This window comes from Lynx rufus, unplaced genomic scaffold (genome assembly GCF_022079265.1).
Source record: "Lynx rufus isolate CCGP_SWC_20201006 ecotype Redwood Valley unplaced genomic scaffold, mLynRuf1.p SCAF_18, whole genome shotgun sequence".
In the NCBI taxonomy this organism is placed as follows: Eukaryota; Metazoa; Chordata; class Mammalia; order Carnivora; family Felidae; genus Lynx; species Lynx rufus.
The window spans coordinates 26,664,790-26,736,102 of NW_025814832.1; the positions used below are offsets into that span (position 1 = coordinate 26,664,790).

Below are 71,313 nucleotides of genomic sequence, written 5' to 3' on the forward strand. Positions count from 1 at the left end.
CCGGTCTACTCAGGTATATTATATAGGACATGCAGACTAGATGATATTGGCTGAGTACAAAATCCGGAAGAAATTAAAATATACCAAAGGCATGTCTGAAAACAGTATTTAAAAGTCTGGATTTTCCCTCTTCGCTGAAATCTCAAAAATGTTAATAAAAACACATTTATCTTTGTCAAACTGAGGCGTCAGCTGAAACATGAGACCACGAGACAAGGTGGGAAGAGTTCAGGAGCAGTAAAGACTGAGCAGGAGTGTGGTAGGAAACATGGTCACTGTAGGCAACCCTGACGGGCAGTATAGTTGAAAGTTCCTAAGAGAGTAAATCTTAAGAGGTCTTATCACCAGAAAAATTTTTTTTCATTTCTTTTTGTATCTATGAGATGATAGATGTTAACAAACTGTGGCAATCATTTCACAATATGTGTAAATCAAAGTCATTGTGCTGTGTACCTTGAACTTAATACAGTGTTTGTTATGTCCATTATGTCTCAGTAAAAGTGGAAAACGTAAAAAATAAAAATAAATAAATACAAAGGAATAACTTAGCTTACCATAAACTCACCGCCCCTCCCCCCCCCCATTACAATCAGAAAGAACAGGGTGAGTCTTGAAAAGGGCAAGAAAGAACAAATGATCTTCTCTAGAAGGTCTGATCTGGAGAGACCTACCAGAAGGAAGCATGCCCAGAGTCCCCTGGAGGGAGCCAGATCTGCAGAAACTCAGTCCTGCCTTTCCTGCAGCTGGAGCCCTGGTCAAAGCACCAATTTCCTGACTCTCCCGAGTGTCCTCTGGCTTCCAGTCCCTCTGGGCAAGTAGATCAAGTCCACGGTCATATCTCTTAGCCCTCCCCCAGCTCCAATCCCTGTTTTAGTTTACTTGGGAACAATCTACTCCCATGTGAAGCCAAGCAGAGTGGGCCTCCATCAGTGCTGGGTAACTTGGTTAGTTAGATTTAGGGCTCCAACCAGACAGGGACGCCCCAAATTTGAGAAACGTTCTGCTTTGAACTTACCTAGAATTTTGTAACCCAAAAATCTAAAGAAGCAGCTCTCTTAATTCCAGCATATGTGTGTGTGTGTGTGTGTGTGTGTGTGTGTGTGTGTGTTGGTTGGCCAGTGTTACAGATTACATTTGGAGAGCGGCTATAATCTTTTTAGGGTTTAGGGCCTTTTAAGGTCTGTATCAGGCCTTGGGCCACCACGAAGGGCAGGAGCAAGAGGTATGAGGTGAAGAGCTGTCAGGCTGCAGGAGGAAGGAGGCGGCTGTCTAGGAGGAAGAAAGGGAAGGAGGGCCAGGCACAGGCTAGCAGGAGGCGTCAGGTCACCCTGACACCTGTTGCCACGGCCCGGTGGCGGTTTCCTGCTGCTTGTCGGGACACGCGTGCACGGAGAACACAATGGGTTTGCCTTAACAAGAAGATGCTTCCTGTTTTGCCACCTGGGTTCAGTGCCGAGAGGAAGAGTTTATAGGTCTGTGTTTTTCATGTCGCCAAGCTCTGTGAGGGAAGGAGTGGGGGCAGGTGAGGATGGGGGTCTGAGGAAAGGTGAAAGGGAAAGCAAGGGAGCAGTTGTTCTAGAATTGCTCAGAGAAACCTCATGCCATTCTAGTTTCAGCCCGTGGGGAGAAAGGATGGCCACACTATGCCAACTGTCCCAACAGCTCCGTGCCAGAGCCCCTGTGTGTGGTGGAGGGCTGCCCAGAATCCCCTTGGCTCTTTTTGTTCCTTAGTGAGAACCTGGTGATGACTTCTGCAGTGACCTTTATCTCGGGGAGGTGGTGAGGACGACTGGAAACTCGGGCTAAAATAGCCTCTGTGGTGAAAGCAGGGGCCGGAAATGGTGAGGTTGATCTTAAGGCAAGTGATGGGTGAGAAATCCACAGTGCCAACTCCCCACCCCCCAGACTGAGCCCACCATTAGGCTAATCCTACATATTTCACAATGGAGTCTGTACATGTTAGTTAGTTAATTAATTAATTAAGGTGTGTGAGAGGGTAAGCTTTATTTCTACTCTCAGACTCTTACAACTTTCCATAAAGTCTTCATCGTTACCTCAGACATGGCAGAAAATAATAAATGATCCACCTCTGTGCATGACACACTGAATTTTAATGTCCACCTCCTCTCGGGGAAGGGAGGTCACACTACACGCTTTTGGAGACACCCCAAAGGTTTTCTGGCACTTTGGTACAGAGAGGATTTGGTCCGAGTCCTTGCTGGCTTAGGATACTTGAAGGTGCGTAAAGTTTGGTTGCTCAACCCCCCTGGGCTGCAGTGGGGCAGAAGGTGGACAAGGAGGTGGTCTGGAGCAGATAGGTAGACCATGGATGCGGGCTCGAGTTCTTGCTGACAGAGGTAGTTGATCCTGGGTGGCTGATGGGGCGGCTGAGGGCAGCCTGAGGGCTCAGGCTGGGTAAATGCTGCTTTGGTTGGCTTCGTCTGCCCAATCCACCAGCTCACTGCTCTGGAACCATAGCTGGATCTCCGTCTGGGCCCCCTCCATGGAGTCACTGGTGTGGCTGATGTGGATGCTGAAGTCCCCTCTGATGGTGTCGGGGGCAGTCTCTGCTGAGTCACTGTGTCCTATCAGGGCCCTTGAGGACCAGACCATGTCGAGGACTTCCCAGACCATGGCTGCCACCAGCCGGAGCTCCCGCAGCTGAGGAGGGCTCATTAGAAGGGCTTCGTCTGCAGGTCACGACCGTGCTTGGCAAGGACTCTGGTGCCTGTAGCATCTTCATCCCCACCTGGCTTGAAGCCCCTCCTCTCAAAGCACGGGATCACATCCACAACAAGCCGCTGCTGCATCCCATCTGACTTCACCGCAGTCAGGGTCCACTCCTGGGTCCAGGAGGACCCTCCTGAATTGGGGCATATGAACAGGCTCAGGCCCAGGGCCTAGAGCCACTCAGCAGTCCCCACGGCACATTCCAAGAAGCTGCCCGTGATCTCTCACCTGCGGGCTGCTGGCTCAGTGCCTGGAGTTTGTACATGTTAGTTATTAGAAAGCCCAGTGTCTTTATGCTTGTTTAGCTCAAGACCATCTGTTGTGGTGGGAGAGTTTGGAGTTCCAGTCTCAGCCTGGCCCGCCAAGTTTCCAGGAGCCCCTCTCTTGCTTCCTCCTCTGGGGGCTGAACCAGATGATCCTGGATGTCCTCTCTGGCCTCACGGTTGGGGATTCCATTGATCATCTCCAGGAGGGGCTGTGGCATTCAAAGAAGCTCCGTTTAAGCACATTTCGGAAATCTTAGTAGAGCATTGGTGAGAAAGAAAACACAGGAGGAGTCTTGAAACCATCCTTCTCACACAGTTGTTTAGGGAGACCATGTCTGCTTTGTTCTCCTCTTGTGCATGCAAAGCCCTTCTCAACACAGCTCATTCCCCAGCCCTGGCCTCAGTCTCCAACCCCAACCTGTACCCAGCCTTTCTGGGCCAACTTTGAGTTCTCCCAAAGCACTATGCACTTCTCAAGGGGAGAAGTCTATTTCTTCCCCTGTTAGACTCTAACTTGTTATTTAAGACCCAACTCAAACAGCCCTCAGCTCCTGAGGAATTTCTGATGTCTCAAGCCCACAGCACGCCATTCGCACCTGATGCCCACACCATGCTGTTCACACTGCTGTGATGGCACCCTCATTCTAATATTTATCCTAGGCATGTATGCATCTTTCTCCATCAGGGTACAACTAAGTGGCACCTTATTTATTTCTTAGATGTTTATTTCACAGCACCTGGCATATTTTTGGTGTTCAACTAGTGGATGTTAAGTCACACCGAAGGGTTTTTCTGTTGAATTGACCCCAAACAGGATTCACCTAGAGCTCATGAAATAGTGGCCACTCTGGTACAACAGGGAGGATTTGGGTGGAGGAGGGAAGCTTAATGTGCCTATCTCTACCTAATTGCATGGCCACCTGCCCCTGCTCCTTACAGGTTATCGTCAGCTTTGGCTTCTGAGCAAAACTCATAGGGTCTGTACTCTGGGAAGGCTGGTAAGGCAGGGCCATTAATTTCAAGGATCTTACCTACCGTTTGAGGAAGGAAGGGAGCTAATACTTATTCAGACTCTGCGGCATGCCAGACCCTGCATCACCTCATTCGATCTCACAATAATCCTGTGAGGTAAGTATTCTGCTGCCCATTCTGCAGATGAGGAAATAGAAACTCAGAGAAGTTAAGGACTTTCCCAAAGGGGACTCACAGCCAGTAGCCGAGAGCAAGGAATGGAACTCCCCCATCCATCCTCTTTCCCCTCTACACTCCACCACCGAAAGCCCCAGAGTGGACCGCCTCTACTGCCAACACGTCAGCAAAAATGTAAGCCCCTTACTGTCTGGGTGTTCACACCTACTCACTTCGAAATCAGTCTTCATTGCATTTCTGATTGGCAGAGAGTAGGTCACGTGCTCATGTCCTAGCTTCAAGGGAGCCTGGGAGTTTGAGTTCTTGACTTCTTCCTGGGGAGGCAGGACCTTAACAAGGGAATTTCCTCCAGAAAAGAAAGGCTATCCGTAAGATGATGGGCATCTACGAATGTGACAGATGTTCATGACACTGACTCATGCTAAATGTCACACTGAAGGAAGTTATTTTGGGTGCCTGAACATATTTCTCTTTCAAATCCTGCTCCTTTCTTAAAATGTGGTTTGACGAAAGAACTTTTATTACATAATTTTTTGGGATATAATTTACGTAGAGTAAAGTTCACCTAGTTTAGTGCCCACGTCTAGGGGTTTTTATAAATGCATACAGTTGTGTAACCACTGCCACAAGTGAGACACAGTATGTAACAGTTTCATCATCCCCTATAGCTCTCAGAGCAAAGATTTTTTAAGCAGAGAACAAAAATAGAGCTGAAGAGATTCTATGTGTAACTATCAACATAGGCACATCAGAATCTCCCCCTCCTTGGCTCCTGCCCTGCGGGAAGAGAAAGACAAAGATTACTGCAAATAGACTGAAATGGTCAAAAGTATAATTTCCTTTCAAATGTCAGGTTTAGGGCTTAACAATAGAAGAAGGATGAGGTTAACTGTCGTGATGCCAGCTCACTGCATGAATTCCTGCTTAGTAGGACAGGCACACAGTGCCTTGACCACATGCAGTGCTTTCCACAGATCCGGGTAGAGGAAGGCCCATTTCTGGCCTTCTGATGGCCCTCCTCCCTGTCGGGCAAATGAGGGGCACGTGGTGGGTCTGTGTCCCCACTTCCGCGTCATGCTCCAAGTCACAGCATCCAGAAACTCCCAGGTTTACGAGGTGGCCAAAGGCTGGCAGTATGTGTAGGTGGTGGTGTAGACATAGCTTAGATGTGCAGGCAGGGGCGGAGAAAGAGAAAAGGGGAGTGGACTGCAGGCCTGCGCTGAGGGCTGGGAGGGAGGCTCTCCATGGAATCTGAGAACTCTAAATTTGAACACGGCCTTTTAGGTCATTATAAAATACATTTTTCATTATGGAAACATAGATTTTCAAACTAGGATAGAACCTATGTTATTTAACAGTTTATTGGCTTGATCTATAACATAAATATCTGGGCATGTGGTAAGTAGGCCTCCATTGCTTGGTACTCTTGCCTGGGCCCTGCAGATGTGTGAGGCAGGCCTAAAGGAATCCATTCAGCTTCCTCAGAGATAGTTACCAAAGCTTCCCGTGGGCCCTGCTCCCTGGTGGTAGCCTTGTTCCCCTCTCCCGGGGAGGTAAGAGAGGAAGAGAACGAGCAGTTTTTAGACATCAACTACGTGCTGGGATCTGACCTGGGCCCAACTACCCTGACAAGTGGGTATATCATTGCCAATTTATAGATAAGGTAGTGGAGGCTTAGTGACGTGTAAGTGCCTCCAGGGTGCAAGCCGGGATTCCAGCCTGGATCCAGCTGCGGTGCCCCATGTTACTAGAGAGTTGTATCTCACTCCTGTTCTCCAGGATTTGTATGGGGCAAGCAGTCAGTCACTTGGATGGGTTGGAATCAGGCCTGTGCCACTGCTTTGAGGGGGGAGGAAAAAAAAAACAACCTTATGTTTCCAGAACCTTCCCTGGGTTGACCCTATTTTTGTTCCCAAGCATAAAAGGGCAAGGTACAGGTAGCTAGGGCAGAGAGAGTGCAAACACTCAGGTCAAGGAGGTACGTGGGAGTTGGCTGTGAACAAGAGAAAAGAAGGGAGGCGGGAAGGGTTTGGCACAAAAACCCTGGGTTTTGAGTCATTCCTGATTTCAAACCCAGGTTCCACTACGAACTGATTGATTTTGACAGTCATGTAACTACCTGGAACCTCGATTTCAATACCTGCGAAGGTACGATCGCTCACAGAGTTTCCTCTGTCTCTGGAAGGACGACACGAAACAGAACCAGGAAGGTACCTGGCCTGAAGCAGTTTCTCCACAGGGCTCGGTCCCCCACAACTCCTTCCCCTTGTTGACTGAATCACTGAACTCATTTTGGCATCTTGTAGATTTCTACAGCTGAGAAATCTAAAAATAAACTTGAATATGGTGGGTTTAGCCTTGAGGTCACTGGCAGGCACTTCTGCGTAAATAGCAGAAGTGAAAAAAAAAAAAAGGCCATTTCATTTCTAGTATTTGGAACCTGAGTAAAAGAACTCCTATCATGTGGGCGACTCATAGTAGAGGGGCGGGGGCGGTGAGGGGGCAGGTTTGGTATTTTTTCTTTGTTGTTTTTGTTTTTGTTCTGTGTTGATGCGTGGGACTCTCCAGGGACATGTATCACAGAGCTATAAGGAGAAGGGGCAGGTGGGAAATTTCATTCTGTTCCTGACGTTATAGGACAGATCTGAGGAAACGGGGAGTGTAGGTCAATGGATGGAAAAGGGGATCTCACATTCAAAGGTCCTGTGGCTGTCATGCCCTTCATACCTCTGGCTTCAGGTCACAGTTGGGCAAGTTTCTTAATTCCTTTTTCGTGAGCTTCTGAAGAAAGGCCATCTTTGGGGACTTGCCTTATTCCTGAAATGCCAGTATGTCTGAGACTTTAAAGTTTAAAGTGTGTGTGTGTATGTGTGTGTGTGCCACAGAGACTCATAAAAAGAGAAAGCGAGAGGCTGGCTTACTTGGCCATTGCCCACATTGATGGGAGTTACAGGTTCTTCATCTCATTGTTATTTTTAGCAAAATGCTTTCCCACCCCTCAAATCTAATGGTCATGATTCCTACAATCCATGTTTTATAGGCTCAGTGAGATGAAGTGAATTCTCCCATGGTCTTAAGTGGAAGAGCCAGGACTTGGACTGGCTGCCTTCCTCTTTACACGGGGCTGGCATGGGCCATCCCAAGAAGAGTGTACAGGGTGGGCTCGGGGCCTGAGGCCCGGGGAATCCAAGTCACTCAGACTTTTGCCCTGCGACCTGGAATGCTCTGACTCACTTTTAAAATGGACATAATGACATTATATGTCAGTGTTCCTTAAAAAAAAAAAAAAAGGAGTGAATAATCCAAATAAAAACATACCATACCATGCTTGATAGTGCATTGATCTAGAATTCTCTGAAGGTGACTGTGGACAACCAAGTCATCTATTCCCATTGCGAATAGCTGGAGGGAAGGGATTTAAGTGTCAATAAGAGGCTGTGGGATGATGGATCTAAGGGGGAGCTTCCTGATTGCAGGGAGTTGTGAGAGCCACCGAAGCATGGAAGTGACACCTTTCCAGTCCCTGAGCCTCCAGCACCTTTTGGTGTTTGCCAAATACCATCACCTCTCACCACCTGTTGGTGCCTGTATTCATCCGTCTCGAGCCAGCTCAAATGCATCCCAACCCCCACACCAGACTTCCCCACATCATCATGAAGAATTTCGAGCTTTTCTTTCCTGCTCGGCAGCATGGCTTTCCTACCTGTATTTAGCATCCATGTTCTCCTTGACTTAAAGCCAAGCCCTTGAATTCCTCCCTGCCCTGAGTGCTCAGAGGGCAGGTAGGTGTTCCATTCATCCTTATCTCCAATACCTAAGGCAGTACTGGCACATAGTCAGTCCTCATTAAAGGGATGCCAAACTTCACTGTGAGTTGCCTGTGGGTGGTTTTTGTTTTTTTTTTTTCAACCTGGTTAAATTTGAGAACTCAATCCCCAGTGCTAGCATGCATAAAAATAAGTACCCTCATGCTCTGTTGGTAAGAATGTAAACAGGTTCGACAGGAGAGTCATTTGAATTACTTTGAATCTGGTATGCCTCTTGACTGTATTGTTTTCTTTTCTCTTTCCTTCCCCCTCCCTCCATCTTCCTAAGGGGTTAGTGAATGGCTTTTCATAAAGATAATGCTATTGTTATGTTCCTAGCGATTTTTTTTAAACAATAGCAAAAATGGGACCAATATTCATATGGATTTGGATAAAAAAGTTGTGGTTTATACATGTGATAGAATACCAGGTAGCCATGACAATCGGTACATGAATGGGTATTAACCAAGTAAGCAAAGTGCCAAAAATCCATCACAAAATAGGAAGCATGGTATGGCCCCAATTTTGAACAAAACATAAGGCTATATCCACGGGAAAGTGGGAGGATTTACATCCAAATGTTTTAATTCTTTTTTGAGGTGGTGGGATTTTAGGGGATTTTAACTTTCTCCTTTTTATTTTTCTGAATTTTCTCCATTTCCTACATGTCCCTATTACATTCAGAGCACGGCAAAACATTTTCAAGTGCTTGAGTTGATCCCCTAAGTAAACGCCTTGGTCCTCGAATTCTGAATACTGCAGAAACGAAATCAAATGTAGGAAGTTAGGGTTGGAGGGGCTGCTGCAAGTTGTCTGGGCCAAGAGGTTCTCAGACTTGGCTGCATATTAGAGTTGCCGGTGGAGCCTTCAAAACTCTGCTGCTTGGTCCACACCCTCTGCCAATAAATCAGAATCACCTGGGGGTGCATCCGGGCATCAGAGTGTTACATTTGTCCATATGATTCTAATGTGCCGCTTTGAGAGCCACTTCTGTTGAGTCGCACTGTCCCACGTGGCAGCCACCAGCCTCATGTAGCTATTTAAATTTAATTAAGTAAAACTAAAAATCCGTTCTTTAGTCACACTAGCCATGTTTTTTTTTAATTAAAAATTTTTTTTAGTATTTATTTTTGAGAGAGAGGGAGAGTCAGAGCGTGAGCAGGGGAAGGGCAGAGAGAGGGAGAATCTGAAGCAGACTCCAGGGCTCTGAGTTGTCAGCACAGAACCCAACACGGGGCTCAGGTTTGACCACGACCCGTGAGATCATGACCTGGGCTGAAGTTGGACGCTTAACCCACTGAACCACCTAGGCGCCCCACACCAGCCACATTTTAAGGGCTCAGTAGCCACATGTGGTTAGAGGCTACCATATTGGACAGCACAGCTCTACAGCTATCCTTCAGTTTTCAGGACAGGAGATCAGAAAGGCCTCTTTCTTGGAGGCCTGATGCTCATGGAAAGAGAAAGTCCCTATCCTTGCCTGCTCCAGGGCTGCCTGGGCCATCAATAATCCTGTGCCTAGAAAGTTCCTTATGCTTTCTTGTGTCTACCCCATCCTCCACCTTGAGCATGGGGAAACTTTATGCCACATGTTTATTTTCAAGGGCTCCACAGGCCCAGGCCCTTCCGACCTGTTCAGCCGGGTCAGGCCAGCAGGCGAGCTGTTTACATGGAATCCAAGTGCTCAGCGGAGAGTAGAACAGGGCTGTGTTTTCCACGGCTGCTGAGAAAGGTGAGTGAGCCGAGGCAGAATAACAAAAAGCCACTTCAAAAACATGCCAGAAAAAGTCAGAAAGCAGACACAATCAGAGGTTTGAGAGACACACACTCCCCCCACCCCCCTCCAAACCCTGAAAGAGAGCAAAAACAAGTCACGGGGGAGCCTCTAGCCCTGATAGTTTCGAGACGGTCGCGGTTGCTGACTTGAGAACGGGCCTGTCCCAGCAGTTCTGTGAGGGGCCGGGAGCTGAGACGTGGGGGCTCAGAAACTTCACCTGAGTTCTGAGAACATTGTGGCCTAGGAGGTGGGACAGTCCCTGAGCACTTGAAGCTCTGGGAAGACAGAGGTGTGTGGGAATGGCAGGGCCAGGCTGTCTGGGTAAGAGTGTTTTAACCCAGATACTGGTAATCTGTTAGGAAGCAGAATCCCACATGGTCCTGAGCTTTGGGAACTTACCACCTGGGAGGGTGAAGTCCCCATGGACATAGTTCATTGTGGAATTCAAAGCTTAAGGCCACCTATGTCCAGGAATCCCTCCTTTAGGACCTGACATGAGGACCCAACCACAGAGACACCAAATCAGAAAGGGAAACCTGATTCTCCCCTCCCCACTCCCATTTTCCAAACTACTGTAGGCCAGTGAAGTACAGTGAAGGGAGCCTTGGAGTTGGAGACTTGGGCTCAAGTCGCAAGCACTGTCATTCCCTTGCCATGTGAGTTGGGTAGATCAGTTTACCTCTTGGACCTGAGCTTCTTGACCTGTAAATTGTAGGGTTGGTGTCGCCCAATAGTTCTCAACCCAGGTTACGTATTGGAAAAACCTGGTGAGATTTGAGCCGTTCTGAGATACAGAAATTTTCAAAGCCCCTTAGATGATTCCAGTGTGACCAAGATTGAGAACCACTGGTTTATCCAGTACATCTCAAATGTAGCATAGGAGACCGTAGGAGCCATTGTGTTAAAATTCAGATCCTGATTCCATAGGCCTGGCGTAGGTTACGAGAGTCTGCATTTCCAACAAGCTCACAGGGGATGCCCACGGGCCACACTTGGTAGTAGCAAGTCTATCTTTTAAAAAAAAATTTTTTTTTAACATTTATTCATTTTTGAGAGAGAGAGAGAGACAGAGCATGAGCAGGGGAGGGGCAAAGAGAGAGGGAGACACAGAATCCGAAGCAGGATCCAGGCTCCAAGCTGTCAGCACAGAGCCCAATGTGGGGCTCGAACTCATGAACTGTGAGATCATGACCTGAGCTGAAGTCGGACGCTCAACCGACCGAGCAACCCAGGAGCCCTGCAAGTCTATCTTTAATATCCACTTGTCTCTAACTACCAACGCTTCAATCTATGTTGCATTTTGGGAACTAGCACGGGTTGCCTATTTCTGCCAATAGACACCATCACTTCTAGGTTCTTTCTTTTCTCTCCCTCTCTCACAAGAATCAATGAAATTCTCACTTTTCATTTGAATTCTGACAGATTTGAGTCAAACACATCTCTTCCCTTCAAGGGCAGAAGATGAAAGATAAAGCCAGGTGGTGATGTGAGTTCCAGGGGGCGGGCAGAGTCCATTTTGCTGGGGCAGGGGCAGCAGGTGGAAAGATACCAGGTAGCTGATAATAACAGGCATTGAGACCCCACTTCTGCTGGGCACTGTTCAAGTGCTTTTTACAAGTTGTCTCACTTACTCTTCACAACAATTTTACGATAAGTACTGATAGGGCCCTTGTTTATACACGAGGAAGCTGAAGCTTAAAGAGAAGCAGAGACTTTTCCTAGCAAGGAGCAGTCTGGGAGTTGAACTTAGGTGTCTGTGTTGACTACTAGTCCATGTAGAGCAGGGGTAGTATTTCAGCTCCATGCCTGGACAGACCTAACCAAACGCAACCAGACCTGATCAGACTTGACCAGACTCAACTAGACCTGACCAGATCTGACCAGACCTGACTAGATCCAACCAGATCCAATCAGACTCGGCCGGACGCAACCAGACGTGACCAGATCTGACCAGAGTCAATTAGACCCAGCCTCTTGGTATCAAGTTGTTGGCAGGGAGAGGGTTGGGAAGGGGTTTGCATAAGTCTAGTCTACCTAAGCAACCTCTCCACTCACCTTCCATACCTCCCCAACCAGAAAAGGGGAGGTGGTAACAGTTTTCCACCCCCTGCTGCTGGGGCCAGGCCTCAGGGCCCTTGCGTGGAGTTTGGCACCTAGATTCACACCTTTCCCCCCCCCGCTTGGCTGTCCCTGCATAATTCTCTGCTGCCTGGATATTTTTCTACTTGTATCATCTTCTTTTCTCCAGGGGAACAGGCAGTGTGTTCAGCTTTGTGACTGTTTTATCTTCCTTTTGTAGGCTTGTCCCTTCCTAGGAGCCTAGAGTAAGGCTTACCCCCAGCCCACTCCAAATAGTGCCACAGAGAAGATCATCTGGGCAACCAACATTACTGCACACTCTAAATGTCTCAGATTCTACTGGGTTCTTAGCCAAAATGGTAGCCAACAGCCCAACCCAATAGTTTTTCCAACTTGACTCAACCCAGGCTTGTCTTACTTCCTGATATCAGGGATATGGGACTGGAGTGGGGGTGAGGGGGTGAGAAAGAAAAAAGGGAGACTTTCTTATTGCCCTAGTAGGTCTTGAGACGTTGGAGACAAGGACTTTGTCTTTTCATTTTTGTATCCCCAGTATAGAACATGGTGCCGGGCAGATAAATGCATAATATTTGTCAGATAAACGAATGAAGGTGATAAGGGGGCCTCATTGCACCAAATGACTGGCAGCACTGACAGCTTGTCCTGCTTGACAGGAGAATCACCTGGCATAGACAGAGCTTGCGAAGGCCCCGGAACCACGTGGGCACAGTTACTGAGAAATCTCTCTCTTTCACCACATCTTCTCAGATTCTGCAGAAGCTCAGGAAAGTGAGGTTTCCTTACAGAGCCCCAGCCCCTTGATACACTGGGTGCATTGCAGAATGCTAACATTGAGAGCAATTAGGAGAGGCCAGGCACTACTTAGGCAGCCCTGGGATTATAGGATGAGGGAATGAGGGGACCCCTCTCTTCTTTACCTTCTGCAGAAGGGGATCATAATATTCTCAAAACTGGGTTTGGATATCTAAACTTGGAGGCTGGGATGAAAAAGGTAGCGTGTTCAATCCACATGGAAATTTTCTCTGCAGATAGTTTTTCTGCTACCAAGAAAGAAAGAAAGAAAGAACAAAAGAGAGAAAGAAAGAAAATAAAGAGAAAGAGAGAAAGAAAGGAAAGAAAGAGAGAGAAAGAAAGAAAATAAAGACCCAAAGAAAAGAAAAAAGGAAGAAAGAAAGAAGGAAAGAAAGAACAAAAGAGAGAGAGAGAGAAAGAAAGAAAAGAAGGAAAGAAAGGAAGGAAGGAAGAAAAAAGGAAAATACAGAGAAATCAGATACATGCCAAGGTGCTAAATGTGGATATGAATCTAAAGTGACTTTGCATTGGCCCCAGCCAGGGAAATGTTCCCATTTATTTGGTTTGTGCAAGAAAATGTTCTCAAGTCAACTCCTTAAGACTCTGTCTTGTGTCTTGAGCCTTACAAGAAATAAGCCAATGAGAAGTATGCCCCCACTGTTTAGGTACCTGTTCTGGTAGGAGTGGGTCCAGCAAGAGGGGGCAGAAGTTAGGAGAGGGTCCCTAACCAGACCCTCTGGATTCACATGGGTGCTACTGTTGGGATCACGTTATTGCTGTAGACCCAACTCTTTTCCTCTGGTTTTCCTGGGGGACTGTGAGGTTAATTCACTTATACCCTCTTCTCTGAAAGCATCATCCAGTCCAGGGGCATGAAAACTGGTGATTGGTGCTATTTCTATCCCCTCCTTCAATAAATAGCTGGTTTTCTTTATTTAAATTTTTTTTAAATTTCATTTATTTTTGATAGAGAGAGACAGAACACAAGTGGGGGAGGGGCAGAGAGAGAAGGAGACACAGAATCAAAGCAGGCTCCAGGCTCTGAGCTGTCAGCACAGAGCCCGATGTGGGGCTCAAACTCACAAATTACAAGATCATGACCTGAGCCAAAGTCAGACACTCAACGAGCTGAGCCACCCAGGCGCCCCTGCTTTTCTTTATTTTAATTGCCAGGGTTAGAGTTTTTGATTGTGTGGAACCATGAGGTGGGCCTGGGAGAATGGATTAACATTTCTTTCCTTTAACAAACATCTCTCCTGGGCGCCTGGGTGGCGCAGTCGGTTAAGCGTCCGACTTCAGCCAGGTCACGATCTCGCGGTCCGTGAGTTCGAGCCCCGCGTCGGGCTCTGGGCTGATGGCTCAGAGCCTGGAGCCTGTTTCCGATTCTGTGTCTCCCTCTCTCTCTGCCCCTCCCCCGTTCATGCTCTGTCTCTCTCTGTCCCAAAAATAAATAAACGTTGAAAAAAAAAAATTAAAAAAAAAAAAAAAACAACAAACATCTCTCCTGGACTCCCATGACTTTTATCTGTATGTTGCTGACTTTTAAACCTATGTCTTTGTTTTGACCTCTCTCCTTAACATTAAGCTTACATTTCTTCTTCTTTTTTTAAGTTTATTTATTTATTTTGAGACAGAGAGAGAGAGAGAGAGAGAGAGATTGAGCAGGGGGAGGGGCAGAGAGAGAGAGAGAGAGAGAGAATCCTGAGCAGGCTCTGCACTGTCAGCACAGAGTCCGATGTGGGCCTCAAACTCTGAACCGTGAGATCATGACCTGAGCTGAAACCAAGAGCCGGTTGCTCAACCAACTGAGCCACCCAGGTGCCCCTAAAATCACCTTTCTAATAAAAGAAAAAAGAAAAGAGAGAGAGAAAGAATGGAAATTGCACATAAATGATTGCTGTTAGCTTGCGGAAGTCATTCTGCAATACAGTCAGTGACTCCATTTCCAGGTGCAGAGACTGAGGCCACGAGACTGGCTAGATTTGCCTAAAATCTCAATAGAAAATTCATGGCAGTGCCTCTGTTCTGAGATTCACCTGCATCAGAAACAAACCAGGTTCCCCAAAGGGGGGAAAAAAAGGAAGAAAATTCATGGCAGAATTGGGAGCAGGGCTTCCCCACTCAAAGCCCTGGGGAGAGCCTTAAAATTAGGGCAATGGAATTGATGCGTGTCATCTTGAGTCCCTATTATTAGGCACAGTCTGCCTTCCCCAGGGAAGGGAGCTCTCCTTTGTCTTCCTCTCCCCTGCACCTCCCAGCCCAGTGGAGGGCACATGCTGGGGGGCTCAAGGGGGATGTAGGGAGTTGAAGCCGGTGGTTAAATCTGACTTGTGAAACTCAGTCGTAAACAGCATTAAGTGAGGCAGCCTGACCCCTCCCCATCCTTTCCACTCAACTGTGTCCAAGAGGCTTAGCTCAAATCACCCCATTTGTAAGAAGACCTTCCAGAAGAACTTAGTCTCTGGTGTTTGAAACAGTTCCTGCCCGTTCCCCTCATTGAACACCTTCTCGATGTGCTAATTTATGTGGGGAAGGGGGAGTGTGGCATATTGGTTTCAAGCGTGGGCCGTGGCATGAAACCCGTGGTTAAGCCCCAACTCCACCACTTTCCAGTCCTGTGATCTCAGGCAACCCCTCTGAGCCTCAGTTTCCTTATCTATAAAATAGGTCAAGTCATAATTCCTCCCTGAGCCTCAGTTTCCTTATCTATAAAATAGGTCAAGTCATAATTCCTCCCTTCTAGGCTTTGTTTGTTGCGAGGATTATTTGGGACAAGTCACACAGCCTGTGCAGTGCGTTGCCAGGCACTCGGTACATTCTGGCTGCTATTGTCACAAGTTTCCACAACGAAATGTGTTGTTCTTCCACCTTCTTGGAGGATGGTTACCTGTCCTGTGAACGGGGGGGGGGGGGGGGGGGGGGAATAATACCAATCTTAGTGGATCGTCATGACAACGAAACCAGAGGATACAAATGCTGTGTGAACTTTCTAGGTTTGGGTGTGACGTGTGACTGCCCCCAAGGTTACACAGCTGGCACCAAGTGGCGCCCTCCTGGAACCGCCACACCCTCCCCCAGCGGGGACACACACCTACACGCAGACACAAATGGGCCCAGGGCCACAGCCGCACCCCCCTGGGAAAGGGGAAAGCTCTCGGCGGTCTGACCCCTACTGGCGGCCTGGGGAAGTTGTTCTTTCGTCCGGGGATCCGAGCCGGCCCTGGCTGCGGGGAAGCAGAGGGAGTGAGGCGTGGGCCTCGCTAGCCCTCAAGAAGCTTCCGGCCTGGCCTGGCCTAGCCCGGGAGAAGTGTCAACAAGTGTGACTCTAAATGAGGCCAGAGGACACAAAAGTGGTGGCGACAGAAAGGTGGAAAGAGGGGCAGTTTGGGGGTGAAAGGAGGTTTGGGGGCAGGGCTGGCATTTGAGCTGGTCTTTGGAAGATCGGTAGTGTGTTAAGTTAGTTGGGCTGCTAATTTGATCTTAATTCCCTCTTTAAAAATTTTTTTCTCAGGCCGCCTGGGTGGCTCAGTCGGTTGGGCGACCGACTTCGGCTCAGGTCATGATCTCACAGTCCGTGAGTTCGAGCCCCAGTTCAGGCTCTGTGCTGACAGCTTGGACCCTGTTTCAGATTCTGTGTCTCCCTCTCTCTCTGACCCTCCCCCGTTCATGCTCTGTCTCTCTATGTCTCAGAAATAAATAAACGTCAAATAAAAAAAAATTTTTTTTTCTTAATGTTTATTTATCTTTGAGAGAAAGAGAGAGAGAGAGAGAGAGAGAGAGCATGAGCAGGGGAGGGGCAGACACAGAATCCGAAGCAGACTCCAGGCTCTGAATCATTAGCACAGAGACCGATGTAGGTCTTAAACCCATGATCTATGAGATCATGACCTGAGCCAAAATCAGATGCTTAACAGACTGAGCCACCTGGGCACCCCTGACCTTAATCCCCTCTTTAAAGGTCCTGTCTCCAAATCCATTCTGAGGTAGTAGAGATTAGGACTTCAACATATTAACTTGGGGAAGGGCACAATGCAGCCAATAGCAAGTGGGATGTTTGCTTATTACATTCGTTCAATTGCAAAAGTAAAATGTGAAATGCTGAGAAGTATGGAAAGGAAATAAACCACTAAGAGATGACCATATCTGCTCAATCATTTTTTTTTTTTTTCCTAAGTAGGCTTCACACCCAGCCCAGAGCCGAAACTCGGGGCTCCAACTCACAACCATGAGATTACGACCTGGGCCGAAACCAAGAGTTGGACGCTTCACCGACTGAACCACCCAGGCACGTGTCTGTCCAATCTTTTTTTTTTTTAAATAAAAGAAGGGATGCCTGGGGGGCTCAGTTAAGTGTCTGACTTTGGCTCAGGTCATGATCTCACAGTTTGTGGGTTTGAGCCCCGTGTCGGGCTCTGTGCTGCTGGCTTAGAGCCTGGAGTCTGCCTTGGATTCTGTGTCTCCCTGTCTCTCTACCCCTCCCCAGCTCGAGTTCTGTCTCTCTCTCTCTCTCTCTCTCTCTCTAAAAAATAAATACACCCTGAAAAACTAAAAAAAAAAAAAAAAAAAAGAATATATGCCTTTCAAAAATAGGTATATAACACCTGTTGTTTTGTAATTGCTATTTTCATTTAACAAATACATCATGAACTTTCCTCCTTGTAATTAACTATTCTTTCACAACGTCACTTTAAATGGCTGTATATTGGGGCACCTGGGTGGCTCACTCCGTTAAGTGTCTGGCTCTTGATTTCTGCTCAGGTCATGATCTTGTGGTTCATGAGTTCGAGCCCCAAGTTGGGGCACTGACAGTGCAGAGCCTGCTTGGGATTCTCTCTCTTCCCCCTGTCTCTCCCCTCCCCTACTTGCTTTTTTCCCTCTCTTTCAAAAATAAGTAAATAAACTTAAAAATAAATGAAAAAACAAATCTATGTCTAAAAAAATAAATGGCTGCATATTGGTTCATTATAAGGATGTATCCACTGTATTCAAGCAGTGGGAGGTGGGATTTTGATCGGCCAAGCCGGGGTAGAGAAGTAGATTTGTGGGAGGGAATGATATGAGCTCCAAGAGCATAGTGTTGGTTACATTTCAGCAGAGTGGAACTAGCCAGAAGAGTTCCCAGAATCAGGTAGATTACACTTACATGTATGTGTAATTTTTTGGGGTGGGGTAGACTGTGGATGTGACAGTGCTATTTCTTCTGAGAATTCCTGAGGGGTCCCGAGAATTGAGACAGCTGTACAATTTGTGTCTGACTAATCAGGATCTCAATGACACCCCATAAGGCAACCGAAATTCAATATTTGACTCTACAGGGTGAGACTGAACTTAAACACCTACAAGTTTTAATTGAGATGCTACTTTTTCTTTTTCATATGAGTGACTCTTAGTGATGAGTGACTATTGTTTTTCCCATTTCTCATTCCCTTCTGTCCCTCCCAACTGTTTATCCCTGATGAGAGAAATCTTTGATAACACGAAGCAAAATGACAGGGACTTAATGATAAAAATTTGTTTGTCTTGTTTCACACTGAAGACTCTGAAGGGTCCAAAGGGGAAGTTCAGGGTGGACGAGGAGGGCCTCTTGGGGAGACAGGTGTCAGGAAGCACATCTCCAGGATGCCCACACACTGTGGATTTTAAACAACTCAAAGGGCCATTCAATAGAGAAATAATGCTTAGCCCTGTTAATTTCAACACCTGAGCCTTTTAAATTATGTTATAAAGCCCACAGGCTGTTAGGTTTCATGTTTTTCTATCATGCAAGTGGGAGATGAGGAAATGGGAATGGCTTTGTAGATGATTTGATAGAGAAACTGACAGAAGAGCGTAGAAATATGAAGATGTCAGTTTCTAGATAACAGCCCATTCTCAAGTGAGCAAACCAGTCAGAACCACAGATGTCTGTGAGGGCTTTTGGTTTTTTTCTTTTTTAATGTTTATTTATTTTGAGAGAGAAAGAGAGGGAAAGAGAGAGACAGAGAGAAAGTCCCAAACAGGCTCCACACTGTCAGTGCAGAGCCCGACTTGGGGCTTGAACTCATGAACTGTGAGATCATGACTCGAGCAGAAATCAAGAGTTGGACGCTTAACCAGTTGAGCCATCCAGATGCCCTGGGGCTTATATTTTCTTATCTTTCCTTTCCTTTCCTTTCCTTTCCTTTCCTTTCCTTTCCTTTCCTTTCCTTCCCCTTCCCCTTCCCCTTACTTTTTCTTTCTTTCTTTCTTTCTTTCTTTCTTTCTTGGACATGGCAACCACTTCTAAAGCCTTAGGAATCTTACCAGATCGCTTTGTTGAGTGTATTCATCCAGGGACAAATTTATTCTAACTAAGAGAACAGTGATGGATACCCAAGTCTACACCCTGCCCTGGAGAACAAGATTTATATTTTTGTAAAACTTTTCATCCTAACACCTTGTCAGATCTGATTCTTTGAGTTGGTTTTCTGATGTAGAGTGGCACCTCTCCCTCCTTAGCTGTGTGGGGAGAGAGGCCACTGTTTGCAATCCCTTCTTAGGGACTTATGTTCATGATGATGGCTTGCATTTTGAAGGCAGTTTCATCAGTTAGCATTATAAGAAAAAAAGCAGGCCTGCTGAGCTCAATTTTCCTAGCAAAAATGGGAACAGAATGAAGGGCTGACTTACTAACTGTGAAACGTGGAGCATAGCTTGTTTTGTTTACCGACACCATCATTTGTATTCCCTTTCAAGGTGGAAATTCTGACTTTCTTTAAGTAAAGGGATTAGGTTTATACCCTTCCCTAGTGCTGTGGGTATGATAAGGATTGTGTAACTGGTGGCTACTTTTAGGAGCTGTTAGCCCCTTGACTTCAGGGAGCCCATAGGAAAAGTGAATCTGGAAGGATGCAGTTCACTCCAAATCTTTAACAAATCCACATCCTGAAAACTCAATTCAGATGATTTGCTCTAGAGGGGCACCTGGGTGGCTCAGTCGGTTGAGCATCTGTCTTTTGATTTCAGCTCAGGTCATGATCCCAGGGTCATGGGATAGAGCACCGTGTGGAGCTCCATGCTGAAGCATGGAGCCTCCTTGATATCCCCTCTCCCTCTGCCCTTTGCCCCCTGCTCTCGAGCTCTCGAGCTCTCTAAAAAAAAAAAAAAAAAAAAAAAAAAAAAAAGACTTGCTATAAAAAAGGATTTAACCACGCTGCAACAATTCACCACATGATTACTTTAAATAGACAGTTCTTCTTCTGCATTTTGTATCTTTTTTTCTTTTCCCAAAAATGATTTTTTTTTTGAGGCTGCACTGTGTGCCTAGCTCTATAAGAAAACCACATAGGCCAGATCTCTAAGGCAAACAGACGCCCCCTCATGCTGTGCAAGCATGTTTTTTGGTGTCTTTGAGCACCCACCTCCAGTGCCTAGTGAGATAGTCATGCCACCCAGGAAAGTGGGAAATGCTGTCTAAGAACGGCACCCACATCCCAGCAGACAGTCATGCTGGGGGGTGGCAACCCCTCTCCAAATGCCTGTAACACAACAAACACGTGGGAGGGCTAACAGACCCCCAGGCAGAAACCGGGTAGCCAGAGGAAGAAAGCTGGGGCAATGCCGGCAAGGTGCCCAGGGTCAGGGTGGCCATAGGGACATTTCCGCATCACTCAATTATGAAAGCTGATTCAATTTAATTCACTTTAAGTAAAACAGGAGGGTCAGTTCTACCCCTGGGTGGAAGACACTGTCTGGGGATGCAGAATGAGATGTGAGAGCCAGGAAGCAAAAGTGTCACCTCCCTTGCCCCTGTCACAGATGACAGAGATGGCCCCATTCTACTCCTCTGTTGCCCTTTGTGAGTCACTTGTCTGTTATCCTTTCTGAGGAACGCAGATTTTCCTGGAAGGAAGCAGGGCATCACCAGTGCCTCGAAGGGCTCAAGTCTGGGCCTCGGACAAACAAGGAGAAGGAATGAAAGGAAAGGGGTTTTTAAATATTGACTGAGGGGCACCTGGGTGGCTCAGTCAGTTGAGCATTTGACTTTGGCTCAGGTCATGATCCTGCAGTTCAAGGTCTCATGATCTCCTGAGTTTGAGCCCCGCATCGGGCTACCGGCTGTCAGTGCAGAGCCTGCTTTAGATCCTCTGTCCCCCTTCTCTCCGTCCCTCCCCTGCTCATGTTCTCACTCTCAAAAACAAATAAGCATTAAAAAACAATGTTGAGTGAGGTAGTCCTTCCAATGAGGTGGCTGCTTCACTGTGAAGCCCTATGGGGACAAAAGTGGTGTAAGGTAGGGTGTCTGTCTTAAGGTCTGGCCATATGCTAGCCCTGTAATCACTTGGCATTCATTCATTCATTCAAAGAACATTTACCCAGCCCCTCTTCTGTAATATACTACCCATCATCAGCCAGGCTCTGAGGTTACCGTGGTGACTCATGTTGGGACCACACCCTTCGGTAGGTAGACATTCACTGGGGTGGGGCTAAGGGGAGCATTTAGGCAGCATGTGTCAAGGCCTACAGTCTCTCAAAGGCACACTGGGACCACCTTCCAGCCACACCTCCTCACTCTTCACTTCCCCACTATTGAACCCACTGAACATGACCTTCCCTCTTGCTAGTCCTTCATTGTTCTTCCCAGCTTTGCTCACCCCCAGGCCCAGCACAATAGTAAAGGAATAGCACAGATATGTGTTACTATTAATCCCAGTAAATGTAAGAACAGCTCTCAGAGCTTTGTGACATTATCCGTGCTGGTATGGCTACGGGACTGTGACTCCCATTTAGTGGCTGCTCCTTGGTCTGGCTTCCTTGGGAACTTCTTGTGGGAGGGGGAGCAGGCTTGGCAGGATTGAGTATTTCTGGGTTCTCTGTGCCATTGAAATACCACCTGGCCCCCACCGGAGACCAGTGGGTGGTAGGTCCACGGACTCTAGCATAATCCAGAGACAGTGTCTTCACAGAGTTGCCTGAAGACAGTAACAGTGTGGGGATCATTTAGAGGCATCCACATCCAGGCTGGAGGGGCTTTGACAATATGGTGGTGCATTGGACCAGAAGGCATTACTACTCACACAATTTGTTTTGGTCTCGTGATTCTTTTGGGCTTTGCATCTGGAACGTCAGAACCCAGTCACGTGGCTGCCACCAGAAGATACTGTTAAAATGCAACTCGAAATTTATTTTGGTATTTTTATACATCAGCTGCAAATCTTTGCAGGATTTTCCCCTTCCCAGGGTAAAGAGAGAGAAGAGGAAGTGAAAACAGGAGGGGAGAATTTTCTTACAGCGCCTCTTGCCCTGAAGACAACAACCGAAAACCCCCTTGGGTTTGAGCAGAGCCTTGTACTTTTTAGTAGCTTGTGCCCATCCATGGATTGCCTCATCTGGTTCTCAGAGCTTCCCCCAGGGGGGAGGTGGAATTCTGAGCTGCCCCAATTTCCCTCTCATTTGCAGATAGGAGGCACTCCTGGGGTTGGAGGCGAGGGCTGGACACTGGCTATTTCTGGAAAAGGAGGTAATTCTTCAGAGCTATTCAGCTGGGGTTTCTGAGTTTCTTCAGGAAAGCTCATCCGTACTGGATGGAGAAAGGTCTGTGTGAACAGGGATCCCAGCCGACTATCCTCTGGGTGGAGCCATTCGGCCATGGAAGACAGAGGAGCTGTGCTCCCCAGCCCCGAGGCACTATCTGCTCATTACTCTCAGCTCTGGGACTCTCCTGGATGCTGGGGATCCCCCACCCCAAAGCCCAGGGACTTTGAGAGCTCCTAATTGCAGTATCTGCTCCCAAGAGAGGGCTGACTTCCCCAGAGTCTAGTAGGCATGCATCCAAACTTTCTGGTTGCTTTGGCAGACTTCACTGACAACTTGATATATGCAACAGGCTGATGGGAAGGTGGGGAGAATAAAGAGCCAAGGGATGAAGCCCCTGCTTTCCAGGAGATTTCAGTCTCCTGGTGCGGACAGACTTGCACACAAACACAAGGGTTAAATAGAGGAGTTGGGGTGGGGAAGGGAGGGAGTGCTAGAGATGACTGAGGCAGCCTGATGTTGGAACCCCGAGGCCAAATCCCAGGACAGAGTCTCTGGACCCAGTGGCCCCTGCTCCTGGGACCACATACTCTGGGCTGAAAATCAGCAATGCATGATAGGGCAAGTGTGAAATTCCAAAGCAGCCAGCATGTTTGCAGTTCAGATGGTCCCATTCCTATTTCCCCTTGGGAGCACTCCCTCGTATAGCTTAGTTGAACTGAGAATAAGGGTCTGGGACATGGAGGATGGACAGGGAGCTTGCTGGGGAGGGCACATCATGGCGGCCCTCTCCTGCCTCCCGTGGGTTTTGGCTTGTTTGGGGTTTGGGAGCTTGGGGCTGGAGAAGCGGGGGATCAGGGTTTCTGGGAGGGAAGGGTTTATTCTTCCCTTTGTTTGACAGATATCAAAATACAGGGCTACTGGGCATGCCCACTGGACTACAAACCAAAGTGCCCCAATGGGGAAGCATGAAGATCATCGTGCAGGGGGCCCTCTGCCCCTCCACACTCCAAGGTTTGCTATGTCCCTCCTCCGCGCTCCTCTGGCTCAGGGGCCAAGAATGTGACCCCAGCTTGAGGCATTCAGTGCATCTCTCTCCTCTGGTTTCAAGATTCCACCCCCTTGGGCCTGCGCCCAGGTCCCCCTTATCTCAGAGTGTACCCTATCACCCGGCTATCTATTAAGCTGTCAGTAAGTATTGGATGAACACGTGAAAAACGATCCATCACTGGCTGCTCAGCTACCATCTTCTTTTCTGGAGAAGAGGCAGTCTGTTTTTGTCTGTGTCAGAGGAAGAGGCTGGGGACAAGGCTGGGAAGGAAATTTCATAGCAAATCCTCCCCCTGGATCTGAGAGAGCTGAACACTCATCAGGGTCAGGATCCAGACTCAGGAGACACCCAGCCAGGGCCACTGGGAGTAACAGAGCACTTTGCTCGTCTGACACAGGAGAAAGAGGGCAGAAATGTTTGCAATCTGGCCCTGGCATTGCAGGAATTTGCCTGGCCTAGGGGCTTGGGATGGAGGTCGGTTGGTTTTCAGGTGAGGCCAGGAAGGTTCTACCCAGGTGGATTCCAGTTTCTTCTGTCTTTCTAGGGTACAGCAAGTGGGGTGAATGGCAAGGGGCAGAGGTGCTAGGCGACCTCTCAGGGTGGCCACCTTGGCCCCCAGAACCATGTTTGCAAATGGATAAACTCTGGTACAGAGTTGACTCAACAATGGTTCAAATTTCCTACCAGCTAATACTTCCTTGTCCACAATCCAGGCCAGACCTTGGGGGTGGGGGAGGCCTTGGGTCCTGGGATAGGCCCTGGGTGGAGAACATAATGTGATAGGGTTTTGCTGGTTTCCCTGCAGCATTGAAACCGGATGAACAGGACGCATCCTGTTTAAAGTTTACATAAACGATCCTAAGCCTTTTCGGAAGTTCCACGGAGAGGGGGTGGGGGGATCCGGGGGGATGTGTGAGGGGGTAGCACTGGACCCACCTCTGAGCCCCAGAGCCGGGCCTTCAGCAGCTGGGAACCTGTCCTGGTGGCCTCCTTGGTCGTCCACACACACCCCAGCCCTGCGGGACCCCGAGGCTCAGTCTGGCCTCACTGTTGAATGAGAAGCTTCCATCTCTTCGTTTTGCTGGCAACTTGGATTTGTTATCCTCCCAAGACCATGTGTTGGAAGGACACCAGCCTCTTGTTACATCTCCCAGCCTGCCTGGGGGCAGCTGGGCAGAGCCGATGTCTTCACTCCGGGCCTGGGTGTTCCGACGCCAGCTCTGGCACCAGTTAGGGTGGGAAGATCAACAAAATAATTAACCCCATGAGTTAAAAGGAGAATTAATTCTGCTGCGCAAACTTTTGCTTCTTCTCTTCCTGGGGAACTTCAGATGCATTCATCTAGGACTGTCCTTTCTTTTGTAACTGGTCTATTTCATAGCAGTCATGGGTTTTTGTTTTTTCTTTTGACTTCATTTTTCATTAACGTGTAGGACATGTGAACTTTATAACATTAAAGACATTTGTCCTTGTTTGTTATGAAATAATGTAACTTTATTAAACCCAGTTTTCAAAAGAGAAGAATAAAAGGTCACCTCTGATCTCACCACAAACACACTGGATCCAATTTCCCTTCCAGTCCTTGTCCAGACAGGTATTTAATTGTGCATGATATAATCCCAATATACATTTACCTTCTGAAAGAATCTAATCTGAGAACACATGCATGGTCCCATGTCGCTACATGATCTTTCCCATCATGGATAACACACAAAATACCTCCTGTGGTTAGAGATTTGATTGCTTCTTTCACACTTCCACCAAGGTGTTCACCTGTCTTTTCTGGGCTCTGTCAATTCCTGGAGGCCAGGTAGAGAAGGTGGGCTAGCTTTGGGTATCTGGCAGGACTCAGGCGACTCCAGCTGTCCCTCATATGCTCCCCCAACGCAGGCCCTGGGCCTGATTCCTGCCAAGCGGTTCTTGCTGTACTCAGGCGCCCATAAAGAGCTCCTCACTGCTCAGTAGGGTAAGGGCATTTCCAGGGCATATTTGGGCAAAGTTTTTCATCCATGCTGGTATTCACCCACTGGACTCTGACCTTGTGTATAGACAACTCCTCTACCAGGTGAAAGGCAGGGGCCAGGTCATACTGGATCTTTATTACTGGTGCTTTGGAACGTTCTTGGCATATACTAGGTGTTAAATAGTTGTTGAGGGAACAACACTTGAAAGAATGATTCACAGCTCACCAAGAAAAACAGAAATGACCAACCCCAGCTCTTTCCCCAGGCTGCTGCAGAATCTGACACATTTCTTTGCTTCAGGGCCGAGGGGTTTTGACTCAGGGAAAAGGGCTCTTTTATTCAATAGCTCACTTCCGACCCCCAGATAGCTCCTGCCCCTCTCTCCTTAGAATTCTGGTCCATCCATGCTCTCTCCTCCTCATTCCCTGATCTCAACCAAAAAGTGAAGGTGGTTTAATAACTCAGGATCTCTACCCCTTACACCCGGCTTTAGATCCCCTTTTAGTTAATAGGGTTCCCCTTTTAGTTAATAGGGTGGCCAGCTTGTCTCAGCTTGCCTGGGACTTTCCCAGTTTTAGCACTGAAAGTCCCTCCTCCGTCCCAGATAAATGTGTGAACTTGAGGGTTTTGTCCCAGCTTCCTGCATCCAGTTCTTGGCAATGTCCTGTAGAGGGTGCCGGAGGCACAGCCTGGGAGACAGGCACCCAGGTGGATGGAGCATTTGCCTCCCAGGTGCGAGGCAATACCTCCAGGACACCGTCAGACTAGGGATTCTGTCTCTGGCCAGTGTCTCAGGAAACAGCCCATCTCCTCCCCCTCCGGCAGGGAGCTCACACCTGTTGGCAGAAGAGGGTGTTACCTCATGAGACAAGCCTGGTGTTAAGAGCCCTCTCTGTTTCTTGACCCCGAGAAGGGAAATCATGTATAAATATATTGCACTTCGTCTCAGGCTATCAAACTACCCAGTGTGTTCTAGCTGACAGCAGCTCTAATGCCCCTGACAGCAGGATACTCCAACTTGTGTTGACTAGAACAACTTGGACCACAGCAGAGCAAATCAGCTTGCTTCTTTTTAAGTGTGTCAATTAACTATCCACCTGTCCTTGGTCTACAGACCAATCTCGGGAAGTGGGAAATCATAAAATTTACTTTCAAAGTCGGTAGGGTGGGGGGGGTTGCGGTGTGGATAAAGATGAGATAATCTTGCTGCAAGAGAGGAGACCCAGGCAGATCCTGCTTTGGGCCTTCGCTTGGCTGTAACCAACAGTGAGTCAGCTATTCTGATAAGCACAAATTTCCCGCTGCTTCAACACATGAGTCCTCTGCTTCGGTGCATGACACCAAGTGCTGAAGTGTTGGTGTGCTCAACTGGGTTGCGAAGTGTTTGGAAACAGATATTATGGTGGCGGGATCCTGTACCAATTCTTGCATTTGCTCACTTTTTGTCATGAAGCTACACGCTTCGGTGATCATTACAGTTCAGTGAGAAGCCTAGGAGAACTGTTTTGCAAGGAGGGCCTGGCTGAAAACACCAACAAAATGATTAATGATTTTCTTCTCCATATCACCCTGGGAAATTGGTACTGCAGTCATTTTGTCCCCATTGTGCAGACGACAAAACGGAAATGGCGTCACTGGACTTGAACTTGGAATTGCACGAAAGCAACGTTCTTGACACCACTCTTCACAGCCTCTAGGTTGGATTTCACTGGTTTTGCTTCTGGAGAGCACATCAAACTCTAGGCTCCTGGATACCGGTCACAACTGGTTTTGGGTTTCTGATGACAACTCATGGTGCTAGCCTCTGCTGTTTAGCGGGGAGAAGTAGGAAGGTTTCTTTGCAAGGAAAGTGATCCTGATCTAAATAAATTGGCAGGTGAAGGATGTCAAGCTTTTGGCAAAGTTCAGTCCAGCTGGGCTTGCACAGGTTTTTGAAGGTCCTGAAGATCTGAAGGAGGGAGAAGCTGTAGAGAACAATTCTAGGCCTGGCTCCCAGAGGGTTGGCTCCCGGATGAGCCAGTCGCTCAGGTCTCTTCTTTGGGCCTCAGTTTCCCCTTTTGGAAAATGAGGGGATTAGACTAAATTGGTGGTTCTCAAAGCTTTGATGTGCTGGATTCCTAGGCTTCCACTTGGCAGGCTTTAATTGGGTAGGATTAGGTGGGGCCCGGGCAGCCTCCCTGGGGAAATTTTGATGCCCATTAATTTGAGAATCATCCATTTGGACCATGACTGATATTTGATTTGAAAGCTAACGTCCCAGGATATGTGGAGTGTTTTTTGAGGAGGAGGAAGACCCATCCAAAGCTCACACACAGGAAGAGGCAGGTAAAGTTTACAGAATAAGTAACTGCATGGCAGCCATCTGATATTGGTACTTCCTGAAATGTCTGAGGCTCAACCAGGAAGGTCTTTTCAAAGGGTTCCCAAAGCTCACAGACTGACAGGAAACCACAACAGGGGTAAAATGCAAACACAACACACCCTATCAGACATGGGAGTCATTCTCCATGCCGCATGATAACTTGTATCATCAAAGTTTACAAGTCATTAGTTTTAAATCGGTGCATTTTTGTTGTTTATTTTGGTGGTACGGAGAACTCTGAAGGAAAGAAGACGACGATTCAAAAGGGAATATGTTTTACGCATACAACTCCCAGTGTAAGAACACTGACCTCCAAGTAGATTCTTTTGTCTTCAAGTCTTTTGGGTTATTGGTCTGCAGTGATGAAATCCTAGGACACAACTTTAATCTCCATATCATTTTAGTACCTTGTGCTACAGCCTGAGGCTGTTTTTTTCTCCAAGGAAAATGGTTTGTAGGGGTTGATTAACTTTGGCTTAAGATTATAAATACAGATTTCATTGGTAAAGTGATCTATTCTAATATTAACTTTAGGAAATTAGAAAATAAGACTCAAAAGTATGAAAAGCACAGAGGCATATGGTAAGTGCTCAACAGATGTTGATTTTTAATATTAGGTGATCACAGGGTCAGCTTTCACTACTTTGTCCTTGAATTACAAACTGCTGTTGACCCAGGGATAGTTTCCTGGGATTCCAGGTAACAGGAAGTATACCTTCCTTTTATTGCAGCCTTCCCCAAAGATCTTTATCCAGTCTACTACATGGGAGCCTTCAGATGATTTTGGATGATGTGCAGATCTTTTGAACTCGCGAATTGCGAGATCATGACCTGAGCTGAAGTCAGATGCTCAACCAACTGAGCCACCCGGGTGGCCCTGTGCAGATCTTTTAAATAATGTTCTTTAAAATAATGTGATTTAAGTATAAACACAACCAGCAAAATATCTGTATTTAAGATTATTTTCGTTTTATGACAAAAGATAATGGTTTCACATTTATGCTGATACAAAGTTTCCTTCTAAAATAAATGATTCAAGGGGAATGAGTAAGTTGATTCAGAGAAAGCTATAAAGTAATAATGGTACAGGTGGTACCTAGAAATGGTAGTTGTGGTGATGTATGCAAATGATTGAGCTTTGAGAAGTACCGTGTTAGTGAATTGAGCCCCCTTGCTCCCCGTTTTGGTCCATATGAAACTATTAATCAACACTCATTGTACGGAGTTTGCATCTATACCATAGTTATAAAAATTTTATGCCAGACAGGACCTTAAGGGCATCATCGAACAGCCCTCCTTATTTCAGACAGGTGGTTTCTGAGGTCTCGACATGTGCCTTGATTAAGTGCAGTACACGGCGGAGGAACTATGACTTTACCCTATTAGAGAGAACATTAGTGCTTTCTAGCAGTTCAGACCTGAAGAGTAGAAAAGACATAGTCCTTTGCCCACAGTTCATCAAGAGACACTGGACGGGAGAAACTGTGTCCTATGGCAGGATCTCAAGGGGCACTGGTCTTGACATATTTGAAGGTGTTTTACTCAGGTGAAGATTACATTTATTCTCTTCGATTTCCAGGTGTGGGAGCAGGACAAGAGGGTTGACATTATAAGAAGGCAGATTTTAAAGCTCAATGAGGAGAAATACTTTTGAGTTAGCTAAACAAGGAAAGCTCTGTCTTCAGAGTGGATGGGTCCCCCAAGACCAGAGATTATTTATTTTAGCAGCACGTGACAACTCTAGGGAATACGGGGAAGGGGATGCTCTCTGTCCTAAGGCTGGATGAGACCTAAGGTCTTTGCCACTTTTGAATGTCAAGGAGTCTGGGGCAGTCTTTCCTTCCTTTCAAATGGCTCAACATAGGAAGCCATTATCTGCAATTGTCTCAGTTTTATGTAAAAAGCAATTAAATCGTTGGGGAATTTCCCCTCCCTACACAATACTTTTTACTCCTGATACATGCAAAAAAAAAAAAAAAAAATAATAATAATAAACTTTTTGGTGCTAAATTAGAAAACATGTGAACGTAAACCTGTTGGTTTAACTCTTTCCTGCAGTGTATTTTCTTTTTTTTTAATTAAAAACATTTTCTTTAATATTTATTTTTGAGAGAGAGAGAGAGTGTGAGCGGGCAAGGGGCAGAGAGAGAGACAGGGAGACACAGAATCCAAAGCAGGCTCCAGGTATAAGAGACTCTTAAAAAATGAGAACAAACTGACGGCTGATGGGGGGTGGGAGGGAGGGGAGGGTGGGTGATGGGTATCGAAGAGGGCATCTTTTGGGATGAGCACTGGGTGTTGTATGGAAACCAATTTGACAATAAATTTCGTATATTTAAAAAAAAAAAACCTACACAATAGATCTGAAAAAAATAAAAAACAAAAAAAAAACCCAAAGCAGGCTCCAGGCTCTGAGCTGTCAGCACAGAGCCTGATGCAGGGCTCAAACTCACAAACTGTGAGATAATGACCTGAGCTGAACTACCCAGGCGCCCCGCCTGCAATGTATTTTCAAAATCAGTGGTTAAATACTTGATAGTTTGGGATTTGCATTTGAATCAGGGTTTTATTTAACAATATGCAGTAATTATTAGAGAAGTATATAGATCAGCCTGATAAATCGAAGGTTCTATCATTTCACACTCAGAAAGCTGCTATTTTGAGCTTATACTTGGACTATAAAATGCAAAATTACTAGGCTGAACCAGTTGAACTTGTCATTTTGTAGACAAAAACCTACATTGACAATTTCATATGGTTCAACCTAATACTAAAGACATTCATAAATATAGTTTTATAGTTTCTAATACATTTAGACATTGTTTTCTACTAAATTCAGAATTTTCCTTCCCATACTGATCAAAGAAGCATTATCACAGTAAGCCAAATTATAATTCAGCATGATTTCTTCTAAAAAGCCTCCTTTTGACAAGTTCCTTTTAACTTGTTTTGCACAGTGGATTTTTCATTCACAAAGACGTTAAGCCCTCTACTGTGCAAATCATTAAGAAGCCAATTATTGTTCCAGCAAGGTGTGCCCAGTGGTCAGAAACAAGATAAAACCCCTGCGTATGCTGAAACCAGGTGGGGAGACCATGTGTGGTAGTGCTTGGGGGAAGAGGGGGGATTATTCATGAAACGAGGATTTAACAAAGCATAATCCCAGCTTCCTTGCCTGTTCACGTGAGAAACCAAAGCTTCAATTTAACTGCAGGCAGTGGGAGTTTCACACTGTCAGCACCAACTGTCTGAAACCCCAAACTGGTATCTAAATGTGAAGGACCAAAACTAAAAATTTAGAGCAACTTAGTCAAATGTCAGATTTCCCTTTTCAAATATACAAAGTATTTTATCTTTTCCATAGGACATTCTACTATGTTAAAATGGGATAGCTCCTAGTAACTTTCTCCCAAAGTTCTCTTTTACAGAATAATGTTCATGTACTGTAGGAGAGCCATTTAAAAATACATGCTTGTTGACAGACAGGGTAAAAAATGAAATTTGAAACTCCTGTAAGAAAACTGGGGGACTGTAGGGGATTCCCCCTCCCATTTTTTTTTGTTAAAAATTAATGAAAATATAAGCCCTTAAATACTACGCATTCATACTCAAAATAAATGCCCTAAAGGTCATGGCTCTTTGGAGCAGGAAGACACTGAGACAAAGTAGTTCAATCTATTTTACAGTTGAAATAGCCTGAGAGTTTATGTGACTTGACCAGTGCCTATGGGAATATGGAAAACAAAAAGAAAATCAAAGACCTCAGCTCTATCCCACATTGTCAAAGAAACATTGGAACATCTCCAGCATTGGTGACTTCTACACACATCGTTCTGACAAGTGGGAGTTTTCATTCAATCTTCCCTGCCCTGTGGTTAAAAGCAGTCACATCGGATCTGACTGAATTCATTCTCCAGCCAATTGGCCTAGCATGGTGTGGGCAGGCATATGTAGATAGGCTTGTTTTTCGGGGCTGAATCCAGCCTGGCAAAAGGCACTGATTCTGTCATCTTAAGACTTCAATACCACGGTGAATGACCCGAATCTTGCTCTGGCATGCTTCTCCACGCATATATTTAACTTCTCTGCCCAGTTTTGATGGAGGGAATACACCAAGGCAGTTATCCAGTCTGTTGGGTAGGAGATGCCTACAGGTGTTGGCCTTACGATGTCCGACACCCAGAAACTGATCTATTTGACCCGTTGGTTCTTCAATTCACAAACAGAAGAAAGATCCCATGTGCTATTTAGAAAAAGAGATTGAGGGTTGTTCCCACCCAGTATCAAGCTTCCTTTCCCCTCTCATTCTCTGGCGCCTGAGTGGAGTCAGCCGTGGTTACTATGTGCTGTGAGCTCAACAGCAGGAAATTATAAAAAACGTCACTATGAATTAAGTCCTGTCCGTATGGAGTTTTCTCCATGTAAGTTGAGGGCTTATTTATTTACCCACTTTTTCAAAGGTAATTTAAATGTAGAGGGGCGCCTGGGTGGCTCAGTCCCTTGTGTCCAAATTCAGCTCAGGTCATGACCTCATGTCTGTGAGCTTGAGCCCCGTGTCGGCCTCTGTGCTGACAGCTCAGAGCCTGGAGCCTGCTCTGGATTCTGTGTCTCCGTCTCTCTCTGCCCCTCCCCTGCTTGCACACTCTCTCTCTCAAAAATAAGTAAATGTTAAAAAACTTTTTTTAATGTAGAAACATACTTCCTTTTAGAGTCAAAGACCAACCTTTATATGTGGCATGACTATAAGGAGATGGATTTTTCTAAGTGTCTTGTACAAATGAACTTACTACTGCAGCAGTTTACAGACATCGTTGGGTGACAGAAGGGCCCTGAAGATGCAAATCTATAATGGCTGTGTGAGGCCACTCCCTGATGTCACAGTAACAAAGTATTTGCTTTGCATAAAAATAGTGCATTAAAAACACAGAGACATTTTTTTCCACTTATTTATTACATTTGGACCTTTAAGAAACATATACCATCAGATATACCACTATTCAGTAAAAATCTACTCTAGTTTTTGGGACGCATACGTGTCACAAACTATCTTTCTTCTAGTCTCCAAGACTTTACTAAGAATTTATCAAAAAGGTAGACTCTGATCTATGGGATCCTGAGCCTTGAGGTTTTGAACGTTTTGATTATTGTAGAACAATTCCAAGTGGATGAACTTAATTCCCAGCTGTTTTCCTTCTGGAAATGGGCTAATCATTTTGAAGTTGTCTAGTCCACCGCAAGACTATTCAATTCCTTAAGCTTTGTGATCTATTCTGTCTTTGGAAAACTTGGTAAAAAAGTAATTTTTTTTTCCTGTACAATAAGGATGAATTTATCAGAACACACCCAATATTAATCATAACAAAAAGCAGTATACGTAATGTGTATGTGCCATGTTGACTTTAATGACTACTTCAGAAGCTGGTAACTACTCTACCTATGGAAACTATTTCTGGATCAATACAACCCAAGCTCAGTTGCAGTCAACTCCTTAACACAACTCTTGGTATGTGACATTGATTAAAAATAAAAAAGGGTAAGTGAACAAATACATACTCATACATGATAACGTTTTCAAGAAGCTACTCTTTGTGGAAGGCTACAGGAAAGGGGACTTTCAGGAGACTGTTGACAGGGACCGGGAGGTTTAAAGCTATGGCTTTGGTAAGCACCCCAGTGAGCTATAGGAAGGCATTCGTAAGAGTCGGATTGTGCAGCATCAAAGGAGAACTCTCTAAAAGAGGTGGGTGTTTTCTCAATTCATTTAAATTCTGAGGCTTTCAGTAGTCGAGGGCTAGAAATAAGACCCAAAGAAAAGAACCATCTTCACAACGGCTTAAGAAAGGTGACTGTGCCATTCGGCTCATGATGCTAAATGGTCCAAAAGCATTTGGTGGTGTGATATGGACAAGAAAAATATTAATACACAAACCACATAACACCATTAAAACTCAAAAAACATCTTTTTTTCATTTAAAAAAGTATTTAGAACACATAAAACAAGGCAACATTTATTCTTTCTTCTCGTCTTCCGGTGTGGGGTCTGCTGGTGGTTCCTCCACGGTTGCACTGTTGCTCTCTGAGCCAGTGTTACTATCACTGGTCCCTTCCTCAGCCATACTGTCCACCCCCTCTTGCCCGCTCTCCTTGTCCTCAGGAGTAGATGTGCCTTCTTCACCATTCTGTTGGCTCTCCGTCGCTTCTTCAAGGTGTGTCTCCTCTGTAACCACACATCTGTCACTGTTAGTTCCAAGACACAAATTCATTCTTCTAATTATGCTGACAGTCTAGAGCTGTACCGTCCAACATGGTAGCCACTCACCATGAGTAATAGTAAGAGCCAGCATGACTGAGGAACTGTTAGCATCCCTGAAACAATTTGGGTTTGCAAATCTACTTTTCAGCTGTAAGTTTACAAAAGCTAAATACAGATCAAGTATTTCTGATGAAAATTTAGCTTCTAAATTTAGATGTGCTACAGGTATAAAATACACATCAGATTTTGAAAACTTAGTATGAAAAAGGAATGTAAAAAAGTAATACTTAAAAAAATATTGATTACATGTTAAAATCTTGTTCAAGACATACTGGGTTAAACAAATAAATATATTATTAATATTAATTCATTTGTTCTGCTTTACTTGTAAAACATGCCGTTAGAAAATTTATAATTACACAGCGACTTACATTTTATTTCCATTGGACAATGCTGTTCTGGAGTGCTTTGGATTTAATTAGTAAGAAAGCAGGTGTGGAAATGATAAAAGGGCGATATTTTAGGTACTTTGTTAAATGTCACGCTGGGTTGTTTTCTGTACGAAATTAAGAGCACGAAGGTTTCGCTCTAATATTCTCAATTTCGTCTTTTTCTTTAGCTAGAAGGATAAAATCTAAGTAAATACTATACAGGCATGCTCTACTCATAGACAGAACAGAGGCAAAGGACAGAGTGTTCTGTCTACTTGCAAAATAAGCAAAGAATCATACTCCATACCCTAATTCTCAAGCTCCTGCTTTAACCACAAAAATGTGCTCATGCTCCAAATTTGTTAAGATAAAAAATATGTTCAAAGCAGAAAAAGAGTCAGATAATGAAACTTAAAAATCTGACTATCTGAAATGCTAATCTGCTGAATTAGATCTTGTAGAAACATCTGGTAAAGAGATCTATATTCCATGAAATGTTTTCCTGATGTCAAATCAGAAATGTCAGCTGAATACCAAGTATGAAGACTGTCCCTCCCCCTTTTGCAGTGATGGTCCAGGGAGCCTTTAGCTGTATCTCCCATGATACTTTGAGCTCAGTCCTGTTTGCACAGGGCACAGGACAGGGTCAAAGTAGTACCTAAGGTGAGGCGATCTCAAAATTTCAAGTAATTGGTTTAATCAATATTTTATGTGAGTTTGACATGTTATTTTGTGCTTTGAGAAATGCTTTTAAACAGGAAAACCAGTAGGCTTGGTAGTAAGAACTTTTCTCAGATGGGGTCAACAAGCCTTTTGCGTAAAGGCTAGACAGTCAAGTATTTCAGGTTTTGTGGGCCAGGCAGTCTCTGCAACCACTCAACTACACTGTGGTGGCCCCAAAGCATCCAGACAACATGTAAGGCCATACTCCAAAAAAGTTTATTTATGACAATAGGCGGTGGGAAAGGATTTGGCCTGCAGGTGTCCCTTGCAGGTGTCTCCGATCCTTAAAAGCAACAACCACAAATCACATTTTAGCAATAAAGGCTAAAATACTGACTGCCAACACTACATCAAATCCAATACTAAATGATTTTATATACATTTCCTTACTTATCCTTGGGCACTCCTTCTCAGAGGCTGGCACCAGAGTACTTACACGAAGAACCTGTGATTAAATAATTTGTCCAGTCATATGCTAGCAGGTGGTGAAAGAGTTCAGACCCAGATCTGTCTGACTCCAGGGCCAGGATCCTAACCTTTGTATCATTATACTTTATATTCCCAAGCTAGAAAATGATGCCTCGATCTGGGCAAATACCTGAGACCTCAAATAGCCAGACTAAATACCAATGCCCCACTGCTGTTTTGTGTTGACAACAACATTTTAGCTGAATCTAGGACAGAGATTAAGATTTGCAGAGAAATGTGTAGATCACACAGAGAATAACCCTGACATTCACTTTGCTGTCAACTGGCAGCTCACCTGTCTCCATTGGGACACTCTCGTCATCCTTCTTGTCCTCGGTCTTACTGGCAGCTTGCTCTTCCTCAGGAACCATGCTGCTCTGACTGCGTTCAGCTTGCTCCGCTGCCTCTTTTTCTCTTTCCTCCTGCCTTTTGCGAGCCTGTTCCTCTGCCTGTGCAATTTCAGCGGCAATTTTTTCCATATCCACTTCCACTTTCAAACCGCACAACTAACAGAAAGAGAGAAAACTCTCTTAGTAATGTTCTTTTCTTACAATCTCTGAACCAGAGAAATTTTATTTCAAAAGGGGGCTTTCTTGGCTAGGAACTATGTACATGTATACAGGAAGGGAAAAAACATGGTTCTAGGTCTGCTCTGAAACTCTGTGTCTACAGGAAAAGAAAGCAGCTATGTAACCCCAAGGACTGCAGAATGGTTGGGGAGGCGATGCTGAAAGTACTGGGTTATATACAAGGCTTCATTTTTTATCTCAAGCTACCTAACATTAGATGAACTTGTTTTAATACAAAGTACACACTGTAAACTAAATTTAATGAAAACATTTAATGAATAAATCTCAATAAAATGAAAACAAACTCATGATTGCAGGAGTTTAAATTAAAACACCAGAGGGTCCAGAGTCTACGGACTTAGCACGTATGTGTTTTTATATTTTAAACCTACTGCAATTTTGCCAGAAAATGGGAATAATTTCATAAAACAAAGATCTTACTGGTTATAGCAGAGTTAATTCTATTTGAAAGTGAGTAACATTCAATAAAAACACTATTTTAGAAAAAAGAATGAGAAAAAAAATAACAGACACAGTGATAAAAAGTACAGTGAACACATTAAATTGATACCCTTTTAAGTTCATTGTTAAATGAATCTGTGCTTTCCAGGAATTTCCTCTTCTTTTCCTGGTGTCTCTCCTCTATTTGAAGAAGTTCAGCTTCTAGTTTTCGCTGAAAGACACAGGATCCAGCTTTCTTATTACTGAATTACTTTCTCAAAAGCAAATGTCAAACACAGGAAATACATCTCATTTTGTAGTGGTCTATACTTTTTAAAAAAAATGTTTATTTATTTTTGAGTGAGAGAGAAAAACGGAACCAGCAGGGGAGGGGCAGAGAGAGGTGGAGACACAGAAGCTGAAGCAGGCTACATGCTCTGAGCCGTCAGCACAGAGCCCAACGTGGGGCTCGAACTCACGAACCATGAGATCACATGACCTGAGCTAAAGTCGGACATTTAACTGACTGAGCCACCCAGGCACCCCTGTAGTAGTCTATACTTTTTAACAGTGTGACAAAAGTTTTGAATTTTTTATTTAAATCATTTATTACACAATGTGTCTAGCTAAGATCTTAAAAGCAAAAAATGCAGTATAGAGGAATGATTACAATTAACAAGTAGCTGTTAAAGAATATTGTTTCAGGCTTAATTTCTTCAGAAAAAAATATTTAGTTAAGCAGTAAAGGTTGATAGGATGTCTTAAAATTGTGAATGGACATACTTTCCATCACAAGGGTCTTTGGTACAGTTTTAACAACTTATTAAATCCCTGGGAAACCTCCATTTCCTCTAGCTCTTCTCCAAATCAGGAACAGATTACAATGAATACAGGAATACTTAACAGGCACACCGCTGCATGGTATAGAATCACGCCACTGGGGGTCTGTGACACAGGCCCAACTTATTATAACAAATGGTTTGTGACTTTACCTGATGAACCATTAAGGACTGGACCTGTCGTTTGAGGACCTGCATTCTAGCTGTTGTGACAACTGACCGAACGTCTGGCACCACACTCTCACTAAGGATTTCACTGATGAGGCGGTGGTTTCTCTGGAAACGGGCGGTGGCTGTATGCTTCATTGAAAAGCCATCATCATAATCTGGAATAAGCAAGATGTTCTGGAAATGAGGTCACCAGTAACCATAAACAGGAGAGAGTAACAATGTTAATGCTTTATTACCAAGGAGCCATGGCCCTCACTGGTCTAACAACGGGGCCTAACAAGGGCATCGTGGGAGCACCGGGGCAGTCACGTGATAAAAGTCATACAGAGGACATAACATGTTCACTGGCCAAGGTATTGGTTTTTCTCACAAAATCTTTAAGTGATGATATGTGTCTAGAAGGATTTGGTTGAAACACAAATGAGATAAAGCCATGTGTCTTCTGGCCTGGAAATCCATCAACGGGAAGGCTGCATGTTACAGCAAAAGTGAAATGCTGCTGAATGGTTCACTTTCTTGGTAGTAATTTAAGGCATTTACACCTAATGACAACATCTGAACGGGGCAGTGTCTTTGTCCCTGTTTAATTTTAATAGTAAAGTAATGAAAATGCCCACCGCGGAGAAAACATTATCTCTAGCAATACTGTTTCCCAGACCAGCATATACATTTCATTCGATTAAAAAACCATTAAAGCCCTAAAGTAATTTTATAGGAAAAGAATGTTTAATACCAAATTTTACTTTTATTAATCCACATACAAATATAGTTGTTGCCAGTCTGTAAAGCTATTACTTTGTTTTCATTCACTCAAGTTCATATATAGTATGGATCAGGCTTATATGCTTATTTTTAATAGCTATGAAACAGTATTTCCTTCTTCTCAACCCTTGCTCTATCACCTCCATGATTTTGGACATACCTGATAATAATCTGTACTATTTTTATTTAACATATTTATTTAAATTAACTCACTTAAAAAAAAAAGCTCCCTCTAAAGCAATACACATTAAAATAGAAGTTCCTCTCCGACCCACCTAAACTATCTTAGTGGCCCACCAAAGGTGGAGGGACCATGGTTTAGGATACTTTGCTAGAGGCCCGAATTGTGTGGCTCTATCATAGTTTAGCACCTCTGTTATCATTTGGTAATCAAGTAGTTCCTAAAATGCCCATCATCATAATACCACTGCTACAAACTGCTGTGCAAATTACTTTTTGTCTCCTTTCGAGTAATTTCTTTAGGACATATACTTCTAAAATTAAAACTACTGAAAGAAAGAATACTATTTAAAAAGATTGTGACCTTTTCTATTTGTTAGGGAAGTTTTCCATATTCACACTTGAGATTACACATGGTATATTCATGCTACCTCTAAATTATATATATGTATTTCCTTTTTGATGTTTTTCTTTCATTACTTGGAGCCAGTGTTGACCACTTGGAGGGGAAATCAAGTCTTAGCAATCTAGACTTGTGTTTCCTGCCACTTCTAGTTGTCTAATTTGGGTTTTTTGGGGGGAAGGAGTAGGCTTATATTTTCTGGTTATTTTCTAATTTCCAGCTATTTACTTGATCTCATGAATATTCTCTAAATGCCATTTAAAAAACCTTTCACTGCTTTGTGTGGAAACTGTGTATGCCTTCTCTGTAACAGAAGCTGGCAGCTGCTGTGCTCACAGGGACCACCCTTCTCTTGGCCTGATGCTCATCCTCACCTCCCAAACCTTCCTCTTTCTACTCGGTTCGGGGGCATAAGTCCAAGGTCTAAAGTTATTCTTATCCTGGCATCTTTATTTTCACCTTACTTTCTTACCAGCAGCTTTAAGTTCCTATCTTAAACTTACAAAACATAATGGGCCAAAGTCTGAGGAACAGAGAAGAGATCTTTTGAAGACTGTTTCTGAATCAATCTCTGCAATCCTGCTCGATGTTCATGCAGCCACCTTTCACCTAACAAAAACTGTTAACTGTTTCTACTTGTGGCTTCCGTGTACTCTTATACTGAACCCTCACCATCCTTTCAATTATTTGTGAACTGGATCTTCTTCTATTTTTTAGTTCAGTATGTTTTTCTTGCATTAATCATCCAATCTGAGTAATTTTTGGTCTGTGTTTGCTAGTGTGTCCTAAGCACTGCTGACTCTGTTAAACAGAGTTTAACACTAGGCATTGTTCCTAGTCTGTATTCTACTCTATTATTATTAATTACAGTATTCTATTCTACTCTGTATTTATGTGAATATCTATCAACATCCTAGTCCATTCTTTTAAAAAACCATTGTTTTTCCTCTCCTTCTGGGTATATGTTTATTCATTGTGTTTAGGTGACATTATTGCTTCCTCCCTCAATGTTATTTTTAAAGTTCTTACAAGCTTCCTCTTTGTTACCACTACGGGATCTTAAATTATTTTCTTGATGTTTTTGTTACTTGTAGCTAGAGCTTCTGGCCTTTTCCACATCACAGCCACACAGTGAGAAAATGTTATTTGTACAGCAGGCTTGATTCGTGGAGGAGAATGCTCATAGCTGCAGGAGGCCAACTCTGAGGCTCCTTGCAGTGTCAGACCCTGCCTGGCTGTGGAGAACCCGGGATTAATCTGTACGCCTGCAACCTAGTCACAGATTGCCCATCAGGAAGCTCTGCTATTTGTATGTGTATACATTTGTACATGTGCATAAAATTTGTATGTGTTCCCTCACGTGTCACCATGAGTTATGTTGGATTTCTGAATTAAATGGCAAACAAATTTGTAATACTTCTACCCACTCAGTAACCTTCTCCCTTAAGAGCCTTTAATTCAGCAAGCTTAAGGAACCAATAAGAAAACAGGACATAACAAGAAGGCATTCAGCTCTTTAAAAGCAGGTAAGGCAAAATTCTGACTCAAAAACCTTTCCTGCATTCTGAGTATAAAGATTCTGATAAACAATAAATAGTTTTTGCTATTTTCTGCACTAACAAAGATATCTTTTTCTTGTGGGAAATTCATACACAGATCTTAAAATAATTAATGAAAATACTGAAATGGCACTTAAATATGCTTTGTTTTCCATTTAGGATAGGAAATAAAAACAAACTTAAAAGATTCCTTGTAATTTTACTTCTCAGAGAATGCATAAACAAAACCCCACTTTTTTTTTTTTTTTTTTTACCATCTGGATCTTCAGCAGGCTGAATGCTCATGTAAGGTTCTCCTTTCTCCATGCGAGACTGTCTCTGTCGACTTTCTTCCTCTAAAGCAGCTTCTGCACGACTTTTTGCATTTATATAAGCAAGGTATGCGGGGGAATTATGATAGGCCTTCATAGATTCATTGTACTCTATCTGAAATTCAAATGTTTTTCAGTTTTATAATTCACATATTACAGGTTATATGAATACCTTTATCTCATTCGAATATCAAAAGATAAAATGATTTCCTTTTTACAGACAAGGAGTCTGAAGCGTAGAAAAATTAAGGGACTTGACCCAGGCAGACAGACAGTGCAGCCTTAGCTGATTAGATCTTTTGTTTCTTTTCTATACAACAAGCAAATGTTTATGCATTTTATATTGTCTCCATCCCGCTGTGGTCCCCATTCTACCTTTTCTGCTTCGTATTCGTTTAAATATTCTTGTTTTTCTTCATCAGTGAGATCTCGCCACATGCCACCAATAATCTTGCCAATCTCCCACAACTTTAGGTCGGGGTTGGAAGCTTTTACTTGGTCCCAGACCTTAAAAAGGAAACATGAAATTTCAGTATTGATGCCTAAAAATATAGACCTTTAACAATACTTTTTGATACAGAAACTTTTAAACATGAACAAAAGCAGAGGGAATTAATTGTATTAAACTCCTGTGTTCTGATCAGCCCGCTGCAACAATTATCAATAGCTGGCCAATCTCATTTCATCTATACTCTGCTGGATTAATACACAGCAGATCTCAGACATCTCCGATCACTGTTAACAGTTCAGATGAACTAACCCAGTAACAGTCTCTGTCTCTTTAAAGGTTCACAGAATTTAGAAGGAAAGTGGTTAATCTGCTAACACAACAGACCTTATCTTCAAATACATGTACAGTAATTATGACCCAAAATTTCTAAATAGTGGCGAATATGCTAAATGCTCTTATCATTAATAAAGACACTGGCTGTGTTTGTTATTTTAAGAGAATATAGGTTTGTCACCAAATGGAACTAAACAGAACAAAATAAAAACATGAGGGAAAATTTAAGAAATGCAAAGAAAATAAAAATTACCATAAGCTTACACTGTTTGGAGACAACTACTGCCTTCTGGGCTTTTTTTCCTTCAAACTAACATATAGCTGCCACTGTTTTAATAAAAAATATGACACAAATAAATAGATGTAGTCCTGTATTCCTTTTTTCACTTCACCCTTTTCTCATGTCACTGAATTTCTCCAAAAGACTATATATTGGCTACATAACATTACCTTCTGGATTTAAACCATTTTAATTTAATCATGTTATTCTTGTTGGATTTTAGTTCTGGAATTCTGAAATCAGAACTAAGTTCTTTAAAAACTGCAATTCCTTATCCTTCCCTCTGTGCACAGAAAAACTGGCTAAGCCATTATGAAATGTGATGGAAAGCAAACAAGCAAAGACAGCAGTCCTCACTCCCCTCTGGCTCCTGGGCACCTACCTTTCTGCTGTACCTCATGTAGGGCATCAGCGGCTTATCTGGTGGCTTTGGGGGTTTTGGAATCGTAATACCAGAGGAGGCCTACAAAAGAGTTAAATATATTCATTATTCAATCGCAAGTAGTTCACCAGCAAAATGAAAAGAGAGTCCCTTAACAAATTCTAATGCGCCTTTCTTCTACTCGTCCATGGATACAAGATTCTTATATTTTCTCCACTGAAAATAGCTATCACTGCAAATTCAGAAATGTTCACATCAAAAGAAAATAAAGAAAATGACTTTAGGCACAAAATTTTAAAATATTTTACTTAGCAGTTTATTGCTACTGCTTTGACAACCTGGCTGTAAGAACAAAGTATTACATAATAATCCATACATCAAAAATATAGAGTTACATATCACATGTCTCATGTTAGGACATTACCTAGCACCCTTTTGTTGTGCTTAATTTACCATTACACATACAGTCAACACTTGATTATCTGCCCGAGTCTGGGCTCCTTCAGCACTTACCACACTCACAGTCTGAGGGGGGCTTTGTATCTACTCGGACAGTTTCAGGAATACACTGCACCCCCACATGAATGACACCCCTACAAAAACTACCTCCTAGGTTCAAAAACAGAAAAAAAAACCAACAACCCTTATTTCCTTTATCAGGACTACACATTTTATTTTTCTTAAGGTTCTGTCTGTATCTAGTGGTTTTTATAGAGGGGATCCAAAAGCGTAAACTAAAGTCATGCCTTTTCTTGTCCTGAGTCTAATAACAGTGCCGGAGTAAATAAATTATCAGGAACAGAGAAATGGCAGACACAGGGCCCAATTAAGTTATTTCTGAGGCCTTACCTTATATTGATTTAAAAATTTTTGGGTTGGTGGAACAAAGAAAAATGAAAACAAGAGGGAAGACAAAATATTTTTAAAAAAGGTAAAGAAAAAGGTGAGCTAGAGAAGAAAAAGGTGAGTTAGAGAAAAAAACAAAGCAAAGAAAATGAGAGATTGGTTCATTCTATGGGCTAATATCTAGGCAAGAGATACCAAAGAGCTTCTAGTGAGCACCCCAGATAACTCCAATCCAAGAGTGTTTCTTTCTGAACTTAGTTTCATTTTAACATATATGACTACATTTGATGTAGGACCCAGAATAAATTAATCATGGCCAAATCATATATTTCCCCCCAGTTTCTAGGAGACAACTGATATTGATTCTCCTTGCCAGGCTGGGGGGAGGGGGAAGAGGTGCTGGCTTCACTCTAATTATCAAAAGACAGAGACTGGCAACTCCTTATAAAGAGACTTAGTGACATTTTGTTCCCTTGCCCTTCAGTTGTTATGATAAAACCCTAGACAAACGCCTCTTTTGAGGTGGGACATCAATTACAACCTTATTTTTTGTCCAAGGCTCAGAGATTAGTGTATCTGTGCCCCAATTCCACTGCTTTCAAACAACGCTTCCTCCTCCAAGGAGGGTCTTTCTCCACCCTTATATATTTTTCAGTAACTCTGCTTCTTCATACATGAAATTGTTAGAAAGCATATCACCTTTGAGGCAGGATTTCCACTCTTCTTTCCACTCCTCCTATACATTTATACAATAATTCATGCTGGTGCCCATGCAGACAGACCCTGTTTTGTTTTGTTTTAGCCAGCAGCGGGCAATGGAGGTGAGCCACAAGGGATAGAAACTGTAAACAGCAGTGATCTGAACAGCCAGTAAGAGAAGATCTGTCTCCAGGTCTGCAGCAGTTTCAACGAGGGGTGAGGGAACTCCTACAAGGCTAAACTTAAATCATGGGTTCAGAGCAAGACACACAAAGGTCTCATTTTTCATTCATAAAGTTATTAGAAAGCATCTCCAACATAAATCTTCAGAATTCCATGAAGTGGGTTACAAATTAAGTTGGAATTATGCCAATAACTGAAGTTGGTAGACCGCCACTCACAGATTTTTTTTAAAGAGATAAAGAATTCTAAAAGGTCTGTTTAAATATATCGAATTAAAACACTTTAAAAACAAATTCTAGTAATATTTGCTCTGATTACTTTTCAGAGAACCACATTTGATAATATTAATGGATTTGCTTATTTCTCCTCCTTTCTTCCAAAGGAAGGTACCTAAATCGTCTACATACTGAGGCTGTATTTTCATTACAATGATAGTCAATTTATAAATACAAACAAAAGAAACCCAAAACAAGAATCACAAAGTTAAATTCTAGCAGGTTTTCAGGACACTGAAGATTTATATCACTAAACATCCCTAATTTATTTGCCATCTCAGCAGACTTCTACAATGCCTTAAACATTACTCTTAAAGAAAAAACACACACACAAAAAACCAGTTTGCACTTAAGACACTTTAACCTTGTTTTGAGAAGAGTCCATTAGAAACACCCCCTGCTTTCCTGTAGTCCTCTAGCTTGAGGAGTGAAAAGCTGCTGGCCCCTTTACCAAATGGCCCAGTGGTTATGCTTTTGGAGGGTTTTTTCACGTGTTTCTATCAAGAAAGCTACCTCTAACCGCAACTGTCCACCTTTACATTTTCTAACTGGCAATGAGTTGGGGAAAGTAACTGTGTGACTATGCTTGTCACAACTGTGCTCACATGAGAGTAATTCCTGGGAATCACCATAATTTTATGAGATTTATTTTGGCCACTCAAGAGATTTTATTGTTGTTTCTTCCAATTCCCTGCTTTCTCTGGCAGGGTCTCATTTAAGGGTTTCCTTCTAGGATGGAATTTCCATTGCAGCACAGAAATAAGCTGTGTTTAACATCTTGTCTCTACCTGGTTTCACACCTGTACTTAAGAGCACGCTAATCACCTTCGGGAAGAAGGACTGACTAGGAATGGATTCCATCTCACAGCTGTCACTGGTGCTCCAAGAGGTTTCAACACACTGCATATAGTCTCAAAACCATTCAAGTGCATGAGAGTCACCAGGGAAACCAGATGTTCTGTAGAGCCTAAAGGAAGCTACTTGATGGGGTTTCACAGAATCATTCCTTCAAATCACTGACTTAAGACTATTTGCATACAATAATACAAACTAAGAGCCAAAAAGGGGGAAAAAAAAAAGGTAACACATAATTGGGGTCATTTGGAAATAAAACACTTTTATCATGGTCAAAATCAGATCTATTAAGTCATAACAAAGCTTAAGTTAGATATACAAAAAAGGTGTATGAAACTTCAGGCATAACTAATTTTCTTAGACAGCGATTCAGTGACCTAAAGGAGAGATGACTAAAAGTTGAAGGGGCTGGGGTTAACACAGGCTGAAATCCTTCAGTTTCTAGGCCCTTCAGGTTAAGTCTAGCCAGCAGTTTGATTACCCTTCAATCTGGTGTTGAGAGGACAATGATACCAAGAAAACCACCACAAAGAAGCAAGATACTAAATTTTCTATGCCCAACAACCCTCCTGCACTAATCGACCCGGAAACTAGTGCCCAATGCAAATGCTGGGTTCTAACATCTCCAAGAGGGAATGAGAAACAGATCATTGACTCACAGGCCCTGAGACAGCGAGTGACCTTTCCTTTTCCTACTGAATGATCTCTGTTTATTAACAGAGAATTCCCGCAGATATATCCAAGTTAGGAACAAAATGCTTATACAAACTGAAATACAAATGATTCTAATATCACACATCACCATTTCTATGCCATTAACATAGATAATCAAGAGCTGACTGTATAGAGCTATTAAAATGTAATCATTCTCTTGTTCACTCCCCATGAATAATTTTCTGCATTAACATGAATGATCCAAAATAGATTCTGCTCCTTGTTTAAATTAAATGTTCTTTATCATTGGATAACCTTGCCACCCATTATACCTGTGAAACACATTTAGGCCAGGGAAAAACACGTACCGATGCACATAAAAACTGTATGCATTGTGAAATGCATACATACACACACTTGTCAAAATTCTTTCCAGATACCATGAAATATGCATGGCACATAAAACTTGATATGCTTATGAAGTACAAATTATGCAGAAACAATGAAAAATTTAGACAAACAAAACTATCCAGTTAAGCAATATGCTTACCAAGATAGACATACAGTTTGATAGTTACAAGCTTTCTGCTCTAGCTTGACTACAGGGTGAGAGGGCTCTTTTGAAGTCACATTAATTCAATTATTTATGAATACAGCAAACAAAAACCAAGTATTAAAAATTTTACAGCCATTATGGGTTGTAAAAATTCTCACCAATGCCACATTCCAATGTATGTAGGTATTTGGCTTTTGGATTTATTTTTATTTGCTTTTGGTAAATCATTTTCACATTTATCTTTCTTTGGTACTTAAGCTTCTTTGACTGTAGTTTAAGATGATTCTAAAATGAAAATGTGAAGTACATTACCCAATTTGGGCGTCTTAAGTTGATCATTTAAATGAAACATCGTCAGTTTCAGAAATCATACCCTTGTCCTATGGATTATAAATGCACTTCAAAATGGTCTGGCACATTCAACTTGCATTCTGCAATTCTTTGAAGTGATATGAAAATGTTTTTCTCTTTTTAACTGGAGAGAAATGAATCTCAGAAAGTCAGCTCTTAAATCCAAAAGACAAACAATTATGTGTAGCAGTTCAAACTGGTGGGCCACCGAAAAAAGCTCAGGTCCGTAAGCCCGGCTTTTATTAAGAAACTGAGTCCTTGAGCTTGATGCCAATGACCTTAAATGAAAGATACTCTTTATCCCAAAAAGGGTATTTTAGCTGTAATAAATTCTAGGTTTGTCTACATATAGTATAAGCAGTGCCCAGGGCTTTATCTCTACCAACCACCAAACAGAATGGATTCTTCTTTTCTTCTATATACATATCCAGATCTCACTACTTTTTTTTTTTCCAGTGTACAATTGTACAACGAATGTTTAAAATACTGAAAAAGCCAGGTTAAAAAAAATTGTTTTAGATGGCTGTGCTGATGACTCAAAAGGACCTAACTCTGGAGGCATTTCTGGTCAAATCCAGTTGTTTGCCGGATGCTGTAATAGTTGATTCTCCTACCGTGACCCGGCTGTTGGTGCCCGGGTTCCCTCCCAGCCTGTAGTTGTTGTAGGCGAGATGACTGTATGGATTGTATCCCACAAACCCTGGTGTGCTGGGCATTTGCTGATGGAAACAAATGAGACAAAAACACGAATGAGAAATGAGCTCAAACGAGGAAAACACAGAAATGAAAAATGATCTGCATATGGCATGCAAAAGCAACCTGAATTTAAACAAGCAATGATGTGTTGTAATTGTTCTTTTTCTTTCATTGAGAAACCAGTCTGCAAGTGTTTTTTTTTTCTTTCTTTCTTTCTTCCTTCCCTTTTTTCCTCTTTGCGGGGGGACCAGTGGTGTTTGTTGTGAGTGAGAAAGTGTGTGCTTTTTCTGAAATAAGCAACACACTGAGGTGTGTCAAACACTCAGGATTACTTTATGTTCAATAATATGATATAACAACTTAGCAATACATGTCTGAGATAGGAAGGCTTGAAGTGTGATAAACTAGAAGTCTGAAAACACTTTACATGCAAAACAAAATGTGATTTATTTGACAGTTATGTAGATGCTGCCAATGTATTTATCTATTAAAAACAAATAAAAACAAGAAATGGACTGTTTTCAAAGACAGTTTTAAATCACTCTATATAATGTGAGAAATGAAAAGATACTCAAATCAGGAAGCCAGAGTTGTCAATAGAAAAGAACATATGTGGGATTCAATGGATGTCACATACATGATTTCAAAACAAAGACTTGTAAGAAATGCATGGATTTAATTCTGGGGTGCTATCTGATCTTTTCAACCCAGTCTTTCTTTTTTAGACTTTCTCTTCCATCTCTTCTTTGATCCATCACCCAGAGGTCAATCATGAACACTTTCTGCATGTAGTTTTAATGCAAACTACTTTTCTAGTCGACAGACTTGAACTCTCCTTTTTCACCTAGTTTCTTGATAGCTCTGACGCTTTCAAAACACAACTGCTCACTGCAGCAATGGAATTTTTCTTTTTGAATTGTATGTTGATGTAATCACAAACGGGCTCTTAGACAGTAGTGCCCTCATGGTTAAAACAATGACATCCGATGTTCATGAGAATCAAGGTAGAATGCATAAAAAGGATGTAGCAAAGAGAAACCAAAAGTAGGGTATTTAACCTAATGAAACTCAATCAAAACAACTAATTTAATTTTAACATGCAATTAACAATATTAGTCTTCACGTGTAGAATGTAAAATACACTTAACACACCCCAACTAAGCTGAAGCTGTTATAAACACAATTTTCTAAAACATGCCGCTACACATATCCTAAGTGTCCAAAAGAAAGATATTCAAGCAGATATTACATTTGCAACTCTTTAGGAGAACAACTGAGCAATTCTAGTCTGTATAGGTATAAAAGACGCAAATTAAGCATATTTAAGTAGGCAAAACACAGATGAAGTATCAAAGGCACAAAAGAAGTGTATGTTACTTGGAGTGGTACATTTGGGTGGTGGTGGTATTGGTGGTGGTATTGGTGGTGGTGGTGGTGGTGATGGTAAATAGGTAATGGAAAAAAAAGAAAAGGAAGGAGGATAATTCATTTAATATCCATTCTGTTGGATGTCCTAATCCCTAGTCTTCTGTATTTTATGTGTCAATGTGAAATTACAATGGTACAGAAATAGGACTAAAGAAAGGCCAAAAAAAAAAAAAAATCCCTTTCTACATTTGAGAAGTCATAAGGGGACACTTGGTTTTCGAGCTATTTTTGTTATCTCAAAAAATCAAGTTTTTGTCTTCAAGAGATTATACAGTGTCAGAGGCAATATTTACGTCAAAATGACATCTTCAAAGGTTGCATAAAGAATGAGAATCATTTCAACATTATGAGGCAATAATGTAAGAAAATTAAGTAAGGGAATTAAAAAAAATCAAAACTAAAACATTACAATTATACCATTTCCAAAATTGAAGTACATGGTTAGCTCTTTGAGGTCAGGAATCTCAACTGTTCAACTCCACCTGTATAACCACTAGCAGAGTGCCAAGGAGATGGTCATAAGAAATGTTCTTTGATTTAAGAAAGAAAACAAACCAAACACAGGACTTTAAGAGTACTGGAAGTAACTTCTGAAATTGTATGTTACATAAATTGAAATGAGAACATGAGATACGGTATCTCTTTTAAGAAGTATCTTAGGAAAAACAAATTGTTGATAAACATAACTAAAGCATACATCTGAGGGTTAATAAGAAGAGTCATGGAGTGGAGAAAAAAATTACACAAGGACCTAATTAGTAGACTAGCCTGAAATTTTGGGGCTAAGGGGTAAGGAAGGAGGGCTGATAGCTGTTAAAGAATTGCTTTTGTAGGCTATGGTCAATGTTAACAGTGTTTTGTTTTGTTTTGTTAAGACAAAAATAAACAAAAAAAAAACCCAACAAGGAATCCATTTCAGCAAGGCCTGAACAGTTCCTGTTATATCTGTTTTGTGGATTGGATGATTATTTTACATGCTGTCCAAGCTGGGCCAGAACTTGTTGGGTGAAAAACCTAGTTCACAAGTATTTAGAAACTTTGAAACATTCAATAGGCAGGATCTGACCCACGGATAATGAAACCCTTACTTAAACAGCTTGAAAAATAAACATTTACAATGAGTGTTATTATAGAACTGGAAGCTTTACTATTTGATTTAATATGAAAATTATATATAAACAAGGAGAGAAAAATGTAACCACTTGAAGGTTAGGTTTAAAAATAATATCAAATGGCAGAATGAGTATTCACTCAATATTAACTTTTAAGAGTCTTGACAGAGATTAACTAGAAAGAGGTGTTAAACTTATCATTTATTTCCCATTAAAAAAAAGAACTGAGCATAGGAGGTTGGAATTTCAGCAGTATGTTTCTTTTAATGTTGGGGTTGGTTCAAGGTAAGATGCAAAGAGTTATTTTATTTAGTAGGAAGTGCTGTTTTTTGGCTGAATTTTTCATCCTGTTGCTGTGATGACTGAGTGACTGTCACTGGAAGACATCTGGGTTTTTGTATCAAGGCCAGACTTGGCTATTACATTAACAAGAAAATTAAAACTTACTGTTGCAGGAGCTGGGGTGGGAGGTGGGGCATAAGATGGTCTTTCTGTTTGAAAGAAAATAAATAACTTCTTGTAAACAACTGAGATATAATACTATGCAACAAAACTACCAATGGTCCTGTTTTGAAGAAAAAAAATGAGAGTATTTTGGAATTCCCATTTGCTAGGGCATTAGTCTCTTATTAATAGATTGATAAATATAAAAAATGAAACTTACTTGACATTTTGGAAGGTTAAGTTCTCAGTTCCTTAAGAATGAATCTGAGACACTAAAATAAAAAAAGAAAAAAAAAAGAAAAAAAAAAAGAGAATCAAAACTCAGCAAGCATAAGAGATGTTTCCCTAAAGAATAGGGTAGTTTAAATTGGTACTTCTTAGTAAAATTACACTATCTTCTAATAATCCAATTTTCTGCATAAAACTAGTTCTTATAGGTCATTTGGCTCATCAGAATTAAACAACTAAAACAAATTACTGGGGATATTAGCATTAATATTAGACATAGACTTCCAAGTTTCTTATGATATTGGGCCACCTCTTGCATGGAAAACATATTGCTAATGCCATGTGAACATTTAATTAAACTGATAAAAATACAATGACAATAAAATGTGATGTATTATCAGGGCCCACCCCAACAAGGCCTACCAGATACTGACAGATCACTGATGAACAGCAGCTTTACCTTCCTCTTAGAATAACAACTTCTATTAAAACAAGGCAGCATTTTATTCCTGGAGGCAACGCAAAAGGTAACTGGTATGATCATGAGCTTTACGTTCTCTAATGGTGGCAAATAACTTTCTCTCTCCTGGGAATAACTTTGAGAGTCTACCTGAGAAACTCTTATTAACCCTTCACAGCCCATTTCAAAATATTATCTCCACAGTGGAAGATAATGATAAATTATCTTCATGATAAATTTCATGATAAATTACCCGGGAAGAATGAATTGCTTCCTCATCTGTACTCCTATCCAATTTACAGATCTATAATATTGTTCATTACATTGTATCATACCTGTTAATATGGCTAGATTGTGGAATAGAGACCATCTAACTCATTATTGCAGTCCCAGCACCTAGCTCAATTCTTAATACATTTTGTCCTAATATTACCAGCTCAGAACAAGACCATACCCGCGTGAGCTTGTTCCTCACATCAAAATACATCACACACGATGTGTACAAAGAGACAAGCATTCATTTTTAAAAAAGAAGCAAATAACTTCTATGACTACTGGAATACTTTCATGGAACATTACGTGAAAACAAGCATGATGCTTTTGCTTCTATTCTACATTTTAAGGGAATTCCCTGGAGCATAAGGAATAAGAGGACTGTGTGGAAAGAAATTTTTCAATGGCCCAACCTGGGTCTCTCCCTCTTAAGGAAGGGGCAGAAACCATGGACTCCGGTGCAGATAGATTTCCTTGCGCTCACAATAGGGAGTGGGTGGGGTGTGGGTGGAGGCACTGTCAACATCCAGAAGGCCTTGCTGCGGGGATCCCTGACAATAATTGGCAAAGCTCCCTGGTACATCACACTTTATTGCTAATATTTTTAAATTATTGCTCTCGTCTGCTACTATAAATTCTAAGCGTGAGCTTGTACATTTGTCTGCCACTGGATCCATCCCCCGTGCCTGGCATAAAATACTAGCTATTTGTTGAACACTTTATACGGGGCAGGCTTATCACTTATTTCGGTTCATGGTCACAACTACCCTACGAGGTATGTATCGATAACCCACTTTACACAGGAATAATGGGAGTCTCGGCGAGTTTAAGTAACTTGTCTAAAGCCACACAGCCAGGAAGTGCCAGAGCCGGGTTTCAAACCCAGGCCAAACTGTTTCAGAGCTCTCGCTCTCCACTCTAAGCCACAAGTTCCTCGGTCGTTGCCGAAACACAGGGAAACCACCTTCCTGGGGGGGAGGGACCAAGGGCTTGGCTCGCCCCAGGGCTTCCCCTGAGGTCGTTTCCTTTAGGTTGTTGTGGAGAAGGCACTTCACCAGCAACTCCACTAAAGAAGGGAATGCATGGGTGCCTTGACCAGTTTGGCGGGGCTAGTGGCAGGGGCAAATCTTGCCGCCGAGGAGGGGCCCGAGATAGAACTCCCTCCCGGCTCCGGCTCCGCTAGGCCTCAAGGAGGCCGCAACCGGCCCCCAGCTCCGGCCCCGCGGCCCAGCCTGAACCTCAGCAACCCCCGGGAACTCGAGGTCCAGCCAAGCAGGGACACCGCGACTCGCCACCCTCCCGACCCGATCGGGCCCAGTCGGAAACACTCACCCGCGGGCAGAAAAAGCGCCCGTAGCTCCGGCCTCGTTTTCCTTTGTCCCGCGCACGCCCCGCCCCTCGCGTCCGGAGCGTCCGCACTCGCACTTTCCACACTCTTCTTAATTGCTTTCCAGCCCTCACCCGACTCTTTTGCAAAAGAAAACCTCCAGGTGAGGACGCGGTGGTGTTTGGTCCAGTCAGGGATTTTTTTTCAGGCCACAAACGTTCCTCAAACCCCCCCGAATGTGGGCACTCTCCAGGCCTGGCGCCGATTCGTCACGGCGAAGTGGGCGGAGGGGCCCGGCGGCGGCCGAGGCCCGGTCGGCGACCGCGCGGAGCCCGAGCGGCGGCAGGTGGCGTGGCGGGAAGCGTGGGTCTCGGCTTCCACGAGCGGGGCCGAAAGACGGCGGGGCTCGCGCCGAGAAGAAAGGCCCAGAACCACTACGGCCGCGCGGGCCAGGCCCCCACCGCGCTCGCGGCGGTGGGGGGAGTAGTGGTTGTTTTTTCCGGGTTCTTCCTTGCTCTTTCTCTCGGAACAAGAGTATATACTTCAGCGAGCCGAGGGGTGGAGGCGAGGACGACTCGGTTCGCGGAGTTTCGGTCCCCACGGGCGCCTCGCAGGGCTTCCTGCTTTAACGGCTGGGCAATAACCCTTGACCAAAAGCAACACGGACCTTTTCAGTTTTTCCAAGCGCGAGTGGAGTCGAATTGCCAGGTTTCCGAGCCGGGGCCCAGAGATGTAAATCCCCTCGCCCGAGGTTGTGCGCCCTTGCGGCGCCGGGATGCCACCCGTCTCTGCCCAGTGCTGCCTTGCCTTATCCCCACTCTCAGCTTAAAACACCTCTGTCCTTCCGGATCCTGCTCAGATTCTCATTGTGGTGCCCTCCTGGAACTTTCCCCCAATAGTCCTTCCTCTGAATTCCCACGGTAGTTGGGTAACTTTATGATACTCTGTACCCACTCTCTTGTATCAGACTGTGTTTGCTATCTCGAGCGTATTGTGGGCCTTGAGAGCAAAGGTTCAGTCATCTTCCATTGATCATCTTTCTATTTCCAGTGCTTACTTAGGGCTTGGCTCATTGTTAGATGCTCAATAAATGTGCACTGAGGCAGCTTTCTGGTCTAGTCCAGGGCTCTTTCCACCAAACCGTGAGTACGTTGGTTTACCGGGTAGTACCCTGTTCCTTGGGTATATAAACACCTGACCCATGCTGTGGGCCGCTGTGAAGGGAGAAGGATCTGTAATTACTTGAAAACACTGTTGACATTTGACTGAATTTTTGTGTTGCTCTTAGCCACCATCCTGGGCATGCCAGCAGAGATGAGGACATTTCTAGAAGTCTGCAAAGCCAGGCATAAGTGACATTTTGTCTAATTCTTCCACTCTCAATATTTTCATAGTCATAAATGGAGATAAGTGAAATTGAAGGGGACGACTAAAAGAGAGGTCATCAAAGGATGACAGGTAGTCTGAGTGGTGCTTGAGATAATGTACAGCTGACTTTTGTTTTGTTTTTAAAAAAAAATTTTTTTTAATGTTTATTTATTTTTGAGACAGAGAGAGGCAGAGCATGAACGGGGGAGGGTCAGAGAGAGAGGGAGACACAGAATCGGAAGCAGGCTCCAGGCTCTGGGCCATCATCAGCCCAGAGCCCATCGCGGGGCTCGAACTCATGGACCGTGAGATCGTGACCTGAGCTGAAGTCGGACGCTTAACCGACTGAGCCACCCAGGCGCCCCTGTACAGCTAACTTTGAAGGAGGGAGATTAGGGGGGTGGGTTAGAGATGCCCTCCCCCTCCTCCCCCAGTAGAAAATCTGGCTGTAACTTTTGATTCCCCCCAAACTTACCTATTAATAGCCTACTTCTGATTGGAAGCCTTACTGATAACATGAATAGTTGATTAACATATTTTATGCCTTGTATTATACACTATATTCTTTTTAAAAATTTTTAATGTTTATTTTATTTTTATTTTTGAGACAGACACAGAGCATGAGCGGGGGAGGGGCAGAGAGAGGAGACAGAATCCAAAACAGGCTCCAGGCTCTGAGCTGCCAGCACACTACCCGTCCTGGGGCTCGAACTCGTCAACCTGGAGATCATGACCTGAGCCGAAGTTGGACGCTAAACCGATTGAGCCACTGGGCGCCCCAATACATACTATATTCTTAACAGTAATACCTAACTTTGTCTTTTTTTTTTTTCTTTTTTGGCATTTCTAGGCTATGCAGTTCCTCTGCAAGTTTTTTCAAATAGTCGCAAATCTCCAAAAATGTTACCAATATATTTATTGAAAAAAAGTCCACGTGTAAGTGGACGTGTGCAGTTCAAACCCATGTTGCTCAAGGGTCAATTGTACTTGAAACCACCTTTTTAATATAAAAGCATCTAAGACATATAAAAGATTAATGTAAGATACATGAAAGCCTCAGCAAGAATCTCAGTACCTTCTTTCTCTGGTTTTGTCCAGCACCTCCAGCTTGGTTTCTTCCCTGCACTTGGGGTTATGGTGGGGGGATTGGGCAAGTGTGGTGCTGGGGCAGGTGTTCCTCTGTGTCATTTCCAGGCAGTCCTGCAGGTGCCGGATGTTACACTGTAGTGGGAAAGAGGTGGCACAAAAATGGCGGAAAAAGAAAAGGGGATCTGAGTGGAGTAGTGACATTGATACACTTTCCCACCTCCTGGTCTTTGCTTAAATGTCATCTTCTCAGTGGGTCTTTTCAGACCTATTTAAAATTGCAACTCATTTCCCAATCTCTATCCATGGTCTGTGCTTTGCTTTGTTTTGTTTTTCTATAGCTCTTATCACCACCTGGCATACTATGTATTTATTTTGTTGCCTTTTTCTTCCCATCAGAATGAAAGCTCTTTGAGGGTGGGGACGTTTCATATCTGGAACAGTGTGTGGTACATCCACGTGCTCAATGATTGTGGAGTGAATAAGTAGTTACCTCCTTGTCTCTGCTTGGCTCTTTTTCCATTCCCAAAGATTTGCAAAATTAAGAAAGGAAGAATACAGACAAAATATAATGGACAAAAAAAATCTATTCCCTAGTCCTGAAGAAATTAAGACTGAAGAGTGAAATATTCACCAAGATTGACTCTACTTACACTGTGTTGTGTCTCCCCCTCCCCCCCCCCCCCAAGGCAAACTCAGGTATGATCTTGTATGTACTAGGGTGTTTATTGGAGCAACAGGCCAGGCTTTTGGAATGGTGACTATTCCTGGAAAATATGAGATGCATCATTAATATGACTATTGAAACTATTGTAACTATAAAGGGTGTTGGGAACCCTTACAGAAACCTAGTGGTAAACCCCAGAGATAGTCTTAGGCCCAAGTAGTTTAATTTTCTTTCTGGCAGCAAGATCCAGGAACTTGGTCTGCTTTCCTCTCTGACACGTACCCATACTTTCTCAAACAGGGAAGCCAAAACTAGTAAGTGATTAAGCTGGATTTAAGCCCAGGTCTCTTTGATTTCTTTGCACAGTGCTGTAGGAAGAAGCTGGGGAAGGAGACAGAATGAGGGATAGGAAGAGAGCCGTGGCTGGGAAGGAAGAAGGAAAAGGAGAAAATGGGAGAACAAGGGAAAAATCTACAGTCCTTAGATACTTAGGTAGTCCAAGAATAGGCCCTAATGAGGTCTATCAACCCTTTAAAATTATATGCAATTTTTTGTACTTTTTTTTTCCAGGTACAGGGTTAGTAGTTCAACAGATTCTCAAAGAGATCTGTGACTCCAGAAAGATTTTGAACCAATCGTTGAACCATGCAGTTTGTAGTATTTTCTAATGAAGCTATTTTAAATGGTTGTTTTCTTTTTTTTTTTTTAAGTTTTCTTTTTATTTTAAGAGAGACAGAGACCATGAGTGGAGGGGGGGGTGCAGAGAGAGGGAGAGAGTGACAATCCCAAAAGGGCTCTGTGCAAAGCCTGAGCCAAAACCAAGAGTTGGACACTTAATAGACTGAGCCACCCAGGCACCCCTGGAATTTTTTTTTCTTAAAATAGGGAAAGAGAAGACAGAGTTCTCCCAGGCCAAATAGCTTATAAAAGTCTGGTGATAGGCAAAATGGTGAAATAGGTTAATTTTCTCAGCTGTGTCTGTGAAAGCAGAAGTTATGGGTATTCAGTTTCTATCACTAGAAATAGTTGTGAAATCTTGAAGCCCGGTAGATTCCAGGACAGAGTAATTTCACAGCGTGTTGTAGAATTTGACAAAGTATGGTTTGTTTTTAAAAGCTTCTGCATTGCCTACAAGATACCTTGAGGATTTGGGACATGAGCTTTGACACGTGGTATGGAAAAGAATGAAAATAGGATGGTCGTGGAGAATCTGAAGGTATGGTCTGGCATCCACAGACCTTGTTTGAGGATCTGGGGAAGATACCAGCAAAGGACTACTGCAGGCCCAATCTGAGCTGCCCCCTGTTTTTGTAGTTTATTAGGACACAACCATGCCCATTTGTTTCCATATTATTTATAGTTGCTTTCAGCTACAAAAGCAGAATGGTATAGTTTCTACAGGGATCGTATGGCCTGGAAAGCCTAAAATATTAGCTACCTGGGCTTTTACTGAGAAAGTTGGCCAATCTTGGCCTAGGGTCTAAGTGTGTGAAGGAAACCAGAAGAGGCTTGTACTGATTTGCACACATACCTTCCTTCAAAATCTGTAGTATGTCCATTAATATTAGCAGTCGGTGTGTCCATGCTGATCATCATTTATAGCCACAGAAGCAGATTCTGCCCTGTGTACAAACTTTCCTTTGATTTTATGTGTTGATCATTTGAATGATGTGTCTATACATTTAACTAAAGTTTCATTTTGGCCCGTGTCCCATAATACATTTCTTTTTTTCTTTTCTTTTTAAAAAATTTTTTTTTATTTACGTTTATTTATTTTTGAGACAGAGAGAGGCAGAGCATGAACGGGGGAGGGGCAGAGAGAGAGGGAGACACAGAATCGGAAGCAGGCTCCAGGCTCCAAGCCGTCAGCCCAGAGCCCGACGCGGGGCTCGAACTCACGGACCGCAAGATCGTGACCTGAGCTGAAGTCGGACACTCAACCGACTGAGCCACCCAGGCGCCCCTCTTTTCTTTTTAAAATTTACATTCAAGTTAGTTAGCATATAGTGCAACAATTATTTCAGGGGTAGATTCCTTAATGCCCCTTACCCATTTAGCCCATGCCCCCTCCCACAACCCCTCCAGTAACCCTTTGCTTGTTCTCCATACTTGAGTCTCTTATATTTTGTTCCCCTCTCTGTTTTTATATTATTTTTGCTTCCCTTCCCTTGTGTTCATCTGTTCTGTGTCTTAAAGTCCTCATATGAGTGAAGTCATATATTTGTCTTTCTCTGACTAATTTTGCTTAGCATAATACCCTCTAGTTCCATCCACGTAGTTGCAGATGGCAAGATTCCATTTTTTATTGCCGAGTAATACTCCACTGTATATATATATACACCATATCTTCTTTATCCATTTATCCATCCATGAACATTTGGACTCTTTCCATATTTTGGCTATTGTTGACAGTGCTGCTATAAACACTGGGGTGCATGTGCCCCTTCAAAACAGCATACCTGTCTCCCTTGGATAAATCCCTAGTAGTGCAATTGCTGGGTCTTAGGGCAGTTCTATTTTTAACTTTTCGAGGAAGCTCCATACTGTTTTCCAGAGTGGCTGCACCAGTTTGCATTCCCACCAGCAGTACAAAAGAGATCCTCTTTCTCCACATCCTTGCCAACATCTGTTGTTGCCTGAGTTGTTAATGTTAGCCATTCTGGCAGGTGTGAGGTGGTATCTTATTGTGGTTTTGATTTGTAGTTCCCAGATGATGAGTGATATTGAACGTTTGTTCATGTGTTGGTTGGCCATCTGGATGTCTTCTTTGGAGAAGTGTCTATTCATGTCATTTGCCCATTTCTTCACTGGATTATTTGTGTTTTGGGTGTTGAGTTTGATAAGTTCTTTATAGATTTTGGATACTAACCCTTTATCTGATATGTTGTTTGCAAACATCTTCTCCCGTTACATCAGTTGCCTTTTAGTTTTGCTGATTGTTTCCTTTGCTGTTCAGAGCTTTTTATTTTGATGAGGTCCCAATAGTTCATTTTTGCTTTTGTTTCCCTTGCCTCTGGAGACATGTTGAGTAAGAAGTTGCTGCTGCCAAGATCAAAGAGGCTTTTGCCTGCTTTCTCCTCGAGGATTTTTATGGCTTCCTGTCTTACATTTAGGTCTTTCATCCATTTTGAGTTTATTTTTGTGTATGGTGTAAGAAATATACCACATGCAGGTTCATTTTTCTGCATGTTGCTCTCCAGTTTTCCCAGCACCACTTGCTGAAGAGACTGTCTTTATTCCATTGGATAGTCTTTCTGCTTTCTCAAAGATTAGTTGGCCATAAGTTTGTGGGTCCATTTCTGGGTTCTCTGTTCTGTTCAATTGATCTGAGTGTCTGTTTTTGTGTCAGTACCGTACTGTCTTGATGATTACAGCTTTGTAATACAGCTTGAAGTCCAGGATTGTGATGCCTCCTGCTTTGGTTTTCTTTTTCAAGATTGCTTTGGCTATCTTGAAATTTCCATATAAATTTTCTGGTTCCATATAAATTTTAGGATCATTTGTTCTAGCTCTGTGAAGAATGCTGGTGTTATTTTGATAGGAATTGCATTGAATATGTAGATTGCTTTGGGTAGTATTAACCTTTTAGCAATATTTGTTCTTCCTATCCAGGAGCATGGAATCTTTTTCCATTTTTTTGTGTCTTCTTCCATTTCTTTCATAAGCTCTCTATGGTTTTCAGTGTATAAATTTTTCACCTTTTTGGTCAGATTTATTCCTAGGTATTTTATGGTTTTGGTGCAATTGTAAATGAGATCGATTCCTTGATTTCTCTTTCTGTTGCTTCATTGTTGGTGTATAGGAATGCAACCGATTTCTGGGCATTGATTTTATATCTTGCAACCTTGCTGAATTCATGAATCAGGTCTAGCAGTTTTTTGGTGGAATCTTTTGGGTTTTCCATATAGAGTATCATGTCATCTGCGAAGAGTGAAAGTTTGACCTCCTCCTGGCCAGTTTGGATGCCTTTTATTTCTTTGTGTTTTCTGATTGCTGAGGCTAAGACTTCCAATACTGTGTTGACTAACAATGGCGAGAGTGGTCATCCCTGTCCTGTTCCTGACCTTAGGGGGAAAGCTCTCAGTTTTTCCCCATTGAGGATGTTAGTGTTGGGTCTTTCATATATGGCTTTTATGATCTCGAGGTATGATCCTTTTATTCCTACTTTCTGAGGGCTTTTATCAAGAAAGGATGCTGTATTTTGTCAAACGCTTTCTCTGCATCTATTGAGAGGACCATATGGTTCTTGAACTTTATTTTGTTGATGTGATGACTCACATTGATTGTTTTGTGGGTATTGAAACAGACCTGCATCCCGGGAATAAATCTCACTTGGTTGTGGTGGATAATTTTTTTAATGTTTTGTTGGATCTGGTTGACTAATATCTTGTTGAGGATTTTTGCATCCATGTTCATCAGGGAAATTGGTCTATAGTTTGCCTTTTTAGTTGCATCTTTGTCTGGTTATGGAATCAAGGTAATGCTGGCTTCATAGAAAGAGTTTGGAAGTTTTCCTTCCATTTCTATTTTTTTGGAACAGCTTCAAGAGAATAGGTGTTAACTCTTCCTTAAATGTTTGGTAGAATTCCCCTAGAAAGCCATTTGGCCCTGGACTCTTGTTTTTTGGGAGATTTTTGATTATTAATTTGATTTCTTTACTGGTTATGGGTCTGTTCAAATTTTCTATTTCTTCCTGTTTCAGTTTTGGTAGTGTATATGTTTCTAGTAATTTGTCCATTTCTTCCAGATTGCCCATTTTATTGGCATATACTTGCTCATAGTATTCTCTTATTGTTTTTATATCTGCTGTGTTGGTTGTGATCTCTTTCATTCTTGATTTTATTTATTTGGGTTCTTTCCTTTTTCTTTTTGATCAAACTGGCTAGTAAACCACTAGCCAGTCAATTTTGTTAATTCTTTCAAAGAACCAGCTTCTGGTTTCATTGATCTGTTCTGGGTTTTTTTTTTGTTTTTTGTTTTTTGTTTTTGATTTGATAGCGTTAATTTCTGCTCTAATCTTTTTTATTTCCTGTCTTCTGCTGGTTTGTGGTTTTATTTGCTGTTCTTTTTCCAGTTCTTTAAGGTTTCAGGTTAGGTTGTGTATCTGAGACCTTTCTTCCTTCTTTAGGAAGGCCTGGATTGCTATATACTTCCTTCTTATGACCACCTTTGCTGTGTCCCAGTGGTTTTGGGTTGTGGTGTTATCATTTTCATTGGCTTCCATGTACTTTTTAATTTCCTCTTTAACTTCTTGGTTAGCCCATTCATTCTTTGGTCGCCAATAATTTGTTACATTTCCAAATTTTTCCTTGTGTTTGATTTTGAGTTTCATAGCATTGTGGTCTGAAAATTTGCATGGTATGATCTCGATCTTTTCGTACTTGTTGAGGGCTGATTTGTGTCCCAGTATGTGGTCTATTCTGGAGAACGTTCCATGTGTACTGGAGAAGAATGTATATCCTGCTGCTTTAGGATGAAATGTTCTGAATATATCTGTTAAGTCCATCTGGTCCAGTGTGTCATTCAAAGCCATTGTTTCCTTGTTGGTTTTCTGATTAGATGATCTGTCCATTGCTGTGAGTGGGGTGTTGAAGTCCCCTACTATTATGGTATTATTATCAACGAGTTTCTTTATGTTTGTGATTGATTGATATATTTGGGTGCTCTCACATTTGTAGCATAAATGTTTCAATTGTTAGGTCTTATTGGCGGATAGACCCCTTGATTATCATATAATGCCCTTCTTCATCTCTTGTTACAGTCTTTATTTTAATGTCTAGATAGTCTGATGTAAGTATGGCTACTCCGGCTTTCTTTTGTTGACCAATATCATGATAGATTGTTCTCCATCCCCTTACTTTCAATCTGAAGGTGTCTGTAGGTCTAAAGTGGGTCTCTTGTGAATAGCATATAGATGGATCTTGTTTTCTTATCCATTCTATTACCCTATGTCTTTTGATTGGAGCATTGAGTCCATTGATGTTTAGAGTGAGTACTGAAAGATATGAATTCATTGCCATTATGATGCTTGTAGAGTTGGAATTTCTGGTGGTGTTCTCTGGTCCTTTCTAGTCTTTGTTGCTTTTGGTATGTATGTATGTATGTATGTATGTATGTATGTATGTATGTATTTCATCTTTTCTCCCCTCAGAGAGTCCCCCTTAAAATTTCTTGCAGGGCTGGTTTAGTGGTCTCAAACTCCTTTAATTTTTGTTCGTCTGGGAAACTTTTATTAGTCTTTCCTATTTTGAATGACCGCCTTGCTGGATAAAGATTTCTTGGCTGCATATTTTTCTGATTCAGCATATTGAATATATCCTGCCACTCTTTTCTGGCCTGCCAAGTTTCTGTGGATAGGTCTGCTGCAAACTTGATCTGTCTTCCCTTGTAGGTTAAGGACTTCTTTTCCCTTGCTGCTTTCATGATTCTTTCCTTGCCTGAGTATTTTGTGAATTTGACTATGATATGACTTGTTAATGGTTGGTTTTTTTGTTGACTCTAATGTGAGTCCTCTGTGCTTCCTGGATTTTGATGTCTGTATCTTTCCCCAGGTTAGGAAAGTTTTCTGCTATGATTTGCTCACATAACCTTTCTATCCCTGTTTCTCTCTCTTCCTCTTCTGGGACCCCTATGATTCTGATGTTGTTCTTTTTAAATGAGTCACTGATTTCTCTATTTCTTAAATCGTGCTCTTTTGCCTTAGTCTCCCTCTTTTTTTCTGCTTCATTATTTTCCATAAGTTTTTCCTCTATATCGCTGATTCTCTGCTCTGCCTCATCTATCCTTGCTGCCGTTGGCATCCATTTGAGATTGCAGCTCTGTTATAGCATTTTTTATCTCATCCTGACTAGCTTTTACTTCTTTTATCTCTGCAGAAAAGGATTCTAATCTATTTTCGACTCCAGCAAGTTTTCTTATTATCGTGATTCTAAATTCTGGTTCAGACCTCTTGCTTGTATCTGTGTTAGTTAAGTCCCTGGCTTTTGTTTCTTCCTGCTCTTTCTTTTGGGGTGAGTTCCTTCATTTCTTCATTTTGAAGGGAGAAAAAGAATTAATGAGGTAAAAAATTTAAAAATTAAAAAAAGTTAAAATTAAAAAATTAAACACACACACACACAATCTAATAAATGATGCTAGATCCTAGGTGTGTTTTGGTCTGGGTGTTGACAAGGGCTTGATAGATTAGAGAAAAAGGGGAAAGAAAAAAAAAGGAAATCACTGGAAAATTTGAAAAAATGAATACTGAAATAAAATGAAATGATGGAAGTAAAATAGAATTTGAAAAAATTTACACAAAAGTAAAAAGTATAGTAGAAAAAAATTAAAAATCTTTTTAATAAAAATTGAAAATAAAAATAAATTGTTTCTGTATTCAAGAAAAGAAACGAAAAAAAGAAAAAAAAAGAAAATTGAATAGATGGACCAGCGAACAGATTGAAATACAATTGAAATTACTTCATTTTCCCCTAGAAGTCAAACTATGAAGTGCTTTATAGCCCATAAACTAAGCAGGCGGAGAACACTCTTCTGTGTTCCTGAAGAGTGAGATTGGCCCCGTTGGGCGGGGCTTAGTGTAATGGCTCTGTTCTCCACTAGATGGTGCTGCCTAGCTTACTGGGGTGGATTGTTGTTGCGCATGTAGGTGTGTATGCGCATGCACGGGAGCAGTGAAAATGGCGTCACCCAGCTACCCAGTCTCTGGTATCTGATCTCTGCTCTCCCTGACCAGCAAGCCTGCACCTGTCCTTTGTCTTCGGCCTCCATCCACTCCCTGCTTTTACACTATCCGTGACCAAGCCCCAGGCAGCACCTCCCTCCTGAGTTTTATCTCAGATGCGGCTGTGTTTCCCGACCCCTTTCTTCTGAGGGACTGCGGCTTTGACCCGTTCTGCCCCTCTGCTGAGGGTCTCACCGAGCAATGGCCGGGTGCCAGCTGCACCCAGGAACATTCACGGGACCATGCTGCTGCCAATGCTCAGAGATTGCGGCAGGGTGCCAGCCTGCCCCAGAAAAAGTTCACACACGATTGTGTAGCAGCAGCATTTCAGGGATTATGGCAAATCACAAAGTGCATCTGGCACCAGGCTTCACCCCCAGCAACTTTGTTCCAGCACCAGCGAATGTGGTTGTTCTCCCGGGTCCACTGGGCCCTTCCCTTTGGGGGACCCACACAGCCTCTACCAGGTGTCCTCCCAGCAGGGGAACCGCCGCTCCCTGTGTGTCTCGAAGACCCTCCAGACTTCATTCTGCTCCTGGGGATTCGCCCTTCTCACCAGAGCACTGCCAGGTATCGAGCTGCAGCATTTCAGACTCTATAGAGTCTTAATAGAATTTCAACCCTCTCCTTTCTCCTTTCTCCCTTTTTAGTTCAGTCCCTGAGGCTGTTTCCACTTTTCCACTTTCTCTCCAGCTGCTTTTGGGGGGTGCTTTCCCTGTATCCCCCCGTCTCCATCCTCTCTTTACATGAAAAAGCGGCTCCTTGCCCTCCGTGGCTTCTCTCTCCCCCAGTTCACCTCTCTGCATCCGTACCTGCTGAGTTCTGGGGTTTAGGTTGTGCAGATTATGTTAATCCTCAAATCAGTTTTCTAGGTGTGCAGGATGGCTTAGCGTTGAGCTGGCTGTATTTCATGGACGTGAGACACACAAAAAACCTTCCATGCTGTTCTGCCATCTTGGCTCCTCCTCTCCATAATACATTTCCACTTGACACTTTCAAATTAATTTAAGCATTTTTTTTTTTTTTACTTTAGAGAACACTTTTGTAATTTGAAAACTATCATGGTAGAACAGTTCAAATTAGGTAACTCACTGGGAAAGAATAATTTAGCAGCAATTGAAGAATTTGGAAAATTTCTTTACCATTTGTGTTTTGAACTATTACTTAATCACTATCAGGTATAACTGTCCTCACAAATTCCCAATGACAATTTTCATCCGAATGGCATTGTATTTTTGAGTAGTGCTTTGTCAAATATTTTCACACGTATATTATTTCAAACAACTCTGTGCTGTAATCAAGGTAGGAATATTGCCAAGCATCACCTTTCCTTTGTTTTCAAGTGTGAACACTGAGGCTTAGGGGACTCAAGTAATTCCTTTCTGGTCACATGGGGAATTAGTGATGGTGCCTGGGCTAGGATCCTATAATCATTAGTAATTGGAATCATTCTTTACTTTTGTATTTGTATTTTGACATATGCAAAAGTCAGAGACTCCAGAATATTAAGTTCTATTCACCGTAAAATGAGGATAAAATCTTGTAGAACTGCTGTAAAGTTTGGAGATTATGTACAACTTTGCTGAGTACAGTGCCAAGGGCAGAGTAAACATTTTGCAAATTATAGCTACTGTTACACTTTTCCCAGGATGGTGGGATTATTTTGATTCTCTTAATTAGAATATACCATTTATTCGACTATACCATTCTTAACTTCTCTTTTGCAAAAAAAAGTATAAAAACTGTTCTGTCTCCACCATACTTGCACATTTCTTCATTCCCCAAGTGAGCTAATAATATCAGAACAATTAAACTTAATACAATGTATCAGACTCAAATAAAATGCAACTTTCAAGTTCATGTTTCAGGTTTTTTTTTTTTATTGTAGTGGTATCATTTACTCTGGTAAATTCATATCCCAATTTAAAATGCCCCAAAGCAAATAAAACTTTTTTATAAAGTCAAGTACTGTATTTTAAAATGTACATGTTATACACACAAGAGCTGCATAGTGGAATTACTATAACAAGCAGTTACATTCATGACGCCCAGTACTGTTTTTAACACTGCATATAGATTACGCTGGATACATTGTTTTATTATGCTTACTGTTGCTTAGTACAGTAACTTTAATACAATAGCTTATACGATTGCATTTTTCCAAAGCATTGATAAAGTTTGTAGCATAGCATGTAACTAATATTGAATGAAAACACTTATGTACAGGATGTATTTTATGTCAGATGCTTGCACAAGAATAAGCATTTAACGTGCCGTTGTATCCTTGACAAAACAAAATCATCCCTTCTGCTAAATAGGATAAGACAGGCTAAAAGGAATCTAAAGTAATTGAAAAAGAAAATTTAAAATTTTATATCCCTGTATTATGTTAAAGATTATTTAACACAATTTTCTCCTGGTTAAAATATACATTTTGTTCTGTTTGAAGTGATAGAGAGAGAGAGAGAGAGAGAGAGAGAGAGAGAGAGATTGCAGAGGCTATACTAAAAATGCTAAATGAGCTGTAGCCCTTATATGACACTTTAGCTGGGAAAAAGTATGGTGAGTTGTACTCAACATTTTTTCTGCTTAGAAAAAAAGTGATAGCCTATAAATTTCTAATGTTTTAAAACAGGTATTATTATTTAAGGTCTTAAAATAAATAAATATGCCTGTATTAAACAAATTAGGTTGTTTAAAAAACTTTGCAACAATACTTGACTTATTCACAAATATATTTTCTGTCCATATTTATTACAGTTTGAACAATTTAAAAACATAAATCCTGCAAATAGCTTAGATAACAATACTGTTATCATAGTTCACATAAATGATTGCAAGAAATATTTATAATACTTTTTATAGTATCTTATCTAATGCTCACACTGAATATCCAAATTAGTCACATTGAGCTTGACAGATGGGAAAGTTGGGATGGTGAGATTGGAGAACTATTCTAGTAACCATAGCAACGAGATTTTCATCTTTTGTTTGTGCCGCTGGCCTTCTGATTTTTTTGTGGGGGAGGACACAACCTTCAAGTTCTTTGAATAAAGTTACTCTTCTGGAAATCAGATAATGATTACAAAAAGCTTTTGTATGAAGATTAACTTAATTTTATTTAATCATCAAATTAGCGAGGGGTGTGTTCTATAGCTTGCTCAGAACTGCTCATGGAAAGTAACTTTTTTTTCTAAGTGTGCAAATAATTGTCTCAAAAAAAGTTTTTTTTAGTTATGTGAATAGTGAGTCCTCTTTAAAAGTTTGTTTATAATTGTTTTCCTTTCTAAGTAGAAAAATCTTTTTAGATATAACCAGTCATGGAATAATGATGCATAAGTTAGTAGGATTCTTAAAGATGTGATACAATCATACTTAAACAAACTGTTCTTTTTCCCTAGAATTTTTGGCCAGTTGAGTGAAATTTCAAAGATTTAAGCCAGCTTAACACTTACAGTCTCCGATAACATTTCAAGGAAAAAAGAGAAGACTGTGTGGAGTAAATAAAATAGAAACCATACTGAATTTCTGATTTTATTTTTAAGCTCCCCCTCTTCAAAGAATACATCCATAATTAGATTCAGAGAAATTTTGTTCCTTACAAAAGGAACAAATTTTCTGAAGAGAATTGCACATTGATCATAACATACATACTTAATAATTGGGACAGAGGGTGATCAGTATGGCCTACCCTATGGCCTACCCTTGGTCCACCCTAATGTCATTTTCAAATCAAGTCAAATATTGTCTTTGGATTAATTAGCTCCGGATGGAGGTTTGATAGAGGGGATACTACATGATCTTCTCATGATAAGCCTGACTTCTATATCTGGTAGATTATCCTGCTTAGTCTGTAAACACCCTTCATCAGTGGCTGCTAAATGAAGGTCAAAACGAAGAGAAACAGATTTTTTCCTTAATCGAGGGTTGTCTTTAAAGAAGGAGCCTTCCCATTCCTTAATAACTTCATCCACTTTCTCTGTCCTGAAATGATAAAATAAACCTTTCCATATAAAGAAGGATGGATCTATTAAAAATACCTAATATGTATTCCATATGAAAAAGAAATCAAGAAATTTGCATAGTTCATAACTGACACATTTTGGATTATAACTCACAATTGACATAGTGAAATTTATAATTTACATACTTTAAAAATCAAATGAATATAATTTCCAAGGAATTCTATGCAATTCACATGTTTTGGTTATAATTTTAGAAAAATGGTGAATTAAGGGTTGAGTACTCCTTCCTCTGGGTTTTTGTTTATATATATCTAGTCATGCCGGATTTAAAAAAATCACAGCATATTAAAATTATGTTTGGAAACATGCAAAGATCACCGAGATTACACAAGTGAAGTTAATTTCTTTGCGTGTGTTTATTATTGTTTCTTAGTCAAAATTATTTTACTTACTGAATTGTGCCACGAGCCTCTGTGCTTTCCTTCACAACATTTCCATTCAGTAATGCTTGTTTGGTCACTGTTTCCACTTTTTCGTTTTCATACTTTTGTGGGAGTTTGGTTGAGAAAGATATTTCATTTATAATGGCTGTGTAAACATTAACATGAAATATTCAATCACAATGTTGTAATACTAGTCAGTCAATTTCTGTGTCAAAGTTTACTCAAACATTGCTTGTTTTTGCTACTGTACAGTATTTATTTATAATCCCTATAAATAACGTTTTACTTTTCAAGTCATTTACTTATATCAGAAACTCACCTGAAGGTAAAACAAAACCAACTCTACTTGCCGTAGGTTTTTGTTCTTTTTTCTCACCTTGGATACAACCATAATATCTGAAATTGGAAAGAATCATATTATAGAAGCAAGACCATATTAGCCTTTAATTGAAACAAATGCTCGCCAATAAGAGAATGGATAAATTGTAGTATATTCATACAATGGAAGTACTACTTAGCAGTGAAAATAAATGAACTAAAAGTATACTGTATCTTTTTTTAAATTTTTAAAAATGTTTATTTATTTTTGAGAGAAAGCAGAGATGGAGAGACAGAGCGTGATGGGGAAGGGGCAGAGAGAGGGAGACACAGAATCTGAAGCAGGCTCCAGGCTCTGAGCTGTCAGCACAGAGCCCAATGTACACCTTGAACTCGGGAATGGCAAGCTCATGACCTAGGCCCAAGTTGGACACTTAACCAACTGAGCCACCAAGGCGCCCCAGGGTACACTGTACCTTTATGGATGAATCTCCCAAGTATAACATTGAATGGGGGTGGGGGGAGGTAATTTGTAGGTAATTTTATAAAGGTTAAAATAACACACGGGGCACCTGGGTAGCTCAGTTGGTTAAGTGTCTGACTTCGGCCCAGGTCATGATCTCACAGTTTGTGAGTTTGAGCCCTGTGTCAGGTTCTGTGCTGACAGTTCAGAGCCTGGAACCTGTTTCAGATCTTGTGTCCCTCTCTCTCTGCCCCTTCCCCACTTGCATTCTCTCTCTCTCTCTCTCAAAGAAATAAACATTAAAAAGATAATAATAATAAAATAACATGCAAAATATCTTCACTTTTTGCTTAGGGATACATATCTACATATTAGTATAAAGGAATGTGTGAGACTGAGAAGCATCAACTTCAGGATCCAGGTTAGACTGAGGGAAAAGGAGAAGATGGGGGGATGTGCTTTAGGTGTCTAGGGTCGGGGTGGAGAGATCGCAACAATACTGTATACGTTTCATTTCTTGAGCTGGGGGAAGTGTGTACGTGAGGTTTGTGAGATTCTTCTTGATGCTTTCTCATGTATCTTAAATATAGCATAACGAAAATGTTTTAAGTTGTATTAAAGGAATACGGGTTTAAAGACCACTTTATCATCATCTTGAATGATCAGGCATTTAATAAAATCCACCACCACTTATTATATTTAATGACAAATTATATGTGTGTGTATATGTTTATATAGCACTCTTTTAAGCACTATACAAACATTAATCTATTTAATCCACAAGGGAACCCTATGAGGTAGGTAATATTATTCCCATTTTATGGATGAAAAAACCCCAAGGCACAGAGAGGTTCAGTAACTTGCCTCGTGTCCCTCAGTAAGCGGTAGATTTGGAATTCACTTTGTGTTTTTCAAAGCTTTAATAAATGTCAAGACACTTAATAAATGTCAAGACTTATAGGTTAAAGTAGTTTCCTCTAATTTTGTAGAGGACTAAGAATTCTGAAGCAAGCAAGAATGAAAGTTTCTTTCCACGGGAACACGGAAAATTGGAGGTTGTGCTGTGTTCAGAGCCATGTGACCTTATACGTGATTACAGATTATGAAACTGTAAATTAGTAAGAATTTCTCTTGTGATATTTTGATACCTTTTGTTATCAGGACATCTGGAAGACTTTCAAAACATGTGCTCAGAACTAAACTTCTTATGGTTGTAACATAATCCTGTTTTATTATTATTATTAATTATTATTATTATCATTATTAATTTTGGCTTTTGATGTGTGATGGGAGTGGGCCTTGGGTGGGGAGATGTGGTCATAGGTGAATTTTCCAAGCTTTCTTTGTGGGTGGTCCATGGAAGACAGTGACTAATTCTAAAAGAGATGAATGGCAAGGAAAATGAGGAAGTTAAGAAAGGTCATTTTTGTAGCAACTGAGAATTACTTACAGTTTGTTCTAGGCTTGACACGCTCCTTGTTATAGCTAATGTGCCCGACTTTGGCCATTCTGTTCATAATTTTGGGAGGCTGAAAATAGTTCCTCCACATATTCTTTGCCTACTTAATCCTATTTTGTTTAGGAACTCAGTGAGCATGCTGTGGTGATGTTGGTTTTTTGTTTTTTTTAATGAACTTAAAAAAAAATATTTATTTATTTTTGAGAGAGAGAGGGAGCAGGGGAAGGGCAGAGAGAGAGAGAGGGAGAGAGAGAATCTCAAGCAGGCTCCACACTGTCAGTGCAGAGCCTGATGCAGGGCATGACCTAAGCCAAAATCAAGAGTCCCACCTTAACCACCTGAGCCATGCAGGTGCCCTGGATGTTGGGGTTTTAGATGTGATTTCTAACTACCTCAACAAAGATGTAAGTGACTCTGTATTTCTGGCCACTTGTCATTAAGTACTGTATATGGAATTAGGTACCTGATTTCTTCCTTTTCTAGGAGGCGGCGATAAGTGGCGATTTCTTGTTCTAGCCTCATCTTTGTGTTGAGAAGCATCTCGTGCTCTTGAAGCTGCTTTTCGATGCCGCGCCTTACTTCCTGTAGCTCTTTTTCTAGTCCTTCGATCACAGCTTCTAGGTCTTGCAACTGCATCTGGTAATGCTGCTCGCTGGCATGTAGGGAGTTTTCAAGGCCCCTTTCCTGTTTTATACAGATTGTCATCAGTGAATCAGTGCAACAAAATGTGTTTCTGAATCTGATGTGTAATGTCTTCATTCGATTGTGTTCTTTCTTAAAGGTTTGTAATCGTAGTATATCACTTATGCAAGAGATGTTTTCTTACAACTTTGTGTATGACTCAAATGACAAAAATCATAGCTAGAGAGCGTACTATTTCAAAGGAATCCTGTGATAATTCTTAAAACAACAACAACAAAAATCTACAATGTAACTGACTTATCACTCTGATTTTTTGATTTTTAAAAATTGAAAATGTAGAATATCATATGTCAAAGCAGAGCAGGCTGCTTTTAAAGGCACGTTAGGAAAGCGTTTAAATATTTTTTTACTATTACAAGTCACAGGGGTGTAGATAGAAGACTCCCCACAGTTACAACTTTGGATAACGAAAAACGCTATGTTCTCCCATGCCAGAAATGAGAGAACCCCAGGATGATAAGCAAGGATTACTTTCTTTTTTATAGGCGTGAACCAAACCTCGAGTGAATTGCTAATAGCCGTGGCCACGATGGACGGAGCAGGGTAGTCAAACTAGCACCAGGGATAGATTTCAGTGGCCTTGATTTTCAGTTTCTCACTGGAAGTTAATAGGCATTATTCCTTTCTCTCTCTTAATCAGCAAATGCCTGGGGACTGAGTGGGCCGGTCACTTTTAAGATCAAGATGATTCTC

General features: G+C 42.2%; 3 protein-coding genes across 3 annotated transcripts in view; all 3 read right to left on the reverse strand.

Moving 5' to 3' along the window:
- Positions 1–2,406: 2,406 nt before the first annotated feature.
- Positions 2,407–2,995, reverse strand: LOC124512815 (nucleoside diphosphate kinase, mitochondrial-like). Its single transcript, XM_047080418.1, has 3 exons — positions 2,959–2,995; positions 2,750–2,863; positions 2,407–2,636 (listed from the first exon to the last, which is right to left on the reverse strand). The coding sequence occupies exons 1-3, from the start codon at positions 2,993–2,995 to the stop codon at positions 2,407–2,409; spliced, it is 381 nt and encodes a 126-aa protein (XP_046936374.1).
- Positions 2,996–32,407: 29,412 nt separating this feature from the next.
- SMARCE1 (SWI/SNF related, matrix associated, actin dependent regulator of chromatin, subfamily e, member 1) lies at positions 32,408–52,902 on the reverse strand. Its single transcript, XM_047081268.1, has 11 exons — positions 52,438–52,902; positions 50,365–50,416; positions 50,148–50,191; positions 47,079–47,183; positions 42,046–42,126; positions 40,975–41,106; positions 40,543–40,714; positions 37,367–37,539; positions 36,505–36,606; positions 35,660–35,870; positions 32,408–33,706 (listed from the first exon to the last, which is right to left on the reverse strand). Exons 2-11 carry the CDS (start codon positions 50,369–50,371, stop codon positions 33,498–33,500), a joined length of 1,236 nt encoding a protein of 411 aa, XP_046937224.1. The 5' UTR covers positions 50,372–50,416; positions 52,438–52,902; the 3' UTR covers positions 32,408–33,497.
- A 14,123-nt stretch (positions 52,903–67,025) lies between these two features.
- Positions 67,026–71,313, reverse strand: part of KRT222 (keratin 222) — a 7,677-nt gene continuing 3,389 nt past the window's right edge. The window contains exons 3-6 of the mRNA XM_047080400.1: positions 70,382–70,602; positions 67,998–68,074; positions 67,688–67,823; positions 67,026–67,254 (exon numbers count right to left, since the gene is read on the reverse strand). Coding sequence (XP_046936356.1) covers positions 67,026–67,254; positions 67,688–67,823; positions 67,998–68,074; positions 70,382–70,602 — 663 coding nt within the window. The remainder of the gene's footprint in view (positions 67,255–67,687; positions 67,824–67,997; positions 68,075–70,381; positions 70,603–71,313) is intronic.

Excerpts from the sequence above, each read along its gene's own strand:
- LOC124512815 (XM_047080418.1), bottom strand. The coding sequence starts at position 2,995 with ATGTACAAACTCCAGGCACTGAGCCAGCAGCCCGCAG. Across the intron at positions 2,864-2,958 it reads ACTGAGCCAGCAGCCCGCAG|GAGGGTCCTCCTGGACCCAG; the intron begins GTGAGAGATCAC and ends GCCCCAATTCAG. Across the intron at positions 2,637-2,749 it reads GAGGAGGGGCTTCAAGCCAG|CCATGGTCTGGGAAGTCCTC; the intron begins GTGGGGATGAAG and ends GGCTGGTGGCAG.
- SMARCE1 (XM_047081268.1), bottom strand. Across the intron at positions 36,607-37,366 it reads AGTCCTTAATGGTTCATCAG|CGAAAACTAGAAGCTGAACT; the intron begins GTAAAGTCACAA and ends TGTGTCTTTCAG. Across the intron at positions 33,707-35,659 it reads GAGTGTCCCAATGGAGACAG|AGGAGACACACCTTGAAGAA; the intron begins GTGAGCTGCCAG and ends GTGTGGTTACAG.